General features: G+C 44.5%; 1 protein-coding gene, 3 non-coding genes and 1 pseudogene across 7 annotated transcripts; 4 read left to right on the forward strand and 1 right to left on the reverse strand.

Moving 5' to 3' along the window:
* Nucleotides 1–17,870: 17,870 nt before the first annotated feature.
* LOC125515308 (cysteine-tryptophan domain-containing zinc finger protein 5) lies at nucleotides 17,871–28,723 on the forward strand. Of its 4 annotated transcripts, XM_087523514.1 has the most exons (14): nucleotides 17,880–18,415; nucleotides 20,504–20,576; nucleotides 20,667–20,800; nucleotides 20,900–21,223; nucleotides 21,311–21,494; nucleotides 21,627–22,590; nucleotides 22,883–23,232; nucleotides 23,302–24,746; nucleotides 24,834–24,994; nucleotides 25,284–25,444; nucleotides 25,919–26,070; nucleotides 26,988–27,519; nucleotides 27,667–27,800; nucleotides 28,245–28,723. In XM_087523514.1, the coding sequence occupies exons 1-12, from the start codon at nucleotides 18,272–18,274 to the stop codon at nucleotides 27,189–27,191; spliced, it is 4,296 nt and encodes a 1,431-aa protein (XP_087379640.1). In that variant the 5' UTR covers nucleotides 17,880–18,271; the 3' UTR covers nucleotides 27,192–27,519; nucleotides 27,667–27,800; nucleotides 28,245–28,723. The 4 variants fall into 4 exon arrangements, with proteins under 4 accessions (XP_087379649.1, XP_087379644.1, XP_087379640.1 ...); XM_048680759.2 differs by having other exon boundaries at nucleotides 21,311–22,590; XM_087523518.1 differs by lacking the exons at nucleotides 27,667–27,800; nucleotides 28,245–28,723 and adding an exon at nucleotides 26,330–26,482 and having other exon boundaries at nucleotides 17,874–18,415; nucleotides 21,311–22,590; nucleotides 26,988–27,126.
* Nucleotides 28,724–33,183: 4,460 nt separating this feature from the next.
* Nucleotides 33,184–33,287, forward strand: LOC125533286 (small nucleolar RNA R41). The gene has a single exon (XR_007294209.1). It is a non-coding gene; the product is annotated as a small nucleolar RNA R41 (small nucleolar RNA).
* A 104-nt stretch (nucleotides 33,288–33,391) lies between these two features.
* On the forward strand, nucleotides 33,392–33,470 carry LOC125533337 (small nucleolar RNA Z155). Its single transcript, XR_007294221.2, has one exon. It is a non-coding gene; the product is annotated as a small nucleolar RNA Z155 (small nucleolar RNA).
* An 83-nt stretch (nucleotides 33,471–33,553) lies between these two features.
* LOC125533367 (small nucleolar RNA snoR100) lies at nucleotides 33,554–33,670 on the forward strand. Its single transcript, XR_007294248.1, has one exon. It is a non-coding gene; the product is annotated as a small nucleolar RNA snoR100 (small nucleolar RNA).
* A 2,799-nt stretch (nucleotides 33,671–36,469) lies between these two features.
* Nucleotides 36,470–37,176, reverse strand: LOC147991510 (uncharacterized; annotated as a pseudogene).
* Nucleotides 37,177–72,089: the final 34,913 nt, after the last annotated feature.

Here is a 72,089-nt window from a genome sequence, read left to right on the forward strand (position 1 = left end):
CTCGACAGATCGTCCGTCGATCCAAGGCCTTTACTGTGATAAGAGGACAACTGTTCAGGGAAAGTGTGACTGGAGTCAGTCAGAAATGCATAACGCCAAAAGAAGGTCGAATGATCCTCAACGACATCCACTCGGGGACCTGTGGTCACCATGCGTCCTCTCGGGCCATCATGGCTAAAGCATACCGAGCCGGATTCTATTGGCCACGAGCAAATGAAATGGCGAAAGATATAGTCGACAGATGTGAAGGCTGCCAGTTTTACTCTGACATGTCTCACAAGCCAGCGTCCGCCCTGAAGACCATTCCCCTCGTCTGGCCCTTTGCTATTTGGGGATTGGATGTGGTGGTGCCACTAAGAACTGGTAGGAGCGGCTTCACTCATATGCTCATAGAAGTTGACAAGTTTACCAAATGGATCGAAGCTAAACCTATTAAGAGTCTTGAAGCCAGCACCGCTGTCAGTTTTATCAGAGAATTGACATTCAGATATGGAGTTCCACACAACATCATCACGGACAACGGGTCGAACTTCGATTCTGATGAGTTTAGAGCTTTCTGCGCTTCTCAAGGCACACGAGTCGACTATGCTTCAGTCGCTCACCCGCAGTCAAACGGACAAGAAGAAAGAGCGAATGGCCTAATTCTCAAACGACTGAAACCCCGACTGATGCGTGATCTCAAACATGCAGCAGGTGCTTGGGTTGATGAACTTCCGTCAGTTCTTTGGGGTTTGAGGACAACTACCAATTGATCGACTGGACGAACTCCTTTCTTTTTGGTCTATGGAGCCGAAGCTGTTCTGCCAAGTGACCTGCTCCACAACACACCCCAAGTCGAGCTCTTCTCCGAAGAGGAAACAGAGCAGGCTCGGCAAGATTCTGTCGACCTCTTAGAGGAGGAAAGAGAGATGGCCTTGATCCGGTCGACCATTTATCAGCAAGACTTGCGTCGATTCCACGCCAGAAACGTGAGGGGTCGAACCTTTCAAGAAGGAGACCTGGTTCTTCGAGTGGATCAACAGAAACCACACAAGCTCGCCCCGGCTTGGGAAGGCCCCTTCATCGTCACCAAAGTTCTCCACGATGGAGCATACCATCTTTACAGTGTTGAGCATCAGAGGGACGAGCCATGGGCCTGGAACGCGGAGCTGCTTCGCCCCTTTTATACTTAAGCACTCATTCGAATAAAATGCAATAAGAAGTACCTTTGTAATTTGTTCGTCAAAGACAAGAGCTTTTCAGTATTCTCGCACGATTGTTGTTGCTTTTCTTTACCTCTGAAATCCCCCAGTGGGTGGGCTTAGCCGCGAATCCGTTTCGCCTAAGTTCGAAAGAAAATCCTACCGAGTGATGGGCAAGCCTCTCACTCGGGAGGCTTAGCCGCGAATCCGTTTCGCCTAAGTTTGAAAAAATCCTACCGAGTGGAGAGCAATCCTCCCACTCGGGGGCTTAGCTGCAGTCCAGTACTCACCTAAGTTCTCCCACTCGGGGACTTAGCTGCAGTCCAGTACTCGCCTAAGTTTGTAAAATCCTACCGAGTGGAGAGCAATCCTCCCACTCGGGGGCTTAGCTGCAGTCCAGTACTCGCCTAAGTTCTCCCACTCGGAGTCTTAGCTGCAGTCCAGTACTCGCCTAAGTTTGTAAAATCCTACCGAGTGGAGAGCAATCCTCCCACTCGGGGGCTTAGCTGTAGTCCAGTACTCGCCTAAGTTCTCCCGCTCGGAGGCTTAGCTGCAGTCCAGTACTCGCCTAAGTTTGTAAAATTCTACCGAGTGGAGAACAACCCTCCCACTCGGGGGCTTAGCTGCAGTCCAGTACTCGCCTAAGTTTGTGAAATCCTACCGAGTGGAGAGCAACCCTCCCACTCGGGGGCTTAGCTGCAGTCCAGTACTCGCCTAAGTTCTCCCACTCGGGGACTTAGCTGCAGTCCAGTACTCGCCTAAGTTTGTAAAATCCTATCGAGTGGGGAGCAATCCTCCCACTCGGGGGCTTAGCTGCAGTCCAGTACTCGCCTAAGTTCTCCCACTCGGAGTCTTAGCTGCAGTCCAGTACTCGCCTAAGTTTGTAAAATCCTACCGAGTGGAGAGCAATCCTCCCACTCGGGGGCTTAGCTGCAGTCCAGTACTCGCCTAAGTTCTCCCACTCAGAGGCTTAGCTGCAGTCCAGTACTCGCCTAAGTTTGTAAAATCCTACCGAGTGGAGAGCAACCCTCCCACTCGGGGGCTTAGCTGCAGTCTAGTACTCGCCTAAGTTTAAAAAATCCTACCGAGTGGAGAGCAACCCTCTCACTCGGGGGCTCAGCTGCAGTCTATTACTCGCCTAAGTTAGAAACACGTCCCTATCCGCAAGGACGACGAGGTGCAGGTCGACTGCAACCTTCTCCTTCGGAGCTATGCCACAATTATAATGTGTGCTCCATCCCTATCCGCAAGGACGACGAGGTGCAAGTCGACTGCAACCTTCTCCTTCGGAGCTACGCCACGAGTACAATGTGCGCTCCATCCCTATCCGCAAGGACGACGAGGTGCAGGTCGACTGCAACCTTCTTCTTCGGAGCTACGCCACGAGTACAATGTGCGCTCCATCCCTATCCGCAAGGACGACGAGGTGCAGGTCGACTGCAACCTTCTCCTTCGGAGCTACGCCACAAGTACAATGTGCGCTCCATCCCTATCTGCAAGGGCGACGAGGTGAAGGTCGACTGTAACCTTCTCCTTCGGAGCTACACCACAAGTACAATGTGCGCTCCATCCCTATCCGCAAGGACGACGAGGTGCAGGTCGACTGCAATGTGTGCTCCGTCCCGATCTGCAAGGACGACAAAGTGCAGGTCGACTGGAGTCACCACCTCAGAGCTACGTCTCAAGCACAAAGATTATTCCGAGTAAAGAACAAAGTCCACTTGAAGGCAAAACGCAAGCATATTTGGAAATAAACCAAATTTGGATAAATTCTAAAGTTCCAAGCAGCAAATCAAAGTATTCGAGCATCAAGCCCGAAGGAGTTTAACGGTTACAGCAATCACTCAGCATCCCGAAGCAAATTTAAGGCAGATTCAAATCTCATAAGTTTGTTCACTCGGCAGGAGGAGGGCTGGCAGGTTCGACGAACTCATCCAAGTCGATCCCATCCACGATCCGAGTAGCAGCAGCAATGAAAGTCTCCATAAAGGACTGGAAGTCATGCCTTTTGGTGTTGGCGACCTTGATCGCTGCCAGCTTGTCTTCACGAGCTTCCTTGCAGTGGACTCGCACCAAGGACAGCGCCACGTCAGCACCACACCGGGCGAAGGACTTCTTCCATTCTTGCACTCGATCAGGGATCTCCTCGAGTCGAGCCATCAGATATTCCAGGTCGTTCTGAAGCGTCGCCTTTGGCCAGAGCAATGAGTCGACTCGTGAGACTGCCACCTTCAGACGCGCGAGGTAACTTGTGACGCCGGCGACACGAGACTCCAGTCGGAGCACATTCATGGCAGTTTCATTGCAAACTGGAGAAGCGATAGGGTCCAGACCCGTCTCGACCCTTCCGGTTTCCTCGTCAAAGTCTTGATAGAATTCTGCAGTCAAAAAATTAGTGAGTCGACTGGACAGGATTCATTTGCAAGCATCAACACAGTCAGTTTGAAAGGAGTACCTTCAGCATCAGATAGAGCTTCTTGGCAAGAGTTCTCAGATAAGCTTCCATGTCATTCCTCTTGTGGACCACAGACTCCAGCTTTTCATTCAGGACAATTTTATCCTTCTTCAGACGACTCACTTCTCGGTTGGACTCATTGAGGCAGGACTTCAATTTGTTCACCTGCCCTTCCAGCGCTCCGACTGAAGCCAGCTTCTGGTCTGCAAGGGCAGTTTTATCTTGGGCTTCCTTCTGCGCAGCGGCGAGGTCCGAGTCCTTCTTCTCCAGAGCCAACTTCATTTTCTCTGCAAAAGAAGCAATCGAATCAAACAAGAGATCAAAGAAATATATTAAAAGACAGTCGACAGGCAGTTACCTTCCGTACCAGCAGCTTCATCTTGAGCTTTCTTCAGGTTCTGTTGGGCCAGCTCCAAGTCGAGGTTGAGTTGCCTCTGCTTCTCTTCAAGATCAACAAACTTGGAAATGAGAGTACAAGATTTCTGCAGGAGGCAAAAGACGTGTCAATCAACAAGATCAAAAATTATTTACTTCTGAGTGAATAAAACCTAAAGAGTTCACTTAGACCCCAGTTGACTGCACGCAGTTGACTGTGGTCTCGGGGACTACACCCAGCGGGTGCACTTGGCGTGCCCCCGCTGATCAAGACCCCACTCGACCGGTCCGCCCGGGTCGAGTAAAAAAACTATTCAGACCCCGGCCGACTGCCAGCAGTCGACTGCGGTCTCAGGGACTACACCCAGTGGGTGCACTTGACGTGCCCCCACTGGTTCAGATCCTATTCGACCGGTCCACCCGGGTCGAGTGGAAGAAAAGAAAGGAAAAAGAACTCAGGCCCCAGTCGACTGCCAGCAGTCGACTGCGGTCTCGAGGACTACACCCAGTGGGTGCACTCAGCGTGCCCCCACCGGTTCATATCCTACTCGCCCAGACCGAGTGGAAGAGCGCAAACACCAAAGACAACAAAACACCCAGTGGGTGTACAGATTCGACGCAAACAACAGGAGATCGTATGGAAGAAAAATTTTCGGGTAGCATATCCTGATAGAACAAGGGCAGTTGAAAGTTTACTTACCTGGACATTGGCCCGGAGAGCAGCGCTGGCATCGTAAGAAGCCTGGCTATTCTCGTGCACCGTCTTCATCCGCTCCATCATCACGTTAGCCTGACGGATGGCTTCTGCAGCCGCATCCGACTGGTTTTCCGGGACAAGGTAGCTGGTGAAGAAGAGGGCAGACGACCCAGGTGCAGTAGCTTGGACCTCCGAGGCGTGTGATGAGACGACTGAAGGAATCACCGGTACAGTCGACGGTGCTGGGCGCTCACTCGACAAAAGTTCAGCGAAGGTTACAGAGGCCCCGCCCGCATCTTCAGATTGATGGACGGTTGGTGTTGTCGTTGGTCCCTGCTGAGACGCCTTACCAGCCGCCACCTTTTTATTCTTTTTGGGCCTAGGAGCCACATCTTCATCATCATCTGGGAGATCGATGACGTTGGGTGGAGCTGCAGAGAAGATTAGTCGGCCCCAAAGTGAACTGCTAGAATTCAATCGACCGAGTAGTCAAGAACAAGATCATAAGAGTTTTAACCTGGGTTGGAGGTAACCGCATCTTCCATCTCCTCATCTCGGTACTGGTAAGAAGAGGTTCCTGATGTAGCAGCACTGCAAATGTCCGCACCTAGTCGGTTACGTTCTGTTGCTCGAGTCGATGAAAAGAACAAGTCAGATGATTACCCGGAGATGGTAGGGACGGTCACTTTGATCTTGGGCAAAGCCTTTGGCAGTTTGGAGGAGGTGGCTTTCGGTGCTTTTGGCGCTGGAGGTGGCACAACCTTGGGCTGCTTCGGGGCCTTCTCAATTGGCGCTGGGGAAGACGTCCGGGGGCACTTCGAAGACTGCCCAGTCAGTGCGGTCGCCAGGTCCGGGGTGCTCGCTGGGTCGTGAGCGTGCTTGGATCTCCTCTCTCTACGAGGAGGCGAGTCGACCTCTTCGTCATCACTCGAGTCGTCACTCTCCTCGTCCTCCTCCGCATCCGAGTGCCACTCGCCGCTCTCGCCCCCGCTCGCTCCTTCATCGGCGTCTTGCCCCTGCACCCCATTGGGCTGTTGGAAATATGCCCTAGAGGCAATAATAAAAGCATTATTATTATATTTCCTTGTTCATGATAATTGTCTTTATTCATGCTATAATTGTGTTATCCGGAAATCGTAATACATGTGTGAATAACAGACACCAACATGTCTCTAGTGAGCCTCTAGTTGACTAGCTCGTTGATCAACAGATAGTCATGGTTTCCTGACTATGGACATTGGATGTCATTGATAACGAGATCACATCATTAGGAGAATGATGTGATGGACTAGACCCAATCCTAAACATAGCACAAGATCGTATAGTTTGTTTGCTAGAGTTTTCCAATGTCAAAGTATCTTTTCCTTAGACCATGAGATCGTGTAACTCTCGGATACCGTAGGAGTGCTTTGGGTATGCCAAACGTCACAACGTAACTGGGTGACAATAAAGGTAGACTACGGGTATCTCCGAAAGTGTCTGTTGGGTTGACATGGATCAAGACTGGGATTTGTCACTCCGTATGACGGAGAGGTATCACTGGGCCCACTCGGTAATGCATCATCATATTGAGCTCAAAGTGACCAAGTGTCTGGTCACGGGATCATGCATTACGGTACGAGTAAAGTGACTTGCCGGTAACGAGATTGAACGAGGTATTGGGATACCGATGATCGAATCTCGGGCAAGTAACATATCGATTGACAAAGGGAATTGCATACGGGGTTGATTGAATCCTTGACATCGTGGTTCATCCGATGAGATCATCGTGGAGCATGTGGGAGCCAACATGGGTATCCAGATCCCTCTGTTGGTTATTGACCGGAGAGTCGTCTCGGTCATGTCTGCTTGTCTCCCGAACCCGTAGGGTCTACACACTTAAGGTTCGGTGACGCTAGGGTTGTGAAGATATGTATATGCAGAAACCCGAATGTTGTTCGGAGTCCCGGATGAGATCCCGGACGTCACGAGGAGTTCCGGAATGGTCCGGAGGTAAAGAATTATATATAGGAAATGCTGTTTCGGCCATCGGGACAAGTTTCGGGGTTATCGGTATTGTACCGGGACCACCGGAGGGGTCCCGGGGGCCCACCGGGTGGGGCCACCTGTCCGGGGGGGCACATGGGCTGTAGGGGGTGCGCCTTGGCCTTCATGGGCCAAGGGCACCAGCCCCACTAGGCCCATGCGCCTAGGGTTTCCAAGGGGGAGGAGTCCAAGTGGTGGAAGGCACCTCTGGGTGCCTTGGGGGGGAGGGAATCCTCCCCCTGGCCGCCGCACCTAGGAGATCAGATCTCCTAGGCTGCGCACCCCCCCCTTGGCCCTCCTATATATATAGTGGGGGAGAGGAGGGATTTAGCACACCAGCCCCTGGCGCCTCCCTCTCTCCCCGTTACGTCTCTCTCTCGTAGTATAGGCGAAGCCCTGCTACTGTGATGCCCTGCATCCACCACCACGCCGTCGTGCTGCTGGATCTTCATCAACCTCTCCTTTCCCCTTGCTGGATCAAGAAGGAGGAGATGTCTCCCGTCCCGTACGTGTGTTGAACGCGGAGGTGCCGTCCGTTCGGCGCTTGGTCATCGGTGATTTGGATCACGTCGTGTACGACTACATCATCACCGTTCTTTGAACGCTTCCGCACGCGATCTACAAAGGTATGTAGATGCATCCGATGGCTCGTTGCCAGATGAACTCCTAGATGGATCTTGGTGAAACGAGTAGGAAAATTTTTGTTTTCTGCAACGTTCCCCCACAGTGGCATCATGAGCTAGGTCTATGCGTAGTTCTTCTTGCGCGAGTAGAACACAATTTGTTGTGGGCGTAGATTTGTCAACTTTCTTGCCGCTACTAGTCTTTTCTTGCTTCAACGGCATTGTGGGATGAAGCGGCCCGGACCAACCTTACACGTACGCTTACGTGAGACCGGTTCCACCGACTAACATGCACTAGTTGCATAAGGTGGCTGGCGGGTGTCTGTCTCTCCCACTTTAGTTGGAGCGGATTCGATGAACAGGGTCCTTATGAAGGGTAAATAGAAGTTGACAAATCACGTTGTGGCTTTAACGTAGGTAAGAAGACGTTCTTGCTAGAATCCTAAATCAGCCACGTAAAACTTGCAACAACAATTAGAGGACGTCTAACTTGTTTTTGCAGCAAGTGGTTTGTGATATGATATGGCCAAAGTTGTGATGAATGATGAATGATCTATATGTGATGTATGAGATGTTCATGCTATTGTAATAGGAATCACGACTTGCATGTCGATGAGTATGACAACCGGCAGGAGCCATAGGAGTTGTCTTTATTCTTTTATATGACCTGCGTGTCATCGAGAAACGCCATGTAAATTACTTTACTTTATTGCTAAACGCGTTAGCCATAGTAGTAGAAGTAATAGTTGGCGAGCAACTTCATGGAGACACGATGATGGAGATCATGATGATGGAGATCATGGTGTCAAGCCGGTGACAAGATGATCATGGAGCCCCAAGATGGAGATCAAAGGAGCTATGTGATATTGGCCATATCATGTCACGATTATTATTTGATTGCATGTGATGTTTATCATGTTTTTGCATCTTGTTTACTTAGAACGACGGTAGTAAATAAGATGATCCCTCATAACAATTTCAAGAGGTGTTCTCCCCTAACTGTGCACCGTTACTAAAGTTCGTCGTTTCTAAGCACGCCGTGATGATCGGGTGTGATGGATCCTTACGTTCACATACAACGGGTGTTGACGAGCCTAGCATGTACAGACATGGCCTCGGAACACATGCAAAACACTTGGGGTTAACTTGACGAGCCTAGCATGTACAGACATGGCCTCGGAACACAGAAGACCGAAAGGTCGAGCATGAGTCGTATAGAAGATACGATCAACATGAAGATGTTCACCGACGTTGACTAGTCCGTCTCATGTGATGATCGGACACGGTCTAGTTAACTCGGATCATGTAATACTTATATGACTAGAGGGATGTCTAATCTAAGTGGGAGTTCATTAATAATTTGATTAGATGAACTTAATTATCATGAACTTAGTCTAAAATATTTTACACTATGTCTTGTAGATCAAATGGCCCACGTAGTCCTCAACTTCAACGCGTTCCTAGAGAAAACCAAGCTGAAAGACGATGGCAGTAACTATACGGACTGGGTCCGGAACCTGAGGATCATCCTCATAGCTGCCAAGAAAGATTATGTCCTACAAGGACCGCTAGGTGATCCTCCCGTCCCACAGAACCAAGATGTTATGAACGCTTGGCAGACACGTGTTGACGACTACTCCCTCGTTCAGTGCGGCATGCTTTACAGCTTAGAGCCGGGGCTCCAAAAGCGTTTTGAGAGACATGGAGCATATGAGATGTTCGAAGAGCTGAAAATGGTTTTTCAAGCTCATGCCCGGATCGAGAGATATGAAGTCTCCGATAAGTTCTTCAGCTGTAAGATGGAGGAAAATAGTTCTGTCAGTGAGCACATACTCACTATGTCTGGGTTACATAACCGCTTGTCTCAGCTGGGAGTTAATCTCCCGGATGATGCGGTCATTGACAGAATCCTCCAGTCGCTTCCACCAAGCTACAAGAGCTTTCTGATGAACTTCAACATGCAGGGGATGCAAAAGACCATTCCTGAGTTGTTCTCTATGCTGAAATCAGCGGAGGTAGAAGTCAAGAAGGAACATCAAGTGTTGATGGTCAATAAAACCACTAAGTTCAAGAAAGGCAAGGGTAAAAAGAACTTCAAGAAGGACGGCAAGGAGGTTGCCGCGCCCGGCAAGCAAGCTGCCGGGAAGAAGCCAAAGAATGGACCCAAGCCTGAGACGGAGTGCTTTTATTGCAAAGGGAAGGGTCACTGGAAACGGAACTGCCCCAAATACTTAGCGGACAAGAAGGCCGGCAACACCAAAGGTATATTTGATATACTTGTAATTGATGTGTACCTTACCAGTACTCGTAGTGACTCCTGGGTATTTGATACCGGTGCCGTTGCTCATATTTGTAACTCACAGCAGGAGCTGCGGAATAAACGGAGACTGGCAAAGGACGAGGTGACGATGCGCGTCGGGAATGGTTCCAAGGTTGATGTGATCACCGTCGGCACGCTGCCTCTGCATTTACCTACGGGATTAGTTTTAAACCTCAATAACTGTTATTTAGTGCCAGCTTTGAGCATGAACATTGTATCGGGATCTTGTTTAATTCGAGATGGCTACTCATTTAAATCTGAGAATAATGGTTGTTCCATTTATATGAGAGATATGTTTTATGGTCATGCTCCTATGGTGAATGGTTTATTCTTAATGAGTCTCGAACGTAATGCTACACATGTTCATAATGTGAGTGCCAAAAGATGTAAGGTTGATAATGATAGTTCCACATACTTGTGGCACTGCCGCCTTGGTCACATAGGTGTCAAACGCATGAAGAAGCTCCATGCAGATGGACTTTTAGAGTCTCTTGATTATGAATCATTTGACACGTGCGAACCATGCCTTATGGGTAAAATGACCAAGACTCCGTTCTCAGGAACAATGGAGCGAGCAACCGACTTATTGGAAATCATACATACTGATGTGTGCGGACCAATGAGTGTTGAGGCTCGCGGTGGCTATCGTTATGTTCTCACCCTCACTGATGACTTAAGTAGATATGGGTATGTCTACTTAATGAAACACAAGTCTAAAACCTTTGAAAAGTTCAAGGAATTTCAGAGTGAGGTTGAGAATCAACGTGATAGGAAAATCAAGTTTCTACGATCAGATCGTGGAGGAGAATACTTGAGTCACGAATTTGGTACACACTTAAGAAAATGTGGAATAGTTTCACAACTCACGCCGCCTGGAACACCTCAACGTAACGGTGTGTCCGAATGTCGTAATCGCACTCTATTGGATATGGTGCGGTCTATGATGTCTCTTACTGATTTACCGCTATCTTTTTGGGGCTATGCTTTAGAGACTGCCGCATTCACTTTAAATAGGGCTCCGTCGAAATCCGTTGAGACGACACCGTATGAATTATGGTTTGGGAAGAAACCTAAGCTGTCGTTTCTAAAAGTTTGGGGATGCGATGCTTATGTGAAGAAACTTCAACCTGAGAAGCTCGAACCCAAGTCGGAAAAATGCGTCTTCATAGGATACCCAAAAGAAACTATTGGGTACACCTTCTACCTCAGATCCGAAGGCAAGATCTTTGTTGCCAAGAATGGGTCCTTTCTAGAGAAAGAGTTTCTCTCGAAAGAAGTAAGTGGGAGGAAAGTAGAGCTTGATGAAGTATTACCTCTTGAACCGGCAAATGGCGCGACTCAAGAAAATGTTCCTGAGGTGCCTGCACCGGCTAGAGAGGAAGTTAATTATAATGATCAAGATACTTCTGATCAAGCTCCTACTGAGATTCGAAGGTCCACAAGGACACGTTCCGCACCAGAGTGGTACGGCAACCCTGTCTTGGAAATCATGTTGTTAGACAACGGTGAACCTTCGAACTATGAAGAAGCGATGGTGGGCCCGGATTCCGACAAATGGCTAGAAGCCATGAAATCCGAGATAGGATCCATGTATGAAAACGAAGTATGGACTTTGACTGACTTGCCCGTTGAACGGCGAGCCATAGAGAATAAATGGATCTTTAAGAAGAAGACAGACGCGGATGGTAATGTGACCATCTATAAAGCTCGGCTTGTCGCTAAGGGTTATCGACAAGTTCAAGGGGTTGACTACGATGAGACTTTCTCACCGGTAGCGAAGCTAAAGTCCGTCCGAATCATGTTAGCAATTGCCGCATTCTACGATTATGAGATATGGCAAATGGACGTCAAAACGGCATTCCTTAATGGTTTCCTTAAGGAAGAATTGTATATGATGCAGCCGGAAGGTTTTGTCGATCCTAAGAATGCTGACAAGGTGTGCAAGCTCCAACGCTCGATTTATGGGCTGGTGCAAGCATCTCGGAGTTGGAACATTCGCTTTGATGAGATGATCAAAGCGTTTGGGTTTACACAGACTTATGGAGAAGCCTGCGTTTACAAAAAGGTGAGTGGGAGCTCTGTAGCATTTCTCATATTATATGTAGATGACATACTATTGATGGGAAATGATATAGAACTCTTGGACAGCATCAAGGCCTACTTGAATAAGAGTTTTTCAATGAAGGACCTTGGAGAAGCTACTTATATATTAGGCATCAAAATCTATAGAGATAGATCGAGACGCCTCATAGGTCTTTCACAAAGCACATACCTTGATAAGATATTGAAGAAGTTCAATATGGATCATTCTAAGAAGGGGTTCTTACCTGTGTTACAAGGTGTGAAATTGAGCTCAGCTCAATGTCCGACCACGGCAGAAGAAATAGAAGAGATGAGTGTCATCCCCTATGCCTCGGCCTTAGGTTCTATTATGTATGCCATGCTGTGTACCAGACCTGATGTAAACCTTGCCGTAAGTTTGGTAGGCAGATACCAAAGTAATCCCGGCAAGGAACACTGGACAGCGGTCAAGAATATCCTGAAGTACCTGAAAAGGACTAAGGAAATGTTTCTCGTTTATGGAGGTGACGAAGAGCTCGTCGTAAAGGGTTACGTCGACGCTAGCTTCGACACAGATCTGGATGACTCTAAGTCACAAACCGGATACGTGTATATGTTGAATGGTGGAGCAGTGAGCTGGTGCAGCTGCAAGCAGAGCGTCGTAGCGGGATCTACATGTGAAGCGGAGTACATGGCAGCCTCGGAGGCAGCACATGAAGCAATATGGGTGAAGGAGTTCATCACCGACCTAGGAGTCATACCCAATGCGTCGGGGCCAATCAAACTCTTTTGTGACAACACTGGAGCTATTGCACTTGCCAAGGAGCCCAGGTTTCACAAGAAGACAAGGCACATCAAGCGTCGCTTCAACTCCATTCGTGAAAATGTTCAAAATGGAGACATAGAGATTTGTAAAGTACATACGGACCTGAATGTAGCAGATCCGTTGACTAAACCTCTCCCTAGGGCAAAACATGATCAACACCAGAATACCATGGGTGTTCGATTCATCACAATGTAACTAGATTATTGACTCTAGTGCAAGTGGGAGACTGTTGGAAATATGCCCTAGAGGCAATAATAAAAGCATTATTATTATATTTCCTTGTTCATGATAATTGTCTTTATTCATGCTATAATTGTGTTATCCGGAAATCGTAATACATGTGTGAATAACAGACACCAACATGTCCCTAGTGAGCCTCTAGTTGACTAGCTCGTTGATCAACAGATAGTCATGGTTTCCTGACTATGGACATTGGATGTCATTGATAACGAGATCACATCATTAGGAGAATGATGTGATGGACTAGACCCAATCCTAAACATAGCACAAGATCGTATAGTTCGTTTGCTAGAGTTTTCCAATGTCAAAGTATCTTTTCCTTAGACCATGAGATCGTGTAACTCCCGGATACCGTAGGAGTGCTTTGGGTATGCCAAACGTCACAACGTAACTGGGTGACAATAAAGATAGACTACGGGTATCTCCGAAAGTGTCTGTTGGGTTGACATGGATCAAGATTGGGATTTGTCACTCCGTATGACGGAGAGGTATCACTGGGCCCACTCGGTAATGCATCATCATATTGAGCTCAAAGTGACCAAGTGTCTGGTCACGGGATCATGCATTACGGTACGAGTAAAGTGACTTGCCGGTAACGAGATTGAACGAGGTATTGGGATACCGATGATCGAATCTCGGGCAAGTAACATATCGATTGACAAAGGGAATTGCATACGGGGTTGATTGAATCCTTGACATCGTGGTTCATCCGATGAGATCATCGTGGAGCATGTGGGAGCCAACATGGGTATCCAGATCCCTCTGTTGGTTATTGACCGGAGAGTCGTCTCGGTCATGTCTGCTTGTCTCCCGAACCCGTAGGGTCTACACACTTAAGGTTCGGTGACGCTAGGGTTGTGAAGATATGTATATGCAGAAACCCGAATGTTGTTCGGAGTCCCGGATGAGATCCCGGACGTCACGAGGAGTTCCGGAATGGTCCGGAGGTAAAGAATTATATATAGGAAATGCTGTTTCGGCCATCGGGACAAGTTTCGGGGTTATCGGTATTGTACCGGGACCACCGGAGGGGTCCCGGGGGCCCACCGGGTGGGGCCACCTGTCCGGGGGGGCACATGGGCTGTAGGGGGTGCGCCTTGGCCTTCATGGGCCAAGGGCACCAGCCCCACTAGGCCCATGCGCCTAGGGTTTCCAAGGGGGAGGAGTCCAAGTGGTGGAAGGCACCTCTGGGTGCCTTGGGGGGGAGGGAATCCTCCCCCTGGCCGCCGCACCTAGGAGATCAGATCTCCTAGGCTGCGCACCACCCCCCCTTGGCCCTCCTATATATATAGTGGGGGAGAGGAGGGATTTAGCACACCAGCCCCTGGCGCCTCCCTCTCTCCCCGTTACGTCTCTCTCTCGTAGTATAGGCGAAGCCCTGCTACTGTGACGCCCTGCATCCACCACCACGCCGTCGTGCTGCTGGATCTTCATCAACCTCTCCTTTCCCCTTGCTGGATCAAGAAGGAGGAGACGTCTCCCGTCCCGTACGTGTGTTGAACGCGGAGGTGCCGTCCGTTCGGCGCTTGGTCATCGGTGATTTGGATCACGTCGTGTACGACTACATCATCACCGTTCTTTGAACGCTTCCGCACGCGATCTACAAAGGTATGTAGATGCATCCGATGGCTCGTTGCCAGATGAACTCCTAGATGGATCTTGGTGAAACGAGTAGGAAAATTTTTGTTTTCTGCAACGTTCCCCCACATGGGCATCGAGTACATATCAATGAGAGCCTGAAAGGACAACGAGCAAAAGAAATACAGTCGACCATCAACAAGGTGCCACACAGTGAATCGAGAAGATACTTGGCAAAGTAGAATCATACCTGTTCCGGCTGGCGCGAGTGGTCAAATGGAATCACCCTCCTAGACCCCCGGGGATTGTCTTTGTTGCTAGTGATTCCCCTCAGCCACTTCTCCAAGGTGTCTTCACCGACGTCCTCCGGGTGGATCCGAGTGGAGTCCTCGAGTCTCGAGTACATCCACATCGGATGGTCACGGGTCTGAAGCGGTTGGATGCGTCGACTGAGAAAGACCTCCAGCAGGTCCATCCCAGTCACCCCGTCTCGGATAAGTTGGACGACCCGCTTGACCAACACCTTGACCTGCGCCTTCTCTTCTGGGACCACCCTCAAGGAGGAAGGCTTCTCCACTCGAGCCAGGGAAAAGGGAGGAAGTCCAGTCGACTGACCCAGGGTCGGCTGGTCCTTACAGTAAAACCAAGTCGACTGCCAGCCCCGGACCGAGTCGGGAAGGATCATCGCTGGGAAGGTGCTCTTGTTCCTCATTTGGATCCCAAGGCCCCCACACATCTGGATCACGTGCGTCCTCTCGTCACTCGGGTTGGCCTTCTTGACCGACTGGGAGCGATAGGTGAAGATGTGTTTGAAGAGACCCCAGTGCGATCGACAACCCAAGAAATTTTCACACATTGACACAAAAGCAGCCAGATAAACTATGGTGTTTGGAGTGAAGTGGTGGAGTTGAGCCCCGAAGAAGTTCAAAAAGCCACGGAAGAAAGGATGGGGAGGCGGAGAAAACCCGCAGTCGACGTGAGTGGCGAGGAGAACGCACTCACCCTCCCGCGGCTGCGGCTCGGTCTCGTTCCCCGGGAGCCGCGCCGATTTGTGGGGGATCAGTCCCCCCTCCACCAGATCGTCGATGTCGTCCTGGCTGATCGTCGAACGGATCCAGTCACCCTGGATCCAGCCCGGCGGCAGGCTGGATCTTGACGAAGATCCGCCCCGGCTGGTCCTCTTGCCCTTCGCCTTCGCGGTCGCCTTCTTCGCGCGCTCCAGCGCCACTGTCTTCTCTCTTCCCATGGCGGCGGATCGAGTCCGAGCGAGGTTGCGACACCGAGAGCGGAAGCGAGCGCGGCGGAGAAGCCTGAGGAAGAAGAAAGAGAATGGGATCGCGCTGTTCATAGGCCCGGTCCGGTGCCTTTTATAAGGTCATTCCCCGAGTGACTGACTGGTAGGCCCAGACGATCTAGACAAATCTCGCAACAGTCGCGCGCGCGATACGTGACAAAAAAGGTGGCGCGGGGATCGAGGCGACCTGCCTAATCCGTCCCGATTACCACAGCCTCGCCCGTCTGGCGCGCTTCCCGGAATTCGAATCCCGCGAAATCCGTGGAGAGCAGAGCAACTTGTCAGACTGAAAACATCCTCCACATCATCATTCGGAACTCTACCGTGAAAGCTCATTCGACAAAAACAAAGAATGGACCAAGGCGACTGAAAAAGAAGTTGATGTTATCCCCTCAGTTCATTGATCCAGAGCAAGATATACTCATAGCACGAAGAATGAATCGAAAGTGTTCTCAACTCCTTCCTCACCCAAACCTTGATCCATTCGGGGGATAATGATGAAGCTATGTACCTAGGGTAGGGTCATGGATCTGTCCAAGATACCCTCCCAAGGACATCTCTAAAAGAACCAAAAGCAGTCGAAGAAATACCATCATCCACTCGACCATAAAGCCATGTTTCACTCGACAGTCTTGAAGACACTCGACCATGCAAACAACCACTCGACTACCAAAAGATGGAGAGCCACTCACTCTGCAACGGTCGGGATTAAGTCATAGCTTTAATAGTCATTTATAGCACTTTACTTCGGACGTTACCAGTAACGCTCCTTCTTTGTGAACATTGAACCCTGTGTAACGGAGAGGAGCTGGGGTCTTGGCGCACTCTATATAAGCCACCCCCTCCTCCGGGACAAGGCTTCACACCTCTTGTAACTCACACGCATATATCCAGTCGACCGCCTCCGGGCTCCGAGACGTAGGGCTGTTACTTCCTCCGAGAAGGGCCTGAACTCGTAAAACTCGCGTGTACAACTCTTCCATAGCTAGGATCTTGCCTCTATATACCTACCCCCCCATTCTACTGTCAGACTTAGAACCACGACACCAGCGGCTCGAAAAGAGGGATCCTTGCTCTAACCCGCAGCTGATTACCTCTGGCCATGCCATCCTTATCAACGTCCACTCTAACAACCTCTCCCAACCAGTTGCCCAGTGCTCGTCCGAACGCATCCGTCCTCTTTCCAGGTGGGAGATCCTTAACTTTGACCCAGACTTCAATATTGTCGAAGACCATCTCAGAAGGCCTAACATTGCTCTCATACTCCTTCAAAGCCAAAACACTAAAATCATATTGCCAAGGGCCACTGTTCATAGCGTGTCTCCAATCCCCCTCGCTCCCAAAGTGGACAACGAAGATGTTGTCGCCCATGTCACGGAACCTTGCCTCGTGGTGAAGCCCCCAAGCCCTATGCATTGTCTTCTCAAGCACTATCCTGTTCAGCGGTCTCTGGGAGAACGATTTCCCCACCGTTGACCACTTCATATTTTTGGGCAAGATCTGATCTGGTTCTTCATAGACGAAACCCTCCGCCTCCTTGTCCAACAACACCACCCCTCCCAATCTCGTTGAGAGGCTCGCAGTGGGATCCGGCGTCTTGCACGTGATCGGGGACTTTGAGGATCACGCACTGTTTGTTTTCCCCGGGGTCGCCTTCTTCGCCGGGGTCACCGCTGGAGTCGCCTTCGCCTTCTCCGCCATAGCGCCACTCCGTGGAGGAGAGACTACACCAGTCCGTGTCGAGGGAGACGCAGTCGCCACCCTAGACACCACCGTAATCACACCACCCCCGCCGCCAAAAACCTAACCCTAGCGCCAACAGGAGATCGCCAAGCAATCGCCCTCTCGGTCGTCCCTTAGCGTTTCGCGCGTGGTGGACCCCCTACAGGAATCGACACCTTTTGTTAATGATTCTGTGAGGCATCATCTTGAGGCTATGCATTGTACATGCCCTCATGTTTGGTGGCTGGTCTGGTTGCCGCGAGTCGGACACAAATACGACGAAACCGACCCCCGTCGTGTGGCGCGTCAGCGCTGGATGCTCTCACCAACACCAATCGCCTCACGTTTCCTTTCCAAGCATGTGTTGTTTCGCGCACAAGCGACGATGCGACGCGCCGTGCGCTGCATTTCCCTTCCCACCCGCGCCAAACAAAGAATTCCACTTCTATTCCCCCGAGCCCCCATCCCGGCCGTCCGACGGAGATCCCGCGGCAGCCAGGCGCACCACGCGCCCAAGGCAATATCTGGACCGCACAGGGACGATCCGGGAAAGAGCTAATCGCTGGACGCTGGTTGGATCCTGCTCCGGACTAGCAGCGCAGGTGACTAGCGGCGTCCGTGCGCGTTAACAATATTTTCCCGTCGCGAAATATTTTCCCCTTTCTCCTCCCCGCTTCCTCCGAGAAGAACGCACCCAAAGGCGACGAGCGAGGAAACACAGGAAAATAAAATAAAGATCTAAATAAAAAACGACGCAGGATACCCTAGGCGGCGGCGGCGGCGGCGGTGATCTCGGCGGCGCGGGGCGGCGCGTCCGCGGTTTCCGGAGAAGCTGTTGGGGCGATCGCCGGGGATCGCTCCGCGCCGATGTGAGATGCTGGGCGGCGGGGCGCGGAGGGGGGCGGGCCACGAGGAGGGGGAGCTCGAGCTCGAGGACAGCCAGGCGTTGGGCGGCGACGGCGGCAGCCCGGACGCGGGCGGCCACGAGCTCCTTGATCCCGACTCGCTCACATACATCGTAAGCGACGCTCTCTTGCTTCGTGTTTTTCTCCTTCTCTCTCCGTGCGGGTGGATTGGATTGGATGGTTGATGAGCTGGTGGCACCCTGGTGTACTGTACTTGCCTTATTGTTTCGTGCACTAGTAATTGCGCTAGCTCGCTTGCAGCATTACGAATTTTTGCGTGAATTCTGCTGCGTATCAGCTGCCGGGTTTTTATTTCTGGTTCATAATGGAGGTGATTACTAACCGGTATGGTTGTTTGTATAATCCAGAACAGTTATCATGGCTGTTGTGCCCATGGGGGTTTCTGAGGTAATTGCCTGCCCCCCTGGTCAGATGAAATGTGGTTAATGTGTTGGCTTTAGCTGATTTCCTGCAAATTATGTGTTGGCTTTGGAGCTGATGCTGGGGAGTCCAGTTAGTTTCTAAGTTTTTATTCTGCCACCCATGTTTGTTTACAGTGATTTTTGGTACATCTTTTAAGTGAATTCAGGAGCTTTCATAATTTAACACACAAACAGGTTTTTGTCACTTGCATCGGTTTAGCCCATGATGATACTTTAACAGTTTACAGAATTGATTATATGCCTGCTTTCAGTTACATTTCCTCTTGGTCAAAACTGTCTGAGATGATCGCTGACTGTGTATAAATAGAATGAAGTAAATGGCGTGGGAGATGGGCTGATGCAGGGTGTTTTTGAGCCATGGATATGTTTTCGTGCAAAGTTCATGCTTATCAAATAAGAGATGAATATTTATCTCGTGATGCTAGATTCTGTTGTGATAGGTAACAGAACTGCTATGTGAAGAAGTTGTGCCAGTCGAGCCAAACCATTTGCTATTGTCTCCTAGTTGCTTTTGATAAACTTTCTCTAGTCCTAATCTAGAGGCTCACTAAACCTGCCAAGACATAACCCATAATTGTTTTCTAGTAGAAGTCTGTCTTGTATGATCTGAAAGTATAGAAGTTTTTATAGGCGAGCGATCTGATTCTATTAATCAAGGGAACATGTTACATCATAAAGTATAAACTATCTATAAGAAGCTCCGCATTTATGCCAACTAAGGTTAGACCTATATTTTTGTTGTATTTGTTGACTACCTGTCTATTCACATGGACTCCTTTGTCAAACAAGGTACCAACCGCAGCAGTAGCATAATCAAAAACCTTAGGTGATGCAAATTTCTATACGATTAGATGACATGTAGTTGTATTTGACTAAAACTCTCTCTATTGACATCCTACACTTTATCATTATTATTTTTATTTCACATGTAAACATGTGTGCTGGTAGGATTGGTAGAATGTACAGAAATAAGAACACTGTTTTGTGCATCAGGAATTTCAGTATTAGAATGCATACAGAAAGTTTTGCTTTTGACAAAAGTATAGTCTTCTAAAAACGGATCAACTTGGCCATGTACAATTAATTGGTGCTCCTGCTTGTACCGTATAATCACCATTACTCTGCATAATCACTACTAGGTGGGTGATGAGACAGATAATAGTTGCATTTTTTTGGAACCTTGCAGAAATATATTATGGAATAGTTATCATTAGGAAGGCAGTATCATATGAGATTCTCTGTGTTTTAGAAATTTCATGTGATGTTGCATGATATGCCTGTTCCTACGCAATGCCATATTGAGGCTATGGTCTAAAAGGACATATGTACATACCATATTCCATATATCTATTCATGGTTTGCATTCTTGATCCTGCTTTCATTACTGAACAGTGAGGTACGTGATGATGTTGCCTCTGGCATATGGAGGATGTAACTCATATGAGTTTGTTTGGATTGAGGGGATCCAATCTATCTGTGACATGGAGGTCTCAAACCTCTAGGGTTCTTACCCCCTGGTTAATATTTGAATTTTTGGGAAATGTTAGGGCATGGACAATTTTTGATAGACTATATTTAACTACTGCTAATGAGGCCTAGATATTAGGTATTCAACTTTAGTTGGCATATATACATATATACTCTTAAATAGCGGCTTTCTCCCACGTATGCTCCTTATTTTATATGAACTGAACTGTTAAACAAGTACTTCTTTCTTTGTGAAAGATTTATAACTTCTAAATGAAATATGATGTACAGGATGAAAGACTTCAAAATGTGTTGGGTCATTTCCAGAAGGACTTTGAAGGTGGAGTGCTTGCTGAAAACTCGGGTAAGGGGAATAAAAGCTGCACCCTGTTTCCCCTGTAGGGTTATTATTCTTGTATACTGATGCATGTGAAGAATCGTTCACACTACATAGGGTCACTATATGGGGGTTATGGTTCATTCTTGCCTCCGAACCAGCATTCCCCTTCTGTCGCAACTCAATCTAGAAGCCCTGCAGTTCCACCAAACCGTGGCAGTGCCTCTAGATCACCTTATGTTCCAGTGGAGGTATACTTATGCAAATTTCTCCATTGCATGTTTACTTAGTAGGATCCATGTGGTACATAAACATTAGCATCCTATTAAATTGTTCTGATGTGATTCCAGAGTGCACAGAAGAGCCATTTTGTTAAGAATGGATTAGATAGCAGGGGAAAGGATGATTATTGTCAAAGAACATCCAATGGAACAAATGGTAATCCTCAGCAATGGATGTTGAACAGAGCAGTGAATGGTCCTGAACAAAAGGCGCCGAAAATACGTATCAAGGTGAACAACAATAGACACTTGGCAAGAAATACTGCTGCTATCTACAGTGGTCTGGGCCTCGACATTTCCCCTTCCTCTTCTATGGATGACAGCCTTGATGGGTGCGCCGGGGCTCCTGAGCCGAAAAATCTGCCCGACGAATCTCCGCATACCATTTTGCAGGTTACATGTTTCCCATCAGTTTATTTGCCTTGGTAAAACCCTTTGTTGATTGATTTTAAAGAGCTAATCACTGTGTTGTTTGAACAGATAATGACCTGCCATCCTATTCCTGGAGGACTCTTGCTTTCACCCCTTACAGAAAATATTCTGGCACTGAGAAAGAAGTCAGCATCTGCAAGAAAGAAACACGAAGCACCTGCATTTGATGATGACAAAACAGAATTAAACCGAGACTGGTGTCATACGACCTCTGCTGCACAAGGTGACAAAGGTCAGATGGTGCATAAATATAACTATGATGAAAAGAAGGATCACCTTCTGAATATTAAGAGTTCAAAAAGCAAGCGTGACAATTCAACGATTATGAATAATGGGACTATGCCTGATTTATTGGATATTTCAGATGATCAAGATTCAATTGTACCTGGAAGTATACAGACAGAACAACATTCACTTGAGGCATCAGCAAAATTGGTGCCTGATGTTTCAAATCATCTGAATCTGAAGGAAACAAAGAATGTTCCACTGAAAGGACGAATTAGGGACAAGATCCCTTTGAGAGATATTGAGTCAGTACATGTAAAAGCTGTTAATTTGGCAAATGATGGTAATCACCCTAAGGGTAAAGCAAATTCAGAAGCATGTACAGCGAGAAATAGCTTTGACAACTTGAGCAAGGACAGTAAGACAGAACCTACACTTGGTCAAGGACTTGTTGATAAAGTCAAATATGATTCTGATGGATACGATCATCGACTTTCTGCAACTTCAAGTCAACCAAACAATCTTCCTCCTAGTGGTACTGCTACATCAGCTGACAGAGACAAAAGAAAAGTGGTGCATGTAAAAGATGAACCATCACAGTGCAAAAGGGAGGAATCGGGGAGTCTAGTTAATGCAGATTCCATGGATATTATCTCCGAAAATGTAGGTGGAAATCCTTCTGGAATGCCGAAACGAAAAATGAAAATTTCCTCATTGCAAACTGCTCCGTCCGGGAAGAAGCTCAAGGTTAAAGCACACAAGCAATTGAGCAATGGCATCACTCGAAAATCTCATGGTGAAGATAAGAGTGTGAAGCCTGAGAAGGAGACTGTTTCATCCGGAGAAACTGATAATGGCAGGTCGGATGGTGTAAATGATGGTGACCACAAGATATCTCACTTGAATTTTGACAGATCAGCTCCTGTGCCATCAGCATGCATGACTGGAGCTATGGAATCATCTGTGGCAGTGCCTGTGGAACCTGTTTTAATAAACGAACAGTGGGTATGTTGTGATAAGTGTGAGAAATGGCGCCTTTTACCCTATTGGATGAATCCAGATATACTTCCAAAAAAATGGCGGTGTAGCATGCAGAGTTGGTTGTAAGTTTCTCCAAGAGACATTTTCTTCAGTTTTAGATATTTTTATGCATTTTCGTAGTATCTATATCCTCTAATTTCTCCGAATTGCAATAACTCTGGAGTAAGTTTTCCTTCCATTCTATTTTTAGATTTTATTTGTGCAATATTTTCAAACCATTACCTTAGAAACTCCTGCAAATATCTCTAGTTATGTGGTCATTTATAAATTTACAGTGCGCAAGTGTTGCTCGAATATCTTGTTTACTATACATCTGCATGATATTTTTAATTGATAGGTATTTGTAACTTGTAGGCATGGAATGAATAACTGCAAAATAAGCGAGGATGAGACCACAAAAGCCCTTCGTGCAATGCCCCCTGCACCTGAAAATAATATTAGTGTGGATGTTCGCCATGATATTGCTACATCAGGTGTATGCGCAGCTACGATTCCACCAACTATCCAGGGCGATATAAAATCCATCGCTACATCAGGGACACTGAAAGTTGATTCCAGTGCAAATACATCAAATAATTTAAAGATGGGTGAGATGTCAAAATCTTCGAAGAAGCTAGAGGCTCCTACAAGTAGAAATCCTGATGATGTTGACTGCTTCCCTAAACAGAAGGGAAAACGGAAGCACATAGGATCGTCAGATGATGGTGCAAGTCTTAAGCATTTTCTCTCTTTCTAATTTCAGTCATTTGATTCTAATGGTTCAATTTATGCAGGTGAAACTGTTGTGGTAGACCGGCTGCATCCAGAATCGAAGAGCAGCCGTGTAGGGTTTGATCATGATAGCCTTAGGGCATCAAAGAAAATGAAGAAGGAACCTAATGAGCCAGCCAAGCATCATCCCTCTGAGTTTGAGATTAGCAAAAGCAGTCCTTCAGTCAAGGGAACTCCAAAAAGCTTACATCGGTATAGTGGTGTTTCACCTAGCACGGGAAAGTATGGTTCATCTTCATTAGTTAAGTGCAATGATGATAAAATTATCTCAAATGGGGGCATCAGGACTTCAGATGTAGGACGATCCGATGTTCCAGAATTGTCCATTAAGAATAGAAAATCGAAACAAAGGCAACTAAGCAAGCGTGGTCCTGACCCTATAGTTAGCAATGCCCTTCCGAAGCATACTGTGGAAGAAGCTTTAAGTGAAAGTAATCATGTCAAGGAAAACCCTATGCCAGAGCTGAATTTTTTGAAGGCAGCTGATAGGAAAGTTGCCCATGCCAGAGGCCCCATTGCTGGAACTGATAGTGACAAAGAGTGTTTAAGTGAGCAACACCAAGAGAATACTCATCTCCAGCAGCATTCACTGCTCTCTCAAAACTCCATGAAGAAAAATATGTGTTATGCACAAGCATCTGCAGCTGCTACCTCCAGTTCATCTAAGGTGTCTAGCTCCCACAAGAGTAAAGTTGATTTTCAAGAAACAAGGGCCTCTCCTGTAGAGTCAGTTTCTTCTTCACCCTTGAGAACTACGGATAAGAATCTTGTGGATCAGCATAAAAGGTATCCAAGTGCAGTTGCAGAAAAAGTACTTTCTCAAGAATCAGGGAAAAGCTGTTTGTCATTATCCAAGGAAAAAAATGATTTTGGATCTGGTTCCGATCATGCTAAGGCTCATGGTTCTGGCTGCCTCAGTGGAGATATGCATCATCATGTTTTGAAGGATGGGGAGTTGCAGAAGGATAAACAAGACAATGAATGCTCAAAAAATGATGATTCCGAACTTGGTACAAGGAATGGTCTGCTGAATCCAGTAAAGGTACAGAAAGTTAATTCACATGTCCTTTCAATACGTGGCAATGGTGATGACAAACTGCCACCATCCCTTCAAAACGGGAAAACATCACCTCATCTTAATTCAAACCAATGTGACCATGCAAAGTTGACTTCTGGGAAACATCCAGTACAGGTTAAGCCTGATAAAGGGGATGCAGAACAGAAGGATATGAAAACAAATCCATCAACTGTTAAAGGAAGCAAGCAGCATCCAGCATTAAATGATTCATCAAATGGCGATCTTTCGTACAAGGCAAAGCAACTAAAGAAGGCTGTTCTTGAAAATACAAAACAAGCAACTCTTAGTCGTGATGCTTTGAATCCAGTAAACACATCTGTGCTACTGAAGGAGGCTCGGGATTTGAAGCACTTGTCTAAACGTTTAAAGGTTTTGAATATTTAGTAAATTACTTGAAACCTTTGTGTCTATGTTTTCATCCAGAGTGTTGCCCCTCATGTGCATCCCTTGTTGCAGGAAAAGGGAGATGACCTTGAGAGTGCTAACATGTGCTTTGAGGCTGGCCTGAAATTTCTCCATGTTGCATCTCTGTTGGAAGCTCCGAGTATTGATAGCTCCAAGCAAGGGGATTCTATACAAGCTATGAGACTATATTCTGAAACAGGAAACCTCTGTGGGTAAGCAACAATGCCGTCTCTTTAAGATTCAGACAGTATGTCTATCTCTTAATAGTATTTGGTTTGATATAGCCTGTCTTCATTGCTACTTATTCCTGTAGCTAGTATTTTAGGGCTTCCATCCTTTGTAATCACCTGTTGCTTTCTTGCGGACAAGCCTTCATATTTAGTTGCTAATTGATGGCAGTTCTACTTATTTCCTCTAACTCTTGCATACATATTTTAATGCCATATGATGCTCGCCTGCAATGAACTATACTAATGTCTCACTGTTGATTTGTTTCATTAGATTTTGTGCCCGTGAATTTGAGCGACTTAAGAAAATGGCAAGTGCTGCTTTGGCCTATAAATGTGTGGAAGTGGCATATATGAAGGCTGCCTTCTACAAGCATCCTGGTGCTATTAAAGATAAACATGCATTGCAAGCAACATCTTTGATGGTTCCTCCAGGTTTTCCCTCGAGTTGCATAGTTATTTAAATAATTCTTGCAACCTGTCATAATAAGGGCCTGCTTGAGTGTTTGGTTTGAGAAATAGATTGGTCTATCATGAGGCAAGTGATCTGGTTTTTTTTTATCCGGTTAACCTTCTTCCTCAATTTCTATAAAATTGCATGGTGAACCAATAGACCTTATTTTTCGATCACACATAAAGTCCACTTTAAGGGTTATTAACGGATGATCCTAGGACTGACACATTCCTCAAACCAAATATACCTCCAAATTAGGCACACTTAATGTCTGATCGATATTAATAAAGCGCAAGTGTATCAGCTTTTATTTGGAAGTTATCTTTCCTGTGAGATTTATTAGACAAAGGCAACCTTCATTTTATCTTTGTCATATCAATGCGAATAAGTACACCATTCATCTTTGTTTGAAACGATTGACCTTCTGATTGTTTAATTTCTTCTTTTGGGGCTAGCTGAGTCACCGTCATCTTCTGCCTCAGATGTTGATAATCTGAATAACCAGAGTACAGCTGCTAAGGCTATTTCAAGAGCTTTGTACTCTCCTAAAATTGGTGGCAATTCCATACCCCGGAACAATCATCACTTGATGGGGTTGCTTGCTTATGTAAGTTACTCTTTTTGACATTCAATATCAGTATCATGAGTCCTATTATATTTGTTGGAGCTAAGGCTTTTGATAAATGTGAACAGACTGTTGGTTGATATAACTTATAAAAACTTAGCATTGAACAAGCTAGTAATTTTCTACTCCGTGATTTATCATTCAGTTTACTGCGAAACAATGCATTTTTTGCTGTAGAAACACGATATTCTCATGGAGCTTAATGATTGCAAAAAAATCATCTCGCTTCCTGTTCTGGCAGAATGTTTTCCCGTGATCTCTTCAGTTTGCTAGATAAGGTGAAGTATGGCGCCTGATGGTACTGAAGAGTGGATATATAATTAGAAAACCTGTCTGTGCTGAAAATTAATGATGAAGGGCATCCAACTTCTCCTTTTGTTTCTCTACTATCTAAGTATGTGACAGGCCACTACCTACCAAAAATATGTCCCTCATATATGGTAAAAACTAGAATATTACTTCCTTCTATTCTTCATCAGATTAGTTTGACTTCATTCTCGCACAGACTGTGTAGTCATTTGCTCTTATTGTGCAAGTGCACTTGTTTTACAACTGTAGTGGCATTGCCTGCGCTAATTTCTAGTAGTTCAGAATAATTAGGTCTTGTAATGGAAACGAATTGAAAGATGCTACTAGATACTTAATATTCCATGTAATTCAAATTTAAATAATACTAATAATCTTCAACTATTTGGTTTGATGTTACAAGTTATCTTGTTAGTTCAGGCTGACTAGTTATCTAATTCACGGTAACTAAAAGACAACATATATCCCGGTAACTGAAGTACTGAACTACTCTAATACACTGCAATGCATCACAAAATTTCTTTATGATCATTCAGTAAAATGTCTGTTTAATTTGCTAATAGACTATTTTATTTCTTGACTGTTCTTTGCAGGCAGATGACATAAATTATGCATTTGATGGAACCAGAAAATCACAAAGTTCATTAGCTGCTTATGTTACTGATATGGGAAAGGGTCAGGCTGAGGGTATTGCTCTTGTTAGGGAAGTCCTTGAATTCAGTTTTCACAATGTCAAGGGCCTGCTACAACTGATTCGCCATTCATTGGAATCCATCAACCATGAAAGTGTTAAATAATAGAACAAACATATTCCCTGTGAATAGTGATATATGATGGCAGGTTGCTTCGGCATTTCTGTTATAATGATACCACCAAATGGGTATAAGCGTGAACCGGGATGAATCAGTATATTAGTGTGAATGGAGGGAGAAGGGGTCACATTGCCATCGTTATTGCCTGGAAATATTCTTTTAGGGTGATCATTTTGACCTCTGCCAAATGGGTTTTAAACCAAGAGTTAGCCTGCAGATGTAAATTGCTACATTCCAAGTTCTCAGTTTTGATGTATGTCGAGTTACGGAATTCAAGTTATTGAAGGCAACCCAACTGTTAACTGTTGTACCGGTAAGAAATATTTGTGAAATTTCCTTTTTCTTTCTTTCTTTGGAACATTGCGTCCTTTTCTTTTTCTGTATCATCATCATGCCTGAGTGCCCTCTACTGCCTTGCATCTATGTTTATTTGTCACGGACATAATGATTTGTTAAACAGGGAGAAGATTGCAGTAGGAGCATGTTAAACCTACAATTTTTTAAATGAGTGGCCACAGAAGCTTAGGTGAGGGCTCAGGAGAGCGGTCTAATTTCTCCCTTCTGCAATTGGTCTATTTATGAAGGTTCCAACAGGCAAGAATCTCTACCATCTCTCAATATCTATTTGCTTAGTTTAATCATACATTTTTAATTGATGATAATTAAAAGGAAAAAGTTTTGCATGATTGCATCTTGTTGGTGTTTCTGCACTAGATATGTTTGATAGCCATCGAGTAACAACGGTGGCAAACTAAATGTATGTGATTCCTTATTCTGATTATCATGGAGAAAAGGGGAACATGAACTTTGATGGGTGTTAACCAACTAGCATGCAATGATTAATTGTGATTACGTGTTCGAGAAAGACTAATTTGTGCTTCCTATTTGAATTTGTTTGAAGCCTTTTTTGTAAAAGCCATGGTAACTTTAACTAAACTCTCCCAGGTCTGGTGGAAATTTATGTACCAAAGTCTAATTACATGTTTATAGCTTTAGTGACGTAGGAAGAAGCACACTGACCTCTCTGTTGTGTTTCAGTTTGGGAGACACACCGGGAGATGAAACCGCTAATGAGCAAACTCGCAGAGGCTGGACGAGGACGTCGGCAACCACCTGACTCTTAAACTTGTGTACATATGCATCACCTTAAGCTAATTGCTGCCCATTTTTGCCCCATACCTGTGTACATTTACATAGAACATCACAGTAAAGAAATGTTTTTTTACCGATTTTGGTTGACATGTGTTGTTCTTGTTACCTGACAAAGTTCATTGTTTTGCTTAGAATTAACTGATTATCGAGGCGCCATGTAACCAAATGTTTTTTTTTTCTCTTTTTTTGCTGCTGGAAGCACAATTTTTGGGCTGACCTAACAACAAATGATGACGGCAGTGTGTGCTTGTCTGACTGTTGTTCGGGGTCCTGCTTCAGCGATGCCGTTGTAGTGACGTATGAGTGATGTAAATGCTCCTGCTGTTATTAATAAAGAAAGGCATTTTTTTGTTTTGTTTTTTTAACTGCTTGTCTTTGGGTTGCTTTTGTTGTTGGTGCTGCATTGAGAGGATTAGGAATAACGCGTAGGCCAACTTTCGAGAAAATGAAATGTCATGCTTTGTGGACGGATCCTTCCTGCATAAATTGAGAAGTCGATTTGTTTTGTACCGAGCAAATCAAGTCATATACATCAATCTATCACAGGTTCTAGAATTTAAAAACTGCAACAACAAAAAAAGTTCTGTCCCGATGAAGCTTGATTAGACATTGGGTGGTAGCGAATGTGTGTAGATTGAGCGCCATGGTTACCACTCCAAGCGCTGAGCCGAGAGAACAGTATACCATGACACCGTCGCAAATTTTACGAAGACAAGATATCAACGTCATTAACATCTCATCGTGTCATAAGAAGACAAGATATCGACGTTAACATCTTGTCGTGTCATAAAAATACAGCACGATAACTAAATTGAAATATTTGCTATGAACTATGCCAAATATCTACTACTTCCCTTCTCTATCTACTTTATCTATCTATATATACTATTTAAAAAAAGAGTAGCGTTCCTTTTTCTGTCAGCATAACGCTTCGTCTACCGGTTCTCTCCCTTCCCACCATGTCTCTCGATCGATTTTTTTTGTTTTTTGTCCCATCACATCCTTTGTCCGCACCTTACCCAGTATGCTAATCAATCACCTTAATTTACTTATCTTTGAGATCAATTGCATATTAATTTACTTACCAAACATTTTATCAAATTATAACACAGATGTCGGGGGCTCTGGGACCGGGGGTACCCAGGCCCGTCTGCCTGCGGCCCATCGCGTGCCATCGTCAAAGGCCCGGTACGGCCCAGCGCCACGTCTTCGTGAGCAATACCCTCGCGAGGGCCCCCGTCTCCTGAGGTGGCCTCACGAGGGCGGATACTCCTAGGCTCGCCACCCAGCCTCATGAGGCGCGTGGTGACCGTGAGCCATGATGAGCGGAGCCAGGAGGGCGCCAGCGGGCGCAGGCAAGGACACTTTCCTCTTTGGTGCTAAGGAGGCAAGGACGTACACGGGTTCCCGAGGAATCCCCCAAAGGTTGCCATTCTGGTGCAACGAGACCAAGACCACGGGCACATCAGGACGGAGGTCATCACCGAGCCCACCCGCGCGTCACGACCAGAAGCTTTGCAGGCGAAAACCACCTTTTAGTCAAGATAAGGGGTACTACTTTCCCCCTTCAAAATTGGCCGCTGTGGTATCCCTTCCTGCCTAGAGCCTTGGGGGAAGAGGATCGGGCCAGTATAAGTATAGGCCAGCCTCCACCGTAGAGAGGGAGGGAGAGAGAAGTGAGATCGGTAGAGACCACCGAATCCATTCACCCCCCGAGCCCTCGCGAGGCAGCTCACCCCTTGTACTAGTTCGTACTCATCCTCCTCGCGAGGCAATCCACCACAAAGTAGGAATAGGTTCTTACACCGCAAGGTGCCCCGAACCTGGGTAAATCATCGTGTTCCTTTCTTCTTCCGCTCGCTCAAGCACGACGGAGCATCGCCGTGGGGGAGTGAGCAGCAAGCCATAGCCTAGCGGAGTCCTTCGCGCACGCCCAGAGTTCGCCCGTAGTATGGGTAAGTAAATCACAAACTAACATATTAGGATATTTATATCAAACTAAAAGTGAACAATGATATTTTCCTTTTCCTGTTTGTCATTGTGTTCGTCAGATTTCGGTTTCTTTTTTTGTGGGATCGAGTATTAACCCATGACTTAAGGTTTGAACATTTTCATCATCCTGGCAAAGCCAATTTGACTATCACCTAATGCAATCATTACTTCAAATGTAAGACCCAACATGCATATAAAAATTGGGTAGAAAGTACAATGTTGCATACTGTAGACATAATATGAAAGTACAATGTTTTATTATTTAGTAGTGAGTAGCCAATGGTTAATAAATTTGCACTTCTAGGTACATATAAATTTTATAGATGTAGTGAAAGCAGAGGCATTCACATAGTTGCAATATAGAGGCTAATTTTCATCACAAGAGTGCAAAAATGATATAGGAGCAAACATTTTTCAAACAAGTGTCTTATCACAATATGCTTTAAAACGTACTTCATTAAAATGTGTAGATCGAATGGATATGTAATATCACGTCACTAAAATTACACTTTTTTTATTTTCGGAGCACACGTGGTCATATCTTTGCACAACATGTCGTGTACTTTCTTGTGTGACCTTGTACTTGTTGTAGCACAAGATTCCATTAACTGTTTTTTCCCACACTTTACACTGTGTATACAAAATCACTTTGCAAATATAGAGCATGGGTGCCATGTGTGGGCTCAAAAATCTTGACAAAATGTTAAAGCAACTCTTACGTAGCCCCCATTTTCGCAAGCAAGAAGTGGCAGAGTTCGAGCACAGTTGCAGGAAGCAGCGACGATCACCGAAAGTGGGGGAGAGTTGTGTTTCTCCCCATACGTGGGGGTGAAATGAGGTGGGACGGGAAATATCAACGAAAAAGTTGGTTACATGAATGTAAGACAACAAAGGCTATAACTATGCCAAGGGGCCTCAGAGTGGTGGAAGAGCTGGGATGCAAGCATGTCACGATGGAGACAGATTCCCTAGAGATTATACAAGCATGCAATCGAGTAACCGAAGTGTGAAGTTCCTATACGACAATTCTTGCAGACTGTTTTCGGAGGGTTCATAGAAATCGGCTCAATGATTTTCACTCGCTGCCTTAGGGAAGCTAATCTGATGTCACATAATATTTTCAGATGTGTGCATGACTCAAAAGCAGGCCCGAGCCCATGGGTGTGCCACCTGTGCGCCCGCACAGGGCCTCCACTTTCCAGGGGCCCCGATTTTTGAAACTGCAGCCCACTGCACACGAGCGGGCCCAGTGGCTGGCTGGCAGCTTAATTCACTTTTGGGCTGTGCATGCAATGTGCGCGATGAAGCAGCCAGCAGGCCACCGATTCGATTCGACAGCCCACAGTCCCTGTCAAACCGTTCGTTTCGAGGAGATCCAAACCTCCGGCGACCATGCTGCAGTGGCGGCTCGTGATCTTCTTTTCCTCTCTTCCTCCGCGACGCTGATCGAGCCATCAGTCAGGACGACACCACCAAAAACTTCTTCTTCCTCCTCGAACACGTGACGAAGGCATCCCAAAGATCACAATTTTTTTATTCTACTAGGTTTGTTCGTTTTTGTCCCTACTCTCCATCTGATTCCATAGTATTGCTCCCTTAGTTCTCCCCTAATCCTCATATTCAATACGTTTTGGAGAGAGTTCAAGAAGGTGGGCAGCGGAAAGGGATTGTTGGCAGCCACATCTTTTGGGGCTGTCCAACTCTCCAAAGGCAAGGTCCCGTGGGATTTGGATTCATGTTATTAAGGCATGGTTTTATTCTTGCAGCAACACCATAACAGGACATAGGCGACAGACCTAGTCTTGATCCTTCAGATGCTTTTATTTCAACTTCATTTTATAAGTTGCGTATTTTCAGTGTCATGTTTCATACTAAGATACCATGTACAAAGTAATGTCTGGGTACAGAAAGAAAATGTACTAGCTGTTTTCTTCAATTCAACATTGTCATAATAAGATGATGAGTAGTTTCCATCCGGTTATTATATAGTATAACTTATGAGCAAAGATAATATTTATATGATATGTTCAATATTGTAGTTGTTACTGAAATATAAGCAAGCCTTCTAAAAATATATATGTGGAGAGGCCTCATTTTATCAAATTGCCAGAGAGGCTCGCATATGTCAAGACTAGGCCTAGATATACTATTGCTAGTTTTATAAAGATAGGCCTCATTTTAAAGTTTGGCACAGGGTCCCCGATTTTGCCGGCTCGGCCCTGCTCAAAAATAGTGGTGGGTGGAACATCAATTCTCCTAGCTTTGTTTCACCGGACATTTTGTTCGATACAACTGTCATTTGAGCATGAACAAAGTGCGCACAAGGCCATTCCCTAAAAAATGAGGAGTTGGTTAAAATAAGTGTATATTTTAGCTTTTTCTAGTCTAAGTGTATTTTTAGCTGCCCCCAGCCCGAAGTAGAGACGACAAGGAGATGTGGCAAACAGCTAGATTTTTTACACTTCGACAAAGAGAGGAAGACGGGACCAATGCATTTTTTTTGCCTACTCTTCACACTGTTTTTCTTTTTAGCGGAACCCTCCTCGTACCGGATAGAATGGGCCTTCACAAAGCAGAAGGTGAAGCCCAAAGAGGCCCTAACCATCCAAACCCTCCCCCGAACCCTAGCCCACCAGTCTCTCCTATATAAGCTGAAGGTTCCTAACTTCACAATCTAACCTATCGGCCGACCAACTTCCTCCCCTTGCGCCGCCGTCCCCTCTCCCATGAGCAGTTGAGCACGATGCATCTCTTCTTGTAGCCCCTGAGCTACAAGTTCGCTTGTTTTTGCTCGTCGTTTTCGCTCTTGCCTTTTATTTTTGGCTCAATCTTGTTGGCGGCTGTGATGCGCAACGGTAAAGGGATTTTCTGAGGGACGGGAACTTAGTTTTCCTCCTCCTGATTGAGAGAAACCAATGGATCCTTCTGAGCCTGCCCAATACACCAATGTTTTACTGATTTTTTACTGTTTCTTTTCTGCTTTCGGTTCTCCCTGGGATGTTTTCTTGTATCTTGCTTCAAAGGCGATTATTCTTTGCTTTGGTTGAGGTGAGGATAAACCTGTACAGAAACTTGACTGGTGTGTTGACCAAAATACAGACTACAATTATCTGATCAACCGAAAAAAGTTATTGCTTCTGTCTGCATCTTCATTTCTGTTTTGAATCTGTGCCGTGCACAACAAGCCGATGCTCTGGATCGAGGGAGGAAGGAAGCATGGTAATGTGCACGGAGAGTACCGATACAGGTGGTCTGCATATGTCTGCTCGTCTTGACGCCTTCGGGCTTTGATCTCGCGGGCCTGGATTTGACCAACATTCATTTACTTGTTTGGCTTCTTGAGAGGGAGACCTTGTTTGCTTGGTGCTCATGGGATTATGTCTTTGGGAACGATTGTGCTTGTTTGATGTTGAATCAAAGGCTGGCTTCGTCGCAATAGTAACAAACGAAGATTGTATTTATGTCCAACAGCAAACTTAAAACAGCAAGACAAAGTTTCTTGCAGCAAGCACTGCACTTTTTTTCATTACTGGCACCACGTTCATTTTCTGATTAAAATGAAACGAATTTTAAACACATAAATAACTATCCCACGCCCAAATACAGAAAGCTAATGGCTCCCATAATAAATTGTTAATAAAATGAGGCAAACAATTTTGTTTCTGGAATACAGCTTCCCTCCGATGGATTTGGGCTTGCCTTAAGGGCATGTACGAACGTGCCGGTTAAGCTGTCGTCAGAACTTACATTGGACCGTATCAAATATACAACCTTGACATCTCATGGTCACTTTGACATTCATTAATTATATCTCATAATTGAAATATTTAGTAATTGCAACGTAAATACAATCTTGTCACAATGGTCATATTGGTGAAATAATTAATGTCATCTTTGATTGCACCATGTTATTCATAGCTTGATTACATCTATTCAAAACACTCTACTCTTAGTATTGTTTCTAGGAGGTGCAAGCTATAAAATATTTTTTTACAGCTTATCAGACATTTGCTAAATTTGTAACTCAAATATACTTTTCAACAATCCAATTGTAGAAACATAGTTTTCTTGTTGCAATAATTTCTACTTTGTTCTTAGAATTTTTTGAAACATTTCAAAAGATCTAGATTTATGTCTCAATTAGTAAATATAAATACCTACTTCGGTCATCCTTGAAGATAGATAAATCCTTTGGTTTTGTTCTTTAAGTTCTTACCATCAACTCATGGCTGGAGTTCTTACGGATCTTACAAATTTTAGTCTCAAACATAGTTGAATGCTTCAATAGAACTTGCAAGCAAATCACTTCTTTAGATAATATATATCTTTTAACCTTTGTTTGTTTTTGAAAACAATTTTTAGTTGCAAAAATATCACATAACTATTCCAAACATTTTGAAATTCGGGTTTCTTGGAAGCAAGTAAACCGTAATGTAATTCTTAGCCTTTTGGATTGAAAGACGCAAGTATCATCATCCATAGCATTAGCAGGAGAACATTGGAAGTATGCAGTAAGGAAAAATCCTTCTTGACACTCTTAAAGGACAATCCTCTCAATCATAAAAGATTCAACCAGATAAATAACAATCAATCAATTTCAACAACAAAGGTGGAATTGTGAGCCATAATTTTATAATTATATTGCAAACTACACATAGACATTGTTCATAATTAATTTGCATTAGTGATTAAACCTAATTAATACATAATTGTGCTCCCACTCAAATCAATATATCTCATAACTGATAGTGAGTGACTGAAGATCTAAATCTAGTTCGTAGCCATTGATGACGAGAATTTTGACCAATGGGCAAACTTCTGCATGCATTGTCTGACCATCTTTGTCTTACACCTTTCATCTCGTTTGTACTCATGTGGGATGTACTCTGAGATGCTAGAATGTCGTAGATGGTTGCAACAACGGGAAGAGCACCTTTTAATTTTTATTTTAGTTGTGAGAGATTACCCTAATAATTGACTACTGCGCAATCAAAGGGTGCGAACAAAAACGGAATAAACATCTCAGGCAATTCATAAGAGTATGATATGGTATAGCCCTAGGTGCCGGGAATCCTTCATGCCCATCTTCAATCTTCAGTTGAAGTGTCGTGACGGCCAATATTTTATTGTCGTGGCAACCGTTTTAAAAATGCTGCTGTGGCGGCAATTTCAGAAAACGTTGCCGTGGCGACCATTTCAGAAAACGCTTTCATGGCACCAAATTTAACAATTTTACCGTGGCACGGAATTATAGCTCCTCGTCTCTCCCCTTAGTACACCTTCTCCACTTCAGGGTCCTTTGTGTACATCGTCGCCTGTAACTTGTAGGGTATCTCTATAATATTTACATTAACGTGGCAATTTCGTTGCTCCAACCATTAGTTATGTGGTTAACCAGTTTTAACAATAATACTAGCTACCTATATCCACAACATAAGACGATAATTCTTGATGCTAGATTAAGTTTTGGGGTAAGTGAAAGAAGAGACTTAATTAAAATCTCTAGTCCCATACTAAACTTCGTCTAATACGCATGACCCCTTAGAAGATCATCCATCTACGGCACTCTCTTGTGTATGCTGGTTCACTATTCTCGACTATGATGAAGCTTTAAACTGTTAGCAAATCATCGACAACCAGAGTTGATCGATTGTTAGAACCTTGTAGCAAAGCTACATACTATCGATGAACTAAACCGAAGCAACACTCGAGGGAAGCATGGCAAGAACATCAAACTCTCACATCCACATGTGATCTAGATTGCAACCTGCATCTACTGAGCATCTCCAACAGGCGCCGGTCGCGCCGCACGCAAAAAACAGATATGCCACGCGCGCATCGCCTGGTTTGGCGCGGCGCGCAGCGCTGGCTCCAGCAGCCGCGCTAAAATGCAGCGCGCGTGCGCTGCTCTAGCAGCGCGCAAAAATGCAGCGCGCGCGACTCGCCGGTGCATTGCATATGGCATTTTCAACATAAAATGATAAACATTTTCAACACAATAAAAATTGCACACAAACAAGTTGATGAAGTTCATGCCCACAAGTTTAAAATCATGCCCACAAGTTCATCCAACCAAGTTTAAAATGCAAATCAAGTTCAATACACAAATGAAAGACACATCATTCCTTGTCCTCGTCCTCGTCCTCATCTTTGGAAGACAATGCTTCCGCCTCTGAAGAGGAATCTTCCTCCCTCTCCTCATCGTGCACCGCATCACGTGAAGCTCCGACGGTGTTGGCAAGATCTTCAACGGCATCTTCATGGGAATGTGTGCAAGGAGGCACATCAAAAGACATTCCGCCCATGGCGGCCGGAGGTGCACCCATGCCTTCCATGAGAGAAGCAAAACTCATGCCTCCCATGGTGGCCATAGCGTCGGGGGGTGCTCCAAAGCCAGGCATGCCTCCCATTGCACCTAAACCGCCCACGGTACCTCCGAAGCCACCCATGCCACCCATGGCGCCGAGGCCACCGCCACCCATTGCGCCGAGGCCACCGCCACCCATTGCGTTGAGGCCACCGCACCCATTGCATGAACCATGGCTCTTTTTTGGATCAAGACTTCTTCTTGGACAAGATTGACATACTCCTTTTGCGCCGCATTGAGGTTAGTTGTGTCCAAGAAGAACAAGTGCTTCTCCCATTCCAACAATCTAGTTCGCTCCTCATTGCTCACCTTCCTCTCCTCCAAAGCCACCTTCCTCTCCTCGGCCACCACCCTCCTCTCCTCGGCCGCCAACCTCCTCTCCTCGGCCGCGGCATCTTGGATCCTTGCCATTTTCCTCACCTCATTGGCTTCTTTTCTTGCCTTCACAATAGCTTCCATAGCATTTTTGAGCTCATCATCTCCTTTCCTCTTCTTCTTTTCGGTTTTGTCTTTCTTGCACCCATCCGGTCGCTTTGGCTTCGAGTATGAAACCGAGTTGGGTGTGGGGCTTCTCTTACCGTCATCACTTGATGCATCATCCTCCTCCTCATCATCATCCAACTTAATTGTTCGCTTCCGTTTGTCGCTCAAATGCAAATCATCCAAATCTTCACGCTTCTTCCATTTCTCATCATCCTTCAACACTTCATAGCAATGAGGCAAAGTAAATACCCTTCCTTTCTTGATCTTCCCCTTCTTGGTTTTCCTCTCCTCTTCTTTGAACAAGTTTTGCGCAATGTTGTACTACATGAAAACAAAGCAAGTTAGCACCAACAACAAGCAAAACAAAGCAAGTTAGCACCAACATGTAAGATGAAATGGCACTTACTCTATCGTCCTCATTTGTGCCACTTGGGTTCAACTTGTCAACCTCCTTTTGACAGGCCGCCCACCTTTGACAATCCGAGTTGATTGTCGACCACCGGGACCTAAGTGATCGGTTGGAGCGGTCAATTCCACTCATGTTGCGAGCATCAAAGTGTTCCTTCATCCGGTTCCAATAAGCATCTCTACTTTGATCACCTCCAACGGATGGATCCCTCGACACTTGCAACCAAGTATTGCATAGTAAGATGTCATCGGCGTTGGTGTAATTGCCCGCTCTTCCTTTCGGTGCGTCAACAATGCCCTCACCCTCCTCGTCCACCTCGAACTCATGGTCTTCAAAATGCATGTCATTGGTTTGAGACCAATGCAAATTGTTGGAGCCAACACCCATCGTTGACATGTATGCATCATCATTGAGACTACAATTTTTTTTGCACAATGCAAATAAGCTATCTATATGTGACGAATGCATTCAAAAATAACAAAAAAAATGAAAAGTTAGATTTTTTTTACCTTGGAGGCATTTCATCGAACATGTTGTGCGCGCCGGCCGCCGGCTCAACGAGTGAGCTTGCCGGCGCTTCGGCAGCCGCCGCCCCTGTCGCACGCCCCGCAAGTTTCTTCCTCCTCGCCTTGGAGGTGCGGAGCCGTCCGCCACCTTGTTTTTCTTCGCCGATGTCTTGCCCTTTGGCCGCGCCGCATTGGGGAGCTTTGAGGAGGAGGGGGCGGCGGCTCGGGCCGGCGCCGGCGCGACGCCACCCGCCGCCGAGGTCATCCGCGGCGGCATGAAGAGGCCGCGCGCGAGGCCGCTGGTCGGAGGAGCTCCGGCAGAGGCGAGGCCAACGCCACCCGGGCTAGGGTTTGTGGCGGCGGCGGCGGGGGCGGGAGGGTCGCGGCTATAGGACGGGGTGAGTGGGGTGCCGGCGCCGGCGCGCGCGGGGCTTTGGAGGGGGAGAAGAAGAGCGCAGCGCGAGCGTCGAGTGTGCCGCGCGCGGAAGCGGGCGCCGCAAATACACCGCACGAGGTACTGCTTCCTGCCGCGCGCCCAACTGGTTATACCGTGCGCGCGGTTATTGCGCGCCCGCTGGAGCCATCCGCCAAGTTGCGCGCGCGCTAAAGTGGGTCTATTTACGGCGCGGCGCCTATTTAGCGCGCCTGTTGGAGATGCTCTCATATAACTACTCATGATGCCATTGTTGGGAAACATAGTAAGAAAGCAAAATAAAATCACGCCTATGCACACCTGATACGTCTCCAATGTATCTATAATTTATGAAGTATTCATGCCATGTTTACAATAGTTTCATATGGTTTTGTTGCACTTTTATATTATTTTTATGGACTGACTTGCCTAGTGCTAGTTCCTGTTTTTTTTGCATGTTTATTGTTTCACATAAAATCCATACCGAACGAATTCCAAACACGATAAAAATTTACAAGATTTTTTATGGAATATATGTGTTTTTTTGGGAGGAAGAATCAACGCAAGGCGGTGCTCGAGGGCCCCACAAGGCAATAGGGCGCGATCTACCTCCTAGCTGCGCTGGGATGCCTTGTGGGCACCTTGTAAGTCGGTTGGAGTCCTTAATTTGCCGCAAGAAAGATAATTTCTGGATAAAAACCCACTCAAAATTTCAGCCTAATAAGAGTTACAGATCTCCGGGAATATAAGAAACAGTTTTCGCTAGAAAACAACAACGAATAGAGAGATTAAATTTAGGGGAGAGGTCCCTCTCCCCCCAGAGGGCCAAGGAAGAATAAGAAGGAGGGGCCCCCTTCTCCCTCTCCTCCAGTGGCACGGGGATGCTGCATGTCGTGGAATTATCATGGCAGATGTCCTAGTAGAAGGACTTAGTCGTGGAGCCATTGCAACAGGGTTAGCTTAAAGGGGTTAAATGAGACAAAGGACACAAGGAGTTTATACTAGTTCGGCCCCTTGCAGTGAAGGTAAAGGCCTAATCCGGTTTGAGGTGGTATTCCTTATGTCTCGATTACCAGGGAGCGAATACGCTTGACCTAGCTTATGATCTGTTGTTTCTTGCCCTAAGCTACTGCCTGAAGGAAATATGCCCTAGAGGCAATAATACAGTTATTATTTATTTCCTTATTTCATGATAAATGTTTATTATTCATGCTAGAATTGTATTAACCGGAAATATAGTACATGTGTGAATACATAGACAAACAAAGTGTCACTAGTATGCCTCTACTTGACTATCTCGTTAATCAAAGATGGTTATGTTTCCTAACCATAGACATGTGTTGTCATTTGATTAACGGGATCACATCATTAGGAGAATGATGTGATTGACTTGACCCATTCTGTTAGCTTAGCACTCGATCGTTTAGTATGTTGCTATTGCTTTCTTCATGACTTATACATGTTCCTATGACTATGAGATTATGCAACTCCCGTTTGCCGGAGGAACACTTTGTGTGCTACCAAACGTCACAATGTAACTAGGTGATTATAAAGGAGCTCTACAGGTGTCTCCAAAGGTACATGTTGGGTTGGCATATTTCGAGATTAGGATTTGTCACTCCGATTGTCGGAGAGGTATCTCTGGGCCCTCTCGGTAATGCACATCACATAAGCCTTGCAAGCATTGCAACTAATGAGTTAGTTGCGAGATGATGTATTAAGGAACGAGTAAAGGGACTTGCCGATAACGAGATTGAACTAGGTATTGAGATACCGACGATCGAATCTCGGGCAAGTAACATACCAATGACAAAGGGAACAACGTATGTTGTTATGCGGTCTAACCGATAAAGATCTTCGTAGAATATGTGGGAGCCAATATGAGCATCTAGGTTCCGCTATTGGTTATTGACCGGAGACGTGTCTCGGTCATGTCTACATTGTTCTCGAACCCGTAGGGTCTGCACGCTTAAGGTTTCGATGACAGTTATATTATGAGTTTATGAGTTTTGATGTACCGAAGTTAGTTCGGAGTCTCGGATATGATCACGGACGTAACGAGGAGTCTCGAAATGGCCGAGACATAAAGATTGATATATTGGACGACTATATTCGGACATCGGAAGTGTTCCGGGGAAGTTTCGGATAAAACCGGAGTACCGGGGGGTTACCGAAACCCCCCGGGGGGTTAATGGGCCTCATGGGCCTAAAGTGGAGAAGAGGAAAGGCAGCCAGGGCAGGCCGCGCGCCCCCTCTCCCCCTAGTCCGAATTGGACAAGGAGGGAGGGGCGGCGCCCCCCCTTTCCTTCCTCTCCTCTCTCCCTTCCTTCCCCCTCTCCTACTTGGACAAGGAAAGGGCGGGGAGTCCTACTCCTGGTAGGAGTAGGACTCCTCCTGCGCGCCTCCTACTAGGGCCGGCCGCACCCCTCCTTGGCTCCTTTATATACGGAGGCAGGGGGCACCCCTAGACACACAAGTTGATCTTCGTGATCGTTCTCTTAGCCGTGTGCGGTGCCCCCCTCCACCATACTCCTCGATAATATTGTAGCGGTGCTTAGGCGAAGCCCTGCGACGGTAGAACATCAAGATCGTCACCACGCCGTTGTGCTGGCGGAACTCTTCCCCGACACTTTGCTGGATCGGAGTCCGGGGATCATCATCGAGCTGAACGTGTGCTAGAACTCGGAGGTGCCGTAGTTTTAGTGTTTGATCGGTCGGATCGTGAAGAAGTACGACTACATCAACCGCGTTGATATAACGCTTCCCCTTTCGGTCTACGAGGGTACGTGGACAACACTCTCCTCTCTCATTGCTATGCATCACCATGATCTTGCGTGTGCGTAGGAAAATTTTGAAATTACTACGTTCTCCAACAGTGGTATCAGAGCCTAGGTTTTATGTGTTGATGTTATATGCACGAGTAGAACACAAGTGAGTTGTGGGCGATATAAGTCATACTGCTTACCAGCATGTCATACTTTGGTTCGGCGGTATTGTTGGATGAAGCGGCCTGGACCGACATTACGCGTACGCTTATGCGAGACTGGTTCTACCGACGTGCTTTGCACACAGGTGGCTGGCGGGTGTCAGTTTCTCCAACTTTAGTTGAACCGAGTGTGGCTACGCCCGGTCCTTGCGAATGTTAAAACAGCACCAACTTGACAAACTATCGTTGTGGTTTTGATGCGTAGGTAAGAACGGTTCTTGCTAAGCCCAGTAGCAGCCACGTAAAACTTGCAACAACAAAGTAGAGGACGTCTAACTTGTTTTTGCAGGGCATGTTGTGATGTGATATGGTCAAGACGTGATGAGATATAAGTTGTTGTATGAGATGATCATGTTTTGTTGAAGTTATCGGCAACTGGCAAAATCCTTATGGTTGTCTCTCTATTGCATAAGATGCAAGTGCCCAATAATTGCTTTACTTTATCGCTATGCGATAGCAATAGTTGCAAGAGCAATTGTTGGCGAGACGACCATGTGACGACACATTGATATAGATCAAGATGATGGAGATCATGGTGTCATGTCGGTGACGATATAGTTCATGACAGTACTTTGGAGATGGAGATCAAAGGCGCAGGATGATGATGGCCATATCATGTCACATACTTTGATTGCATATGATGTTTATCTTTTTACATCTTATCTTGCTTTGATTGACGGTAGCATTATAAGATGATCTCTCACTAAATTTCAAGATAAAAGTGTTCTCCCTGAGTATGCACCGTTGCCAAAGTTCGTCATGCCCAGACACCACGTGATGATCGGGTGTGATAAGCTCTACGTCCATCTACAACGGGTGCAAGCCAGTTTTGCACACACGGAATACTCAGGTTAAACTTGACGAGCCTAGCATATGCAGATATGGCCTCGGAACACGGAGACCGAAAGGTGGAGCGTGAATCATATAGTAGATATGATCAACATAGTGATGTTCACCATTGAAACTACTCCATCTCACGTGATGATCGGACATGGTTTAGTTGATTTGGATCACGTGATCACTTAGAGGATTAGAGGGATGTCTATCTAAGTGAGAGTTCTTAAGTAATACGATTAATTGAACTTTAATTTATCATGAACTTAGTCCTGGTAGTATTAGCATATCTATGTTGTAGATCAATAGCTCGCGTTTTTGCTTTCATATGTTTATTTTGATATGTTCCTAGAGAAAATTGTGTTGAAAGATGTTAGTAGCAATGATGCGGATTGGATCCGTGATCTGAGGTTTATCCTCATTGCTGCACAGAAGAATTATGTCCTTGATGCACCGCTAGGTGACAGACCTATTGCAGGAGCAGATGCAGACGTTATGAACGTTTGGCTAGCTCAATATGATGACTACTTGATAGTTTAGTGCACCATGCTTAACAGCTTAGAATCGGTACTTCAAAGACGTTTTGAACGTCATGGACCATATGAGATGTTCCAGGAGTTGAAGTTAATATTTCAAGAAAATACCCGAGTTGAGAGATATGAAGTTTCCAACAAGTTCTATAGCTAAAAGATGGAGGAGAATCGCTCAACTAGTGAGCATGTGCTCAGATTGTCTGGGTACCACAATCGCTTGAATCAAGTGGGAGTTAATCTTCCAGATAAGATAGTGATTGACAGAATTCTCTAGTCACCATCACCAAGTTAGTAGAACTTCATGATGAACTATAGTATGCAAGGGATGACGAAAACGACTCCCGAGCTTTACATGATGATGAAATCGATGAAGGTAGAAATCAAGAAAGAGCATCAAGTGTTGATGGTTGACAAGACCACTAGTTTCAAGAAAAGGGCAAAGGGAAGAAGGGGAACTTCAAGAAGAACGGCAAGCAAGTTGCTGCTCAAGTGAAGAAGCCCAAGTCTGGTCCTAAGCCTGAGACTAAATGCTTATACTGCAAAGGGACTGGTCACTGGAAGCGGAACTACCCCAAGTGATTGGCGGATAAGAAGGATGGCAAAGTGAACATAAGTATATTTGATATACATGTTATTGATGTGTACTTTACTAGTGTTTATAGCAACCCCTCAGTATTTGATACTAGTTCAGTTACTATGATTAGTAACTTGAATCGGGAGTTGCAGAATGAACAAAGACTAGTTAAAGGGTGAGGTGACGATGTGTGTTGGAAGTAGTTCCAAGATTGATATGATCATCATCGCACACTCCCTATACTTTCGGGATTAGTGTTGAACCTAAATAAGTGTTATTTGGTGTTTGCGTTGAGCATAAATATGATTTGATCATGTTTATTGCAATACGGTTATTCATTTAAGTAAGAGAATAAATTGTTGTTCTGTTTACATGAATAAAACCTTATATGGTTACACACCCAATGAAAATGGTTCATTGGATCTCGATCGTAGTGATGCACATATTCATAATATTGAAACCAAAAGATGCAAAGTTAATAATGATAGTGCAACTTATTTGTGGCACTGCCATTTAGGTCATATTGGTGTAAAACGCATGAAGAAACTCCATGCTGATGGACTTTTGGAATCACTTGATGGTTGCGAACCATGCCTCATGGGCAAGATGACTAAGACTCCGTTCTCCGGAACAATGGAGCGAGCAACTGACTTATTGGAAATAATACATATTGATGTATGCGGTCCGATGAGTGTTAAGGCTCACGGCAAGTATCGTTATTTTCTGATCTTCACAGATGATTTGAGCCAATATGAGTATATCTACTTAATGAAACACAAGTCTGAAATATTTGAAAAGTTCAAAGAATTTCAGAGTGAAGTGGAGAATCATTGTAACAAGAAAATAAAAGTTTCTACGATATGATCGCAGAGGTAAAAATATTTGAGTTACGAGTTTGGCCTTCAGTTAAAACAATGTGAAATAGTTTCACTACTCACGCCACCTGGAACACCACAATATAATGGTGTGTCCAAACGTCAAAACCGTGCTTTATTAGATATGGTGCGATCTATGATGTCTCTTACCGATTACCACTATCGTTTTGGGGTTATGCATTAGAGACAGCTACATTCACGTTAAATAGGGCACCATCTAAATCCGTTGAGACGACACCGTATGAAATGTGGTTTGGCGAGAAACCTAAGCTGTCGTTTCTTAAAGTTTGGGACTGTGATGCTTATGTGAAAAAGTTTCAACTTGATAAGCTCGAACCCAAATCGAAGAAATGTGTCTTCATAGGATACCCAAAAGAGACTGTTGGGTACACCTTCTATCAAAGATCCAAAGGCAAGACATTTGTCGCTAAGAATGGATCCTTTCTAGAGAAGGAGTTTCTCTCGAAAGAAGTGAGTGGGAGGAAAGTAGAACTTGATGAGGTAACTGTACCTGTTCCCTTATTGGAAAGTAGTACATTGCAGAAACAGGTTTCTGTGACACCTACACCAATTAGTGAGGAAGCTAATGATAATGATCATGAAACTTTAGAACAAGTTACTACTGAACCTCATAGATCAACCAGAGTAAGATCCGCACCAGAGTGGTACGGTAATCCTGTTCTGGAAGTCATGCTACTAGATCATGATGAACCTGCGAACTATGAAGAAGCGATGGTGAGCCCAGATTCCGCAAAATGGCTCGAAGCCATGAAATCTGAGATGGGATCCATGTATGAAAACAAAGTATGGACTTTGGTTGACTTGCCCAATGATCGGCAAGCAATTGAGAATAAATGGATCTTCAAGAAGAAGACTGACGCTGACGGTAATGTTACTGTCTACAAAGCTCGACTTGTCGCAAAAGGTTTTCGACAAGTTCAAGGGATTGACTACGATGAGACCTTCTCACCCGTAGCGATGCTTAAGTCTGTCCGAATCATGTTAGCAATTGCCGCATTTTATGAAATCTGGCAAATGGATAAACAAAACTGCATTCAATGGATTTATTAAAGAAGAGTTGTATATGATACAACCAGAAGGTTTTGTCAATCCTAAAGGTGCTAATAAAATGTGCAAGCTCCAGCGATCCATCTATGGACTGGTGCAAGCATCTCGGAGTTGGAATATGCGCTTTGATGAGATGATCAAAGCATATAGTTTTATACAGACTTGCGGTGAAGCCTGTATTTACAAGAAAGTGAGTGGGAGCACTACAGCATTTCTGATAAGTATATGTGAATGACATATTGTTGATCGGAAATAATGTAGAATTATTCTGCAAAGCATAAAGGAGTGTTTTGAAAGGAGTTTTTCAAAGAAAGACCTCGGTGAAGCTGCTTACATATTGAGCATCAAGATCTATAGAGATAGATCAAGATGCTTGATAATTTTTTCAATGAGTACATACCTTGACAATATTTTGAAGTAGTTCAAAATGGAACAGTCAAAGAAAGAGTTCTTGCCTGTGTTACAAGGTGTGAAGTTGAGTAAGACTCAAAGCCCGACCACGACAGAAGATAGAAAGAGAATGAAAGTCATTCTCTATGCCTCAGCCATAGGTTCTATAAAGTATGCCATGCTATGTACCAGATCTATTGTATACCCTACACTGTTTTTTAGCAAGGGAGTACAATAGTGATCTAGGAGTAGATCACTGTACATCGGTCAAAATTATCCTTAGTGGAATAAGGATATGTTTCTCGATTATGGAGGTGACAAAAGGTTCGTCGTAAAAGGATTACGTCGATACAAGTTTTTGGCACTGATGCGGATGACTCTAAGTCTTCATCTGGATACATATTGAAAGTGGGGGCAATTAGCTAAAGTAGCTCCATGCAGAGCATTGTAGACATAGAAATTTGCAAAATACATACGGATCTGAATTTTGGCAGACTCGTTGACTAAGCATCTCTCACAAGCAAAACATGATCACACCTTAGTACTCTTTGGGTGTTAATCACATATAGATGTGAACTAGATTACTGACTCTAGTAAACCCTTTGAGTGTTGGTCACATGACGATGTGAACTATGGGTGTTAATCACATGGTGATGTGAACTATTAATGTTAAATCACATGGCGGTGTGATCTAGATTATTGACTCTAGTGCAAGTGGGAGACTGAAGGAAATATGCCCTAGAGGCAATAATAAAGTTATTATTTATTTCCTTATTTGATGATAAATGTTTATTATTCATGCTAGAATTGTATTAACCGGAAACATAATACATGTGTGAATACATAGGCAAACAAAGTGTCACTAGTATGCCTCTACTTGACTAGCTCGTTAATCAAAGATGGTTATGTTTCCTAACCATAGACATGTGTTGTCATTTGATTAACGGGATCACATCATTAGGAGAATGATGTGATTGAATTGACCCATTCCGTTAGCTTAGCACTCGATCGTTTAGTATGTTGCTATTGCTTTCTTCATGACTTATACATGTTCCTATGACTATGAGATTATGCAACTCCCGTTTGCCGGAGGAACACTTTGTGTGCTACCAAACGTCACAACGTAACTGGGTGATTATAAAGGAGCTCTACAGGTGTCTCCAAAGGTACATGTTGGGTTGGCGTATTTCGAGATTAGGATTTTTCACTCCGATTGTCGGAGAGGTATCTCTGGGCCCTCTCGGTAATGCACATCACATAAGCCTTGCAAACATTGCAACTAATGAGTTAGTTGCGAGATGATGTATTAAGGAACGAGTAAAGAGACTTGCCGGTAACGAGATTGAACTAGGTATTGAGATACCGACGATCGAATCTCGGGCAAGTAACATATCGATGACAAAGGGAACAACGTATGTTGTTATGCGGTCTGACCGATAAAGATCTTCGTAGAATATGTGGGAGCCAATATTAGCATCCAGGTTCCGCTATTGGTTATTGACCGGAGACGTGTCTCGGTCATGTCTACATTGTTCTCGAACCCGTAGGGTCCGCATGCTTAAGGTTTCGATGACAGTTATATTATGAGTTTATGAGTTTTGATGTACCGAAGTTAGTTCGGAGTCTCAGATATGATCACGGACATAACGAGGAGTCTCGAAATGGTCGAGACATAAAGATTGATATATTAGACGGCTATATTCGGACACCGGAAGTGTTCCGGGGAAGTTTCGGATAAAATCGGAGTACCGGGGGGTTACCGGAACCCCCCGGGGGGTTACCGGAACCCCCCGGGGGGTTAATGGGCCTCATGGGCCTAAAGTGGAGAAGAGCAGCCAGGGCAGGCCGCGCGCCCCCTCTCCCCCTAGTCCGAATTGGACAAGGAGGGAGGGGCGCCCCCCCTTTCCTTCCTCTCCTCTCTCCCTTCCTTCCCCCTCTCCTACTTGGACAAGGAAAGGGAGGGGAGTCCTACTCCCGGTAGGAGTAGGACTCCTCCTGCGCGCCTCCTACTAGGGCCGGCTGCACCCCCCTTGGCTCCTTTATATACGGAGGCAGGGGGCACCCCTAGACACACAAGTTGATCTTCGTGATCGTTCTCTTAGCCGTGTGCGGTGCCCCCTCCACCATACTCCTCGATAATATTGTAGCGGTGCTTAGGCGAAGCCCTGCGACGGTAGAACATCAAGATCGTCACCACATCGTCGTGCTGACGGAACTCTTCCCCGACACTTTGCTGGATTGGAGTCCAGGGATCGTCATCGAGCTGAACGTGTGCTAGAACTCGGAGGTGCCGTAGTTTCGGTGCTTGATCGATCGGATCGTGAAGAAGTACGACTACATCAACCGCGTTGATATAACGCTTCCGCTTTCGGTCTACGAGGGTACATGGACAACACTCTCCCCTCTCGTTGCTATGCATCACCATGATCTTGCATGTGCGTAGGAAAATTTTGAAATTACTACGTTCCCCAACACCGCTGGGTCGTCCCTTTTATATACATAGGTCGACGTCCAACGGCTTACAGAGTCACGGCCGGCTCATAAACAACGTGTCCGGTCGGGGACATCTCCTCCGTCACCATCATCACCAACTTTTTCTTCGTTTTCGTAGTGATGTGTGAGTAGTTCACCCCCGAGGCTAAGGGTATGTACTGGTAGCTATGTGTTTGATCTCTCTATCTCTCTCTTGTGTTCTTGATTTGACACGATCTTGATGTATCATAAGCTATGTTAATATAGTTGGATCATATAGTGTTCTTCCCTCTCTATCTTGTTGTGATGAATTGAGTCTTTCCCTTCAAGGTTTCGTTATTATTAGATTGAATATTGGATTTGAGATCACCTTTTCTATGTCTTGCATGCGGATACCCATGGTGACAATGGGGTATTCAATTGAGTCACTTGCAGATTCCCATGGTGACATTGGGGTAATCTAGGCATAGGGGTTGATACACATTTTCATCCTACTTTCTCCGATAGAAACTTTGAGGTACTCTTTGAAGTTCTTTGTGTTAGATTGAATATTATGAATTTGAAATTATTTGGTGTTATTGTAGTATGAACTCTAGGCTGTTTGTGACACTTATAGGTATGGCTCAATAGATTGATCAGAAAGATAACTTTGAGGTGGTTCGTTGATATGTCTCCAATGTATCTATAATTTATGAAGTATTCATGCTGTTATATCATCATTCTTGGATGTTTTACAATCATTTTATAGAAACTTTATATCATTTTTGGGACTAACCTATTGACCTAGTGCCCAGTGCTAGTTGCTGTTTTTTTTTCTTATTTTTTACATTGCAGGAAATCAGTATCAAACGGAGTCCAAACACCGCGAAACTTTTTGGAGATTTTTTATGGACCAGAACACCCAGGATGGGTCAAAGAAGCACCTGGGGGGGGTGCGTCGAGGGGGGCACAACCCACCAGGGCGCGCCTGGGGGCCCAGTCGCGACCAGGTGGGTTGTGCCCACCTCTGTGGCCTCACGCACCCCCTCTTTACCCTATAAATTCCCAAAAATTCCAGAAACCCTCGGGGTTACACTAGATCAGAAGTTTCGCCACCGCAAGGCTCTGTAGCCACCAAAAACCAATCTAGACCCCATTCCGGCACCCTGACGGAGGGGAATCATCACTGGTGGCCATCTTCATTATCCCGGTGGCCACCATGATGAGGAGGGAGTAGTTCACCCTCGGGGCCGAGGGTTTGTACAAGTAGCTATGTGTTTAATCTCTCTCTCTCTCTCTCTCTCTCTTGTTCTTGAGATGTCACGATCTTGATGTATCGCGGGCTTTGTTAATATAGTCAGATTATATGGTGTTTTCCCCTTTATCTTGTTGTGATGAATTGAGTTTTTTCCTTTGAGATTTCGTTGTTAACGGATTGAATACTTTTATGGATTTGAGAACACTTGATATATGTCTTGCAATTGAATACTCGTGGTGACAATGGGGTATTGTATTGATTCACTTGATATATGTTTTGGCACTCAACTTGCGGATTCCCGAGGTGACATTGGGGTAATCTATGCATAGGGGTTGATGCACGTTCTTGTCTTTGTTTCTCCGATAGAAATCTTGGGGCACTCTTTGAAGTTCTTTGTGTTGGATTGAATATTATGAATCTGAATTTGCTTTGGTGTTATTTTAGTACGAACTCTTAGTTAGATCGATCGGAAAGAATAGCTTCGTGTTATTTTAGTACGAACTCTAGGATAGATTGATCGGAAAGAATAGCTTTGAGGTGGTTTCCTACCCTACAAACAATTTATTCTTATGTTCTCCGCTAGATAGGAACTTTGGAGTGATTCTTCATCGCATTTTGAGGGGGTGGTTATATGATCCAATTATATTAGCACTGTTGAGAGATTGCACTAGTGAAAGTATGGACCCTAGGCCTCATTTTCAAGCATTGCAATACCGTTTTTGTGCCCGTTTACTATTTGCTACCTTGATGTTTTTATTTATTCAGATTATAAAAATATATTTCTACCATCCATATTACACTTTTATCACCATCTCTTCGCCGAACTAGTGCACCTATACAATTTGCCATTGTATTGGGTGTGTTGGGGACACAAGAGATTTATTGTATTTGGTTGCAGGGTTGTTTGAGAGAGAGCTTCTTCACCCTACACCTCTCACGGATTGATAAACCTTAGGTCATCCACTTGAGGGAAAATTGCTACTGTCCTACAAAACTCTATGCTTGGAGGCCCGACACGTGTCTACAAGAATAAAGTTGCCTAGTAGACATCATGCTCTTTTCTGGCGCCGTTGCCGGGGAGGTGAGTGCATAAAGGTATATCTTTAGATCTTGCAATTGAACCTCTTAGTTTCTTGTTTATCACTAGTTTGGTCTATAAAATAAAAGTACATAAAAATGGAATTGAGGTTGCATCATATTATTGATCACCTTTATAATATCTTCCTTGAAAATGATGATTCGGAAAATTGTGCTCAATTGATAGAAGAAGAATTCAATAGAATGTTTGGTATAAATGATGAGCATGATTGCAATGTTATTAGTATGAATTCTTTGAATATCCATGATGCTAATGATACGCAAAGCCATAAGCTTGGGGATGCTATGTTTGATGAAGATTATATTTTTAGTCCCCCAAGATTTGATGTGCAAATTTGTTATAATGATTGCATGCCTCCTATTTATGATGATTATAATGAAAGCGGATTTGGAGAGGTCATGACTTTATTTAGTGATGAATCCACTATTCCGGAAGAGGCTGCAATTGACTATGACAACAAAGTTGCTATTTATGATGATTATGGTGATGACATGTATGCTATAAAGAATAATGATAATCATGAAACTTGTCATCATGATTTTAATTTTCAATCACATGATAGTTATTTTTTTGAGTTTTCTCCCATTACTATTGATGAGAATAAATTTGCTTATGTGGAGAGTAATAAAATTTCCATGCTTGTAGATCATGAAAATAATGCTTTATTTGATATTTATATTGTTGAATTCATTCATGATGCTACTGAAAATTATTATGAGAGAGGAACATATGCTTGTAGGTATTGCAACAATATCAAGTTTCCTTTCTATGTGTTGAAAATCTTGAAGTCTTGCTTGCTTTGCCTTCCTATGGTAGTTGATTCTTGTTCCCATAAATTGTTTGCTCACAAAATCCCTATGCATAGGAAGTGGGTTAGCCTTAAATGTGTTTGTCATGTGCTTCATGATGCTCTCTTGTTATGTTTCAACTCTTATCTTTTATGCGAGCATCATTGAAATTATCATGCCTAGCTAAAAGGCATTAAAGAAAAGCGTTTGTTGGGAGACAACCCAACACTTTTACCTACTATTTTTGTGTGTTCACATGATTAGGATACTGTATTAATCATTTTTATTGCTTTTGTTTCAATAAAGTGCCAAATAAGACATTTGGGATGGCTTACGGTGATAGTTGATTTGATCTTGCCAAAAAACAGAAACTTTTGCGCTCAGGAAAACAATTCTCATTTTTAACAGAGGCGTGATAAAATGTTGATTATTTTCGCAGAAGATTAATAGACAAATCACCTAGGTTTTCCTATTTTTTCAGAATTTTTGGAGTAACAGAAGTATGGTTGGAGTACAGATTACTATAGACTGTTCTGTTTTGACAGATTCTGTTTTCAATGCATAGTTTGCTTGTTTTCTAGTTTCTATGGCTTATATTGGTCAATATAAATTATGGAAATTATATTCTACAGTAGGCATTGTGTGAGAAAAATTATTAATCTTATCTTTGACAATACCAAAGTGAAATGGTTTGCTCTTTATCGTACTAACCTATCTCACGAAGTTCCGTTAAGTTTTGTGTGATTGAAGTTTTCAAGTTTTGGGTGAGATGTCGATATGAGAAGCATAAGGGGTGACAAGGCCCTAAGATTGGGTATGCCCAAGGCACCCCAAGTTAATATCTAAGGAGGATCCAAGCAACTAAGCTTGGGGATGCCCCAGAAGGCATCCCCTCTTTCGTCTCCAACATTATCGGTAACCTCACTCGGAGCTATGTTTTCATTCGTCACATGATATGTGTTTTGTTTGTAACTGAAGGAAATATGCCCTAGAGGCAATAATAAAGTTGTTATTTACATTTCCTTATATCATGATAAATGTTTATTATTCATGCTAGAATTGTATTAACCGGAAACTTAGTACATGTGTGAATACATAGACAAACAGAGTGTCACTAGTTTGCCTCTACTTGACTAGCTCGTTGAATCAATGATGGTTATGTTTCCTAACCATAGACATGAGTTGTCATTTGATTAACGGGATCACATCATTAGAGAATGATTTGATTGACTTGACCCATCCGTTAGCTTAGCACGATGATCGTTTAGTTTGTTGCTATTGCTTTCTCCATAACTATACATGTTCCTATGACTATGAGATCATGCAACTCCTAAATACCGGAGGAACACTTTGTGTGCTACCAAACGTCACAACGTAACTAGGTGATTATAAAGGTGCTCTACAGGTGTCTCTGATGGTGTTTGTTGAGTTGGCATGAATCAAGATTAGGATTTGTCACTCCGATTGTCAGAGAGGTATCTCTGGGCCCTCTCGGTAATGTACATCACAATAAGCCTTGAAAGAAATGTAGCTAATGAGTTAGTTACGGGATGTAGCATTACATAACGAGTATAGAGACTTGCCAGAAACAAGATTGAACTAGGAATTGAGATACCGACGATCGAATCTCGGGAAAGTAACATACCGATGACAAAAGGAACAAAGTATACCGTTATGCGGTTTGACCGATAAAGATCTTCGTAGAATATGTAGGAGCCAATATGAGCATCCAAGTTCCGCTATTGGTTATTGACCAGAGACATGTCTCGGTCATGTCTACATATTTCTCGAACCCATAGGGTCCGCACGCTTAACGTTCGGCGACGATCGATATTATGAGTTTATGTGTTTTGATGTACCGAAGGTAGTTCGGAGTCCCTGATTTGATCACGGACATGACGAGGAGTCTCAGATTGGTCGAGACATAAAGATCGATATATTGGAAGCCTATATTTGGACATCGAAATGGTTCTGGGTGGTTCGGGCATTTTTCCGGAGTACCGGGAGGTTACCGGAACCCCCCGGGGAGTATATGGGCCTTATTGGGCCTTAGTGGAATAGAGGAGAGGGAAGGGAAAAGAGGGAGGCGCGCCCCAAGCCCAATCCAAATTGGGAGGGGGCAGGCCCCCCTTTCCTTCATCCCTCTCTCCTCCTTCCTTCCTCTCCTACTCCTACTTGGAAGGGGGGAATTACTTCCCCAGGGCGCGCCATAGAGAGGGCTGGCCCTCCCCCTCCTCCACTCCTTTATATATAGGGGAGGGGGGGTACCCCATAGACACACAAGTTGATCATTGATCTTTTAGCCGTGTGCGGTGCCCCCCTCCACGATAATCCACCTCGGTTATACCGTAGCGGTGCTTAGGTGAAGCCCTGTTCCGGTAGCAACATCATCACCGTCATCACGCCGTCATGCTGATGAAACTCTCCCTCGAAGCTCTACTAGATCGTGAGTTCGCGGGTTGTCACCGAGCCGAACGTGCGCAGATCGCGGAGGTGCCGTACCTTCGGTGCTAGATCGGTCGATCATAAAGACGTACGATTACATCAACCGCGTTGTCATAACGCTTCCTCTTACGGTCTACGAGGGTACGTAGACGATACTCTCCCCTCTCATTGCTATGCATCATCATAATCTTGTGTGTGCGTAGGAATTTTTCTGAAATAATCATGTTCCCCAACAATGGCATCCAAGCCAGGTTTATGCGTAGATGTTATATGCACGAGTAGAACACAAAGGAGTTATGGGCGTGGGTATATACATATTGCTTGCCATCACTAGTTGATTCTTGATTCAACGACATTGTTGGATGAAGCGTCCCAGACCGACATTACGCATACGCTTATGCGAGACTGGTTCTACTGACGTGCTTCACACAAAGGTGGCTAGTGGGTGTCTGTTTCTCCAGCTTTAGTTGAATCAGATTCAATGAACAGGGTTCTTTCCGAAGATCAAAAAGAAATCACTATACCGCGTTGTGGTTTTTTTTGATGTGTAGGTAAGAACGGTTCTTGCTCAGCCCGTAGCAGCCACGTAAAACTTGCAACAACAAAGTAGAGGACGTCTAACCTGTTTTTGCAGGGCATGTTGTGATGTGATATGGTCAAGACATGATGCTAAATTTTATTATATGAGATGATCATGTTTTGTAACACAGTTATCGGCAACTGGCAGGAGCCATATGGTTGTCGCTTTATTGTATAAAATGCAATCGCCATGTAATTGCTTTACTTTATCACTAAGCGGTTGCGATAGTCATAGAGGCAATAGTTGGCGAGACGACAACGATGCTTCGATGGAGATCAAGGTGTCAAGCCGGTGACGATGGTGATCATGACGGTGCTTTGGAGATGGAGATCAAAGGCACAAGATGATGATGGCCATATCATATCACTTATATTGATTGCATGTGATGTCCATCCTTTATGCATCTTATTTTGCTTAGTTCGGTGGTAGCATTATAAGATGATCTCTCACTAAATTTCAAGGTATAAGTGTTCTCCCTGAGTATGCACCGTTGCTATAGTTCGTCGTGCCGAGACACCACGTGATGATCGGGTGTGATAAGCTCTATGTTCACATACAACGGGTGCAAGCCGGGTTAAACTTGACGAGCCTAGCATATGCAGATATGGCCTCGGAACACTGGAGATTGAAAGATCGAGCGTGAATCATATAGTAGATATGATCAACATAGTGATGTTCACCATTGAAAACTACTCAATCTCACGTGATGATCGGACATGGTTTAGTTGATATGGATCACGTGATCACTTAGATGATTAGAGAGATGTCTATCTAAGTGGGAGTTTTTAAGTAATTTGATTAATTGAACTTTAATTTATCATGAACTTAGTACCTAATAGTATTTTGCATGTCTATGTTGTTGTAGATAGATGGCCCGTGCTATTGTTCCGTTGAATTTTAATGCGTTCCTAGAGAAAGCAAAGTTGAAAGATGATGGTAGAAACTACACGGACTAGGTTCGTAACTTGGGATTATCCTCATTGCTGCACCCGGCAGAGCAAAGCTCATGACTACTCGATAGTTCAGTGTGCCATGCTTTATAGCTTAGAACCGGGACTTCAACGACGTTTTGAACGTCATGGAGCATATGAGATGTTCCAGGAGTTGAAGTTAATATTTCAAGCAAATGCCCGGATTGAGAGATATGAAGTCTCCAATAAGTTCTACAGTTGCAAGATGGAGGAGAATAGTTCTGTCAGTGAACATATACTCAGAATGTCTGGGTACCACAACCACTTGACTCAACTGGGAGTTAATCTTCTTGATGATAGTGTCATCGACAGAGTTCTTCAATCACTGCCACCAAGCTACAAGAGCTTCGTGATGAACTATAATATGCAAGGGATGGATAAGACGATTCCCGAGCTCTTCGCAATGCTAAAGGCTGCGGAGGTAGAAATCAAGAAGGAACATCAAGTGTTGATGGTCAACAAGACCACCAGCTCCAAGAAAAAGGGTAAAGGGAAGAAGCGGAACTTCAAGAAGAACAACAAGCTAGTTGCTGCTCAGGTGAAGAAACCCACGTCTGGACCTAGGCCTGAGACTGAGTGTTTCTACTGCAAAGGAACTGGTCACTGGAAGCGGAACCGCACCAAGTATTTGGCGGAGAAGAAGGATGGTGATACGTCTCCATCATATCTTTAATTTTTGATTGTTCCATGCCAATATTATATAACTTTCATATACTTTTGGCAAATTTTTATACTATTTTTTGGACTAACATATTGATCCAGTGCCCAGTGCTAGTTCCTGTTTGTTGCATGTTTTTTGTTTTGCAAAAAATCCATATCAAACGGAGTCCAAAGGGGATAAAAATCAACAGAGATTTTTTTTGGAATATATGTGATTTTTGGGAAGAAGAATCAACGCGAGACGATGCCCGAGGGGGCCACGAGGCAGGGGGCGCGCCCCAGGGGGTCAAGCGCGCCCTGGGCCCTCGTGGCCACCCCTTGAGGCGGTTGGTGCCCTTATTTCGCCGCAAGACAGCTAATATCCGGATAGAGATCGTGTCCAAAATTCAGCCCAATCGAAGTTACGGATCTCCGGGAATTTAAGAAACGGTGAAAGGACAGAATCAGGAACGCAGAAACAGAGAGAGACAGAGAGACAGATCCAATCTCGGAGGGGCTCTCGCCCCTCCCATGCGATGGAGGCCATGTACCAGAGGGGAAACCCTTCTACCATCTAGGGAGAAGGTCAAGGAAGAAGAATAAGAAGGGGGGATCTCTCCCCTCTCTCCCGGTGGCGCCGGAACGCCGCCGTGGCCATCATCATCAGCGCAATCTACACCAACAACTTCACCGCCATCATCAAAAACTCTTCCCCCCTCTATGCAGCGGTGTAACCCCCCTTTTACTTGCTGTAATCCCTACTTAAACATGGTTCCCAACTCTATATATTATTTCCTAATGATGTATGGCTATCCTATGATGTTTGAGTAGATCCATTTTGTCCTATGGGTTAATTGATGATCGTGATTGATTTGAGTTGCATGTTTTATTATTGGTGCTGTCCTATGGTGCTCTCCGTGTCGCGCAAGAGTGAGGGATCCCCGCTGTAGGGTTTGCAATATGTCCATGATTTTCTTATGGTGGGTGGCGTGAGTGACAGAAGCACATACCCGAGTAAGTAGGTTGTTTGCGTATGGGAGTAAAGAGGACTTGATGCCTTATAATGCTATGGTTGGGTTTTACCTTAATGATCTTTAGTAGTTGTGGATGCTTGCTAGAGTTCCAATCATAAGTGCATATGATCCAAGAAGAGAAAGTATGTTAGCTTATGCCTCTCCCTCAAATAAAATTGCAATAATGATTACCGGTCTAGTTATCGATTGCCTAGGGACAAATAACTTTCTTGTGTGACAACAAGCTCTCTACTAAAACTAACTTAGTTGTGTCTTCATCTAAACAGCCCCTACTTTTTATTTAAGCTCTCTTTATTATCTTGCAAACCTATCCAACAACACCTACAAAGTACTTCTTGTTTCATACTTGTTCTAGGTAAAGCGAACGTCAAGCGTGCGTAGAGTTGTATTGGTGGTCGATAGAACTTGAGGGAATATTTGTTCTACCTTTAGGTCCTCGTTGGGTTCGACACTCTTACTTATCGAAAGAGGCTACAATTGATCCCATATACTTGTGGGTTATCAGATGGCAAAGTGAAATGTATATTTGATGTACATGTTATTGATGTGTACCTTACTAATGCTCGCAGTAGTGCCTGGGTATTTGATACTGGTTCAGTTGCTAACATTTGCAACTCGAAACAGGGGCTATGGATTAAGCGAAGATTGGCTAAGGACGAGGTGATGATGTGCGTGGGAAATGGTTCCAAAGTCGATGTGATCGCCGTCGGCACGCTACCTCTACATCTACCTTCGAGATTAGTATTAGACCTAAATAATTGTTATTTGGTGCCAGCGTTGAGCATGAGCATTATATCTGGATCTTGTTTGATGTGAGACGGTTATTCATTAAAATTAGAGAATAATGGTTGTTCTATTTATATGAGTAATATCTTTTATGGTCATGCACCCCTGATGAGTGGTCTATTTTTACTAAGTCTTGATAGTAGTGATACACATGTTCATAGTATTGAATCCAAAAGATGCAGAGTTGATAATGATAGTGCAACTTATTTGTGGCACTGCCGTTTAGGTCATATTGGTGTAAAGCGCATGAAGAAACTCCATTCTGATGGACTTCTGGAATCACTTGATTACGAACCACTTGGTACTTGCGAACCATGCCTCATGGGCAAGATGACTAAAACTCCGTTCTCCGGAACAATGGAGCGAGCAATAGAGTTATTGGAAATCATACATACTGATGTGTGTGGTCCAATGAACATTGAAGCTCACGGTGGATATCGTTATTTTCATACAACAGGCTACTGTTCATCCACCGTCGACCTCCTCCAGCCTCCACCTGCGACTGTTCATCCACGGGCTCCTGTTCATCCAGCCTCCACTGCGCGCTACTCCACCGGCTACTGTTCAACCAGCCCTCTCCACGGGCTCCTGTTCAACCACCCCTCCACGGGCTACTGTTCATCCAGCCCTCCACCGTCTACTTTTCATCCTGCCCTCCATGGGGTGGTCCTGTTCATCCAGCCATCCATGGGGTCCTGTTCATCCAGCCCCAACCGGCTCGATCGATCGGGGTCCTGTTCATCTAGAGGCAACACCACGGGGTCCTGTTCATCCACCCCCACCGGGAACTGTTCATCCAACCCCCCCAGCAACACTCACTGTTCATCCAGAGGCAGCATTGATCGGCTTCAGTTAGCAGCAGTAGCAAAGGAATCGCTCGATTGGGTCCAGTTAACACCCATCAATCGATCGCTTGGGTTCAGTAATGCGTAGCCTGCAGTGCAATCGCTCGGGTTTAATTAGAGCCCAACGCCTCGCTCGGGTTCAGTTAGAGCCCAACGCCTCGCACCCACGCGCGTGCGTGTACAAGAGAAACGCGCATCGCTCGGCCCCGACCACCCATCGTAACCGGGAACACCCCGATATTTTCCTCGCCCTCGCTTCTACCATGGTTTTTTCCGTCATGGACGGCCCAAAGAATGTCATGCAACCGCGTCTTCGGCCCGCCCAGGACGAAAAGCCCATTTTTTCATAGAAGTAGGACCCCACCACATCTATGATGATACCGGGTTTTCTCACAATTATCGTCATAGAAGTGTCATAAGTATGACATATTTTTTTTTCATTCGGCCCAAAATGTCATAGATGTGTCTTTTTTTGTAGTGCTACCAATGTGAGTTTAGTGATAATGGAATTGTATCTTTGTATGCTAAGGGTGTTTATAATTACTATGATGTTCAACAAATTGAAGAATTTGTTGCTTTTAAGGGTGCTTATGAAATTGCTTCTTTGATTGAAAAGTATGATGCTACTCTTTACAAATCTGAAAATTTTGCCGTACTTAAATATTGTTATGATAGTTATGCTTCTAATGCCTATGTTAAACCATATATCGAGGACTCCTCCGTTGTCCAAGAAGAGACTAATATTTTGCAGGAGTCTATGGAAGAAGAGATTGATGAAACTGTGAGCTCATTAGATGAAAAAGATGATGAGGAGAGCGAAGAACAAAAGGAGGAAGATCGGATTAGCTACCCGTGCCCACCTTCTAATGAGAGTAACTCTCCAACTCTTACATTATTTAATGTCCCTTTGTTCTTACCGAAGGATGATTGCTATGATGATTATTATGATCCCATTGATTCTTTTGAAATACCCCTTTTTGATGAACTTGATGCTTGCTATGCTTGTGGCCATGATGCCAATATGAATGATGCTTATGGTGATGAACTTGCTATAGTTCCATATGTTAAACATGCAATTGTTGCTATTGCACCCACACATAATAGTCCTATTATCTTTTTGAATTCTCCAAACTACACTATATAGGAGAAGTTTGCTCTTATTAAGGATTATGTTGATGGGTTGCATTTTACCGTTGCACATGATGATTTTGATGAATGTAATATGCATGTGCTTGCTGCTCCTACTTGCAATTATTATGAGAGGAACTACATCTCCACCTCTCTATGTTTCCAACAAGATAAAATTGCAAGAAACTGTTTATACTATGCATTGGCCTTTACTATGTGTGCATGAATCATTCTTTTATGACATGCCGATGCATATAAGAGAGTTAGAGTTCGTAATTGCTTGATATATGTTGCTTTGTGCTCACTACTGAATGCCAAATCATTGCTAATTCAAATTGGCTTTGATATACCTTGGGATCCGGGTGGATCCATTACTTGAGCACTATATGCCTAGCTTAATGGCTTTAAAGAAAGCGCTGCCAGGGAGACAACCCGGAAGTTTTAGAGAGTAATTTATTTCTGTTGAGTGCTTTTATATAGTTTAAAAACAAAAAAAATAAAGAGGGGAACCCAAAACTTTTCAAAAAGGAAAGTGAAAGTGAGAGAGGCAAGCATTGTTGAAGTGGGGGAGCTCCTTGAACTTTGTTCATGCTCACAGAAACTTTGTGAATCTTGATTACAGGAACTTTTCAACAAAAATAATTATCCCCTTGTACAATTCCATTGTATTATAAAAATAATGTGCCAAGATTTGCCTTTAGGATGTTTACATTGCTTGTTGGTTTGTGCGGTGCAGAACAGAAACTTTGGCTGTAGTGCGTGATTTTACATTTTGTACTGGAATGTCAAACGGTTCTAAAACTTTTTGCACTGTATTTCTATACAAATTGTTTATTTTTACGAATTTTAGCAGAATGTTTTGAGTACCAGAGGTATGGTGAATGTTCAGATTACTACAGACTGTCCTGTTTAAGACAGATTCTGTTTTTGATGCATTGTTTGCTTGTTTTGATGAAACTATCGATTTCTATCAGTGGATTAAGCCATGTAAAATTTATATTACAGTAGCTACAGTGCAAAATAAAATATGAATTGGTTTGCAACAGTATTAGAGTAGTGATTTGCTTTATTATACTAACGGATCTTACCGAGTTTTCTGTTGAGTTTTGTGTGGATGAAGTGTTCGAAGATCGAGGAGGTCTCGATGTGAGGAGGAGGAGGAGAGGCAAGAGCTCAAGCTTGGGGATGTCCAAGGAACCCCAAGTAAATATTCAAGGAGACTCAAGCGTCTAAGCTTGGGGATGCCCCGGAAGGCATCCCATCTTTCTTCAACAAGTATCAGTATGTTTTCGGATTCGTTTTGTTCATGCGATATGTGCAAATCTTGGAGCGTCTTTTGCATTTTGTTTTCACTTTTCTTTTATGCACCATGCTGGTATGAGATAGTCTTTGGTTGATTTATAGAATTCTCATTGCACTTCACTTATATCTTTTGAGTATGGCTTTATAGAATGCTTCATGTGCTTCACTTATATCATTTGAAGTTTGGATTGCCTCTTTCTCTTCACATAGAAAACCACCATTTATAGAATGCTCTTTTGCTTCACTTATATTTGTTAGAGCGTGGGCATATCTTTTGTAGAAAGAATTAAACTCTCTTGCTTCACTTATATATATTTAGAGAGATGACATGAATTGGTCATTCACATGGTTAGTCATAAAATCCTACATAAAACTTGTAGATCACTGATTATCATATGTTTGGTTCCTTGCAATAGTTTTGCGATATAAAGGTGGTGATATTAGAGTCGTGCTAGTGGGTAGTTGTGAAATTGAGAAATACTTGTGTTGAGGTTTGCAAGTCCCGTAGCATGCACGTATGGTAAACGTTGTGTGACAAATTTGAAGCATGGGGTGTTCTTTGATTGCTTTCCTTCTGAGTGGCGGTCGGGGATGATCGATGGTCTTTTCCTACCAATGTATCCCCCTAGGGGCATGCACAGTAGTACTTTGCTTCAAGGGCTAATAAACTTTTGCAATAAGTATATGAGTTCTTTATGACTAATGTTGAGTCCATGGATTATACGCACTCTCACCCTTCCATCATTGCTAGCCTCTTCTGTACCATGCATTGCCCTTTCTCACCTCGAGAGTTGGTGCAAACTTCGCCGGTGCATCCAAACCCCGTGATACAATACACTCTATCACACATAAACCTCCTTATATCTTCCTCAAAACAACCGCCATAACTACCTATCATGGCATTTCCATAGCCATTCCAAGATATATTGCCATGCAACTTCCATCATCATCATATACATGACTTGAGCATTTATTGTCGTATTGCTTTGCATGATCGTAAGATAGCTAGCATGATGTTTTCATGTCTTGTCCATTTTTTGATTTCATTGCTTCGCTAGATCATTGCACATCCTGGTACACCACCGGAGGCATTCATATAGAGTCATATCTTTGTTCTAGTATCGAGTTGTAATATTGAGTTGTAAGTAAATAAAAGTGTGATGATCATCATTATTAGAACATTGTCCCATGTGAGGTTATCAAAATAAAAGAGGCCAAAGAAGCCCACCAAAAAAAGAGAAAAAAAAGAGAAAAAACCAAAAAAATGAGAGAAAAAGAGAGAAGGGACAATGTTACTATCCTGTTACCACACTTGTGCTTCAAAGTACCACCATGTTCTTCATATAGAGAGTCTCATTGAGTTATCACTTTCATATACTAGTGGGAATTTTCATTATAGAACTTGGCTTGTATATTCCGATGATGGGCTTCCTCAAATGCCCGAGGTCTTTATGAGCAAGCAAGTTGGATGCACACCCACTTAGTTTCAGTTTGAGCTTTCATATACTTATAGCTCTAGTGCACCCGTTGCATGGCAATCCATACTCCTCACATTGACATCAATTGATGGGCATCTCCATAGCCCGTTGATTAGCCGCGTTGATGTGAGACTTTCTCCTTTTTTGTCTTCTCCACACAAACTCCACCATCATATTCTATTCCACCTATAGTGCTATGTCCATGGCTCACGCTCATGTATTGCATGAGGGTTGAAAAGGCTAAAACGTGTTAAAAAGTATGAACCAATTGCTCGGCTTGTCATCGGGGTTGTGCATGATGGGAGCATTTTGTGTGACGAAAATGAAGCATGGCCAAACTATATGATTTTGTAGGGATGAGCTTTCTTTGGCTATGTTATTTTGAGAGTACATGATTGCTTTATTAGTATGCTCGAAGTATTATTGTCTTAATGTCAAATGATAGACTATTGCTCTGAATCACTCGTGTCTTAATATTCGTGCCATGATTAGATTACATGATCAAGATTATGCTAGGTAGCATTCCACATCAAAAATTATCTTTTTTTATCATTTGCCTACTCGAGGATGAGCAGGAATTAAGCTTGGGGATGCTGATACGTCTCTGTCTTATCTATAATTTTTGATTGTTCCATGCCAATATTATACAACTTTCATATACTTTTGGAAACTTTTTATACTATTTTTGGGACTAACATATTGATCCAGTGCCCAGTTCTAGTTCCTGTTTGTTGCATGTTTTTTGTTTCACAGAAAATCCATATCAAACGGAGTCCAAACAGGATAAAAACTGACGGTTTTTTGGAATATATGTGATTTTTGGAAAGAAGAATCAACGCGAGACGATGCCCGAGGGGGCCACGAGGCAGGGGGGCGCGCCCCAGGGGGTCAGGTGCGCCCTGGGCCCTCGTGGCCACCCCGTAAGACGGTTGGTGCCCTTCTTTCGCCGCAAGAAAGCTAATATCCAGATAGAGATCATGTCCAAAATTCAGCCCATTCGGAGTTACAGATCTCCAGGAATTTAAGAAACGGTGAAAGGGCAGAATCAGGAACGCAGAAATAGAGAGAGACAGAGAGACAGATCCAATCTCGGAGGGGCTCTCGCCCCTCCCATGCCATGGAGGCCATGGACCAGAGGGGAAACCCTTCTCCCATCTAGTGAGAAGGTCAAGGAAGAAGAAGAAGGGGGCTCTCTCCCCCTCTCTCCCGGTGGCGCCGGAACACCGCGGGGGCCATCATCATCACCGCAATCTACACCAACAACTTCACCGCCATCATCACCAACTCTTCCCCCCTCTATGCAGCGGTGTAACCCCCCTTTTACCTGCTGTAATCTCTACTTAAACATGGCGCCCAATGCTATATATTATTTCCCAATGATGTATGGCTATCCTATGATGTTTGAGTAGATCCGTTTTGTCCTATGGGTTAATTGGTGATCGTGATTAGTTTGAGTTGCATGTTTTATTATTGGTGCTGTCCTATTGTGCTCTCCGTGTCGTGCAAGCGTGAGGGATCCCCGCTGTAGGGTTTGCAATATGTTCATGATTTGCTTATGGTGGGTGGCGTGAGTGACATAAGCATAGACCCGAGTAAGTAGGTTATTTGCGTATGGGAGTAAATAGGACTTGATGCCTTATAATGCTATGGTTGGGTTTTACCTTAATGATCTTTAGTAGTTGCAGATGCTTGCTAGAGTTCCAATCGTAATCGCATATGATCCAAGAAGAGAAAGTATGCAGCTTATGCCTCTCCCTCAAATAAAATTGCAATAATGATTACCGGTCTAGTTATCGATTGCCTAGGGACAAATAACTTTCTTGTGTGACAACAAGCTCTCTACTAAAACTAACTTAGTTGTGTCTTCATCTAAACAACCCCTACTTTTTATTTACGTGCTCTTTATTATCTTGCAATTTGGGCTGGGCCTCCGGTTAATAGGTTAGTCCCAAAAATCATATAAAATAGCATATAAATGCATATAAAGCATCCAAGGTTGATAATATAATAGCATGGAACAATCAAAAATTATAGATACGTTGGAGACGTATCACTTGTTGTTCTGAAAACCCTAAGAAACACCTTCCCTACACTACAAAAAAATACACTTCCGTGATGATACGTGTTTGTCACAGTAGGTCACGTTTTCTGTGATGCATGTACATCCATGACAAATTTATGACAGAATCAAGATAGTCATACCTGTGCTGTCGTAGAAGTGTTCCATGACATTACCAAAATTATCATCACGGAAGTGTCCACTTCCATGAAGATAAATCGCGCGTCACAGAAGTGCTTTCGTCAAGGGTGACCGACACGTGGCATCCACCGTAACGGAACGTTGTTATTTTCACGCCCACCTCGGGTTTGAAGTTGTCCCCATGCAGCAGTGTCCTCTTGCATCCGAGCTCCAATGCCGGACTGCATTTGAGGTATCCTTTGCAGATGAGCACCAACGCCGGACTATATCCGGCTCCAACGCCGGACTGAATCCAAACTCCAACGCCGGAGAGTATCTGAGCTCCAACGCCGGACTATATCCGAGGTGTCATGGATCACCTTGGCTCAAAAAAGTCGAAGGAGTTTAGCCGAGCTTAATGCTAGAAATGCCCTCTACAGAGCCAACCACTGTCGTCCGAGATTTATGCCGGACTGCTTCCGGGGTGTCTATGGTAGTCGAGCACCAACGTCGAACTGTATCCGAGGTAATACACCACCTTGTCCATGGGCTGATTTTTATGAATTTAATCTCGAATTGTGCAATGTAACCTCCGCTGAGATGTATAGCCAGTAGCCCTCAAGGTGCGTGTTGGCCTAATATCCGGTATGCACCTGAAGGAAAAAAAATCAAACCGCTGACCCTAGTAGCCCGTGAGACTCAGGTCGATTCATAAAATCAGCATGAGGATCAATTCCCAGGTCAGCAACATACTTAGGAATAGAAACACGGTGTGCAAAGTCCTCAAGACTCAGGTTGGGTGCGGCCGACCAACCCGAGGATAATAATCTCCTCGAAAACTATATTGCACTTTAAATTTTCTGCATTGGATTGTCAATGCAGTAGCCCCCGAGACACTGGTCGAGTGGCAACACCAGATCAGGGGATCGATGTACCCCTTTAATATTTGTAAATAATAAGCACGAAGCCCAATAGCCCCCGAGCCTTAATGTGGGCACGGGTGGCCGAATTAAGGATCGATATCCAAAGTAAAATCACAAATTATGTGTAATGATTCTATGTATCCAAATACTTTTCATCATCAATGCTCGGATCCGCATTGTACAAAACTTTGTTGACCAACCATCGGCTTCCACCTCCTTGGCCAGTAGCCGAGGAGTGTTTGTCCTACTTTATAAAGCCTTTACAAGGGCAAAGATTTACGACAAACAAGGCAATCCGGCCATACGGTTTTATAAACAAAGGTACGCAGAGAGATATGTTGTATTACGGTTTAATATAAGAAATGTCTTCCAAAAAAATAGTCTCGCTATCGGTTCCTTTCTTTGGGTTGTCATGCTAAGCATGATCATGAAACCTTAGCTCTAATGTAAGAGCAAAATATTGAGGATTTAGTATGGGAGGCCAGCTACTAGCCCCCGGTAGTGTTCGGCAACAGTCGAGGTCAAGCCGTAAACACTTCGGCCAATGTTATGAATGGCCTGTCATCTAACACGGCCATCGGATCGCTGACTAGTTTACACTTATTGTGACAGTCAGTTTTCAGCTTTCTCCACTGAGGTGCTTAACCATGTGAGCTGGAAGCACAATCGCAGTGGTTCTCCCTTTGCACACCTAGCCAAACAAAGTGCAACGTAGGAGGCAAGCACAGGAGCTGGGCAACCCAACTATTGACTAAAGACACAATTCGAAACCGATGCATATAAAGCAATACCCGAGAATGTTTTGCCGAATCTCTAAACATGTCCGGCGCTGCACTTCGAGACTTGTGCTGGAAACACACAAATAGTTTAAAAGTGCCAAAAGCTTGGAAAACCAAAAAACACCAGTAAAAACATGACGTCCGAACAAGATCACGTGTTCGGTGCCAATCCGAAAATTGGAAAAAAGAATTGTGCTTCTGTCACGCTTTAACATGACACATCCGATGTCAAGACTTCACGCGGGTCAGCCTACGGCTTCAAGCTCCTTATCCCAAAGGCGGAGTACTTCTCCGAGGTCAGTTTAGCAAACTAAACTCGAGAAACTTTCAGAGAGAAGACAGGCTATCCGGCTATTGACCATACACTCAAGTCAAAAAAGGAGCGGTAGAAAAAGACTTTGCAACGACCAAGAAGAAAACACATTTACTATTAAACAACTCATATAAATTTTAAGAGCCCCCAAGTGACTTGGATAAAAGAATTTTATGTATAATGATTGTATGTACCGATGTACTTATATCATATCTGTGTTCACCCGAACTTTAAACGCGTCTTAACCGACCGTCGGCTTCTCCCTCTTCGGTCAAGGACCGAAAAGTGTCATGTACTCCACCTGTCGAGAGTATCGACGGTGTTTCCGATGACCATACAATCAGGCCATAAGGCTGTAACAGACAAAGCGCGCTCAGGGAACTTATGCTATATTACTGACGAAGTGTAAGAAGCATCTTCGAAGAAAATAGTACCCCCACCGATACCTTTCCTCGGTGCTCATTTTTACTATGAGACTTGTGCAATAGATTTTTTGTACTCATGAGTTCCGTTGTGTGCCGACCATGATTGAAAACAATAAGAGCGCTAGCTTTCAGCTTCACCCAGTCTGAGGTCAGAGCTTGGATGACCCGGTCGTGACAATCGCAGAGGTGCTCCCTTTACTCCCTAGCCGAACAATCGGGAACGTAGGGGTAAACACAAGAGCGAGGCAACCCAGCTTGCAAATCGCTTAGGTCAATATGGTGCATATTGTGGCATAATACACGAACAAGGAACGAAGCCATACAAGTATAATTATATGCAAGAGGAAAAGCTTCATGAAGGAAGCCCCCAAGTAAACGGGGTATTTGAATTTGCGTGTCACAAACAAAGTTTTGACAAGGAACTTTGTCACAAGCAGTCTTTTTGCGAAAAAAAGTATAATGCTTGGTCGAAACGAACAAAATTTAAAACTAAAAGTTTTTGAGCATGAAAGCGACTTAGCCGGTTAGTGTGCTCAGTGTTGATGATGAGGTCCGAACTTATGGCGGGACGAAGACATAATCCTCGGCCTGGACGAGGTCCCAACCCTAAGCCGGTTCCGAAGTGTCCGAAAAAAACTCGGCTTGACGAAGTGGCGACATAGCACGGTTGAAGTTGGTGCACACAGGGACGCACGTTGAAGCGACACCGCAATTTGATCGGTGCAGGCAGGACGACGACATCGGCCCACAGAGTTGACCGCGTGACACAGTCAAAGTTGATTACCTGTGCACATAAAAATAGTGCAAGACAAAGGTACTAGCAAGTAATGATAGTAATAAGGGTGTGTCTAGGGCACATCTAGATGTCCTCTAGTTATTGCACATCTAAGTGAGTGAATCAAGCATAAAAAGAAAAAGAAAAAAAGAAAAAAAATATTCACACGAATCTCAATGTAAGATCAATGACATATAACTTAGATGTGCAATACTTATGACACATCAAATGTGCTTTAGCAAAACTGATAGTAATAATATACCTTTTTTTAAAAAAAGTTTTTTTGCTTATTTAACTCAAGCGAAGTAAATAATTAAATAAACATGGCCTGAGCGCCGAGGTCGGCATGGCGGAGTGGCCGCGCGGAGATGTCAGCAGAGGGACACGCGCTGAGGTGACCCCAAAACTTGGTCGACGCAGGCGGGATGATGACATCGGCCCGCCATGACACCATCTACATGCATGAAATAGCACAAGACAGATAATAATAACAAAATATAGAAAAGAAAATTTCTTTACAATTTTTTATGTAAAATAAATTATTAAAAGGAGATTTGGCCTAGCACGAGGCCGGTGTGTCACAGGGCGTCAGCGTGACGAGGTGACAAAATCCAAATTCGCAGGGTCGCCCGGGTTACGGAACGATGAGTGCGGGACAACGACAGCATATCGAATCGCCCTAAGACGACAGCCTCAAGGTAGACCAGACTGCAAAACCTGCAGTACGAATCGTCGATGAGCAGAAAATACTCTTTGAAATGTTATTAATATGCACAATGTGAATAACTAGAACAATTGCACCTGTCGACTTATCCGATGACGTCGAAGCTGATAGCAGACGGGATGATTATGGATGAGGGATGTCCTTGCCGGAGTGCGTCAAGACTGCGTCAGGCCGACCAATATACGGAACTGTTGATCTGAATGCGGAGGTCGGTTTGATGAAGGTTCTGACGCGTACGTCGGCTGGCCAGATCGATGCAGACGAAGAAAGCATTTACAAGCATCGGCAAGTATCTCTGCAAAAAATAATGCAGTACAAACCAACAGAAAATGATCCACGTGCAACAATCCCTAGAACATAGTAAAAGGAAAGGGATCCACGCTTCCTGTTGACCGCCTCTTAGTGCACATAGCAATTTGAGGGAAAAGTAAACTTGGCCATGTACTCCACGTGAAGTGGTGGTGTTACGTAGCTAGCTAAACCAGTACTAGCGCCTCATTCTGGTAGTAGTAGCACTAGTTGGCGTGGTAGTCATCAAGAAGTGAAGGTCGGGTGCAAAACTAGTACATGATTGCGTTAGAACTATGCAAACTTTAACAAAAATAAAAAACTACTAGTGGACAACCGACGGCAGGCTGAATTAAATAAGGAAAAAGAATGAGAATAAGGGAAAGGATCTCCCTTGATGATCGATGCCAGTGGTGGATTTGTCCTTGGCTTCGCAATCAAGAACTGCATGTGCCATCAGGGCCAGTTTGACAATCCATTAAGCGCCCCCGTCTGTCGATCAAAGGACCGGAGTAGGGCGCTAAACACAGTGTAGGAGCGCGTCGTTGATCACAGATTTTTTAGACCTTGATCTCGACCTAATCTGCGGACCAAGCTTGCAAACCAGAGACAATTATCATAAAAACTAACTTGTGAAAAATAGATTTGATTAGAAAAATATCACCTGATCATCCCATCGATCCGCGTCGATCACCTAGCAGGCTCTCAACGAAAGCACCAATGTCAGTTCAATATCTGGCGTATCTCGTAGTAGGGGTCCTAAGCTAGGCGTATTGGAACGATGGTAATATGGACACGGGATTTACCCAGGTTCGGGCCCTCTTGATGGAGGTAAAGCCCTACGTCCTGCTTTTGATTGTATTCATATGGGTGTAGTACAGAGTACATATGTCTACCACGAGACTGATCTAATGAATATGAGATTGTCTATTGACTAGCCTGGCCTCGGTTTATAAGACACCGGAGGCCTAGGGTTTAGGAGAGTCCTTGTCTTGGGCGCCAAGTCTTGTGGAGTCTTCCTTGTATGCGTCAGGGGTTGTTCGAACTGGCCCACGAGTATGCGGCCATGGGGTCCTCGGTCCAATCTAACTGATCGGGAGACGACGTGGTGAGTACCCCCTAGTCCAGGACACCGTCACCTTTGTCACTCCCACCATCAATGCTGCTGATGTGAAGAGATTCAAGCAACTCGACTCTCAAGCGAAGAATATCATATGTGGCCATCTGAGCAAAGGACAGTATGGCAGAGTGAGTGCTTTGGACACAACCAAGCTTATCTGGGACATGCTGTCCAAGGTCAATGAGGGAGTCTCAACACAACGTGACTCTAGAGTTGACGTTTTTCGAAATCTCTTCAACCGCTTCAAAAGACTCAACAATGAAAATGTTCAGCAAGCCTTCGATCGCCTCACTGACATCTCAAATGAGCTTCAAGCACTTGGTGCCGCCGATATCACTGACCATGAGGTGGTGAAGAAATTGCTGAGATCGCTTGATTCCTCATTTGATACCTTGGCATTGATGATACAAGAACGTGGAGACTATAAGTCACTTGATCCCGCTGACATCCTCGAGAGACTAAACACTCATGAGTTTCAGCTTGCTGAGAAGAGAGATCTCTATGGACCAAGCTATGGTAGATCACGGGCTCTGAAGGCCAAGGCCGTATCCGAATCTGATGGTGAAGATTCTGACAGAAGCCTTGGTGACCCTGAAGAACTGAGCCAGGAGCTAGAAATGCTCGTGAGGAAGTTCCAAAAGTTCTCAAGACATGGTCGTTTTGGTAAATCCTCAAGAGGTGGTGACTTGAGATCAGATTCCTTATCACAGGATTACAAGAAGAGACTCTGCCATAAAAGCAAAAAACCTGGACACTACATTCAAGATTGTCCTCAGTGGGAAAAGGAATTGAAGAAGAAGAAGAAGTACCAGGATTACAGTTCTGATGATTCAAAGAAGAAGAAGAAATCTTCAAAGTCCTCATCATCAAGACCCTCAAAGTCCTCATCTCACAAGAAGACAATGTTGGGGATATCGCTTATCGGGAACTTATCGGTCGACCCATGATAAGGGGTAAATCAGCCACTTTATCGGCATATCGGCCGATTTATCGCCATATCGGCTGATTTATCGGCCGTTTTATCTTATCGGTTTGGCAGCGGTAAGCGATAAATCGGCTGATTTATCGGCATATCGGAAGATATCTTGAACAGTGCAAGAAGAGCAGCTCCAAGAAGGCTCGAGCATTCATTGGCAAGGAAATGGACTCTAAGGCTGAATCTAAAGAAAATGAGGAAGAGGAGGAATCTGAGGAGTCAGACTCTGGTGTGGCGAGCCTAGCCCTTGCAACTGCTTTCGTCAGCAAGTCTATCTTCAACCCTGAAGAAATGAACCTCCCCAACACTACTGATGATGACGACGAGGACTACGCTCCCACCTATTCCTTCATGGCAAAAGGCTCAAAGGTACTCAAATATCCCTCCTCTGAATCTAGTGAGGATGAATCTGATGAAAACCTCAAACCCAGCTATTCTAAACTTGCTAAGATTGCTGTGAAACTACAAAAGGCTCTTGAAAAGGTTCAAAATATGCTAGATAAAAGCGATGGTATGTTGGGTGAGGAAATGGATCGCACTAAAATCTTGACTGAAAATCTTCAAAGACTCCAGTCCAAGTTTGACAATCTTCAAGGTCATCATAACACTCTCCTATCTGATCATGAGAAGCTTTCTTATGAATTTCTTCAAAGAAAGCAAGACCTTGAGCAGTTAAGAGTGAGTTATGAAGATCTTAAGAAGGAGCGTGATTCATTACTCGCTCAGCAGATCAGCGCTACTCAGGATGAATTTGTTCCTCCATGTTTGAAGTGCATTCAACGTGAAACTGCTAATTCATCACCTGAATGCTCAAATACTTCCATTACTGCAAATTCTTCAACTGCCTCTGCTATCACTAATTCCTCATCCGAGGACATTGCCAGTATTACTAATGATGCAGGGCTGAAGGAATTGTATATGACAGGCATGTACAAAAGCCTCAAAGGGCATCAAGCTCTTTGTGACGTGCTTAAAAAGCAGATCCTCAACAGAAAC

This window comes from Triticum urartu, chromosome 1A (assembly GCF_056163025.1).
Source record: "Triticum urartu cultivar PI428250 chromosome 1A, HENAU_Tu73, whole genome shotgun sequence".
In the NCBI taxonomy this organism is placed as follows: domain Eukaryota; kingdom Viridiplantae; phylum Streptophyta; class Magnoliopsida; order Poales; family Poaceae; genus Triticum; species Triticum urartu.

Bases quoted from the DNA above. Each gene is read 5' to 3' on its own strand.
- LOC125515308 (XM_048680759.2), top strand. From the start codon at position 18,272: ATGCTGGGCGGCGGGGCGCGGAGGGGGGCGGGCCACGAGGAGGGGGAG. The intron at 23,233-23,301 runs GTGCAAGTCTTA...CAATTTATGCAG, and splicing joins CATAGGATCGTCAGATGATG to GTGAAACTGTTGTGGTAGAC. The intron at 26,071-26,987 runs GTAAGTTACTCT...TGTTCTTTGCAG, and splicing joins TGATGGGGTTGCTTGCTTAT to GCAGATGACATAAATTATGC.